Genomic DNA, 54,177 nt, shown 5'->3' with positions numbered 1-54,177 from the left:
TCTCCTTTCTCTCTGAATTTCCCTTCTAGCACTGACACAAAGAGAATGAAAACAAAAACAAAAAACAAAATTGTTGTTAAATACGGTTAAAGCTATATAATGACTTTCCTCTCCATGAATTTCCCCTATTCACAATTTTTTTTTCATGTACATTTTTTTTTTTTTCAATTTTTTTGAATCAAACAAAATAAAAAGAAATTAAAAGACAGAAAGCAAAGGTGCACTGAAAATCATTTCCCCCCAAAAAAAAAGTTGATCGCGATACCTCTTGTGCTTCTTGAGGGATAGTAATGTGATGAAGTATTATTTATAATGTGATATCTTTGGTGACAATTACTTACAACTGAATCAAATTAAATATTTGAGTGTCACATGATTGTCTGTTTAAACATTCCCCCAACATCTGCCTAATTCGTACTAGTAAACATTAAAATTGCATTGTATCATGCAATACCACGTGCCTGGATCTTCCACACATATTTTTTTTTTACTTTAGATGTATAAAAAATTCATACTTTAGAATGTACGTAGAAACACACATAATTCAATATATAATAAAAATTCAATATGTTTTCATATTTTTAACAAGAAATTAAACTAGAGATTCAGATTCTCTTTCCTTCCATTTTTTCTTCTTTCCGGTCTTTTTTTATTTGAACGCTCATAATTAAGCCATATCGATATTTTGTATTACCTCTTTGTAGAGAGAAATACCAAGAGGAGAGAGAGAGAGAGAGAGAAAGGAGGGGACCGGAGGGAAGGCAATGAGGGAGGAAAAAATCCTACTCCGTAAGCTAGGGAATAAGATGGGTTCTGAAACTATATATACAAATTGGAAGTCATGGTTGTTGGGAACAGACATAAGTAGACAAAGAAACATTTGGGATTTGTCACAATGGAAAATGTAACATTTGTTGTTTGGTTTGGTTTCCGTTTACAATTTTGTGAACTGTAAATTTTAACAATTGAACAACTTCACAATATCTGTTCCTGTGAGAAAATCTTGGGAAGGTAGAAAAAGGTGGGAAAATAGGGATTGAGATCAACTCCAGATTATGTGTTTGGAGTCCGCGGATTGATCACTCAATTTCAATCACACGGCCTTCATTAGCTTATCTTACAGGCACACTTCATAAAAACCCAAAAATTTTAACTGTTCAAATATATTTCTCTCTCTGAACGGTCCGAGTCTCTTGGTCAACGAGATCTGGAGTCGATCTCATTCTGTAAAATAGTCATCATGGATGTCAGTGAACAGTAAAACCAGTGGAACTGGATATAGAAATAACAAATTAGGGTTGCTATATACAAAAAAAAAAAAAAAATTAGGGCTTGTAACTATGTAACTGGAAAAGAAAAAGAAAAAAAATCAGGTCCTCGATTCACGAGGGGGATTTGGCTTGTGCTTGTGGCCTGTGGGTGGAGAGAAGTACGGATTTGACATTGCTTCTGCCTGTGATTCTTGTACATTACTGCCGGAGGTTGTTATTTTGCCAGAGGTGGTTATTTTCTCACTCAAAATACGGTGTATTTTGCCAGAGGTGGTTATTTAGTTGCACATGTAACGTTTAAACTATCGTTGCACACCAAACAGAGAGTTCCCATTCTATGTTTTGGTTTTGAAACTGTTCATAATTGGAGACCATGATTTACAATCAATTGAAAGAGAATGCTAGTCTGTTATGAATGGAAACGTTTTTTTTTTTGCTTAATAAGAAATGAGTTTGAAATTTTCAGAGGGTCACCAGTCGACTGTTTTAAGAATATTCACTTGTAATCACGGGTAACACAAATAACTAAATGTTTATTTATAGAATATGGTTAAGTGAAACAAATTATATTACTAAGCTCTTGGGATTAACTTCTGTAGTAAGGGAGTTGAAGTGATGAGTTAAGATTATGATAGATTAAACCTTTGATTATCTCTAATGTAACTAAAATTATAGTGTAGTTGTAAAAGTTTACACATTTATGATAATATAATTTTTTACAGAATTGTGACATAATGACTACATTGATTTTGAGACACGTACTTGCAGGACTACATTGAACAATTTTCAATTTTAGGGACCATTTTAATGTCTCATGTCAATTTCATGGACCATTTTAATATCGCATGTCAATTTCAAGGATCATTTGTGATAAAAATGACCCATATATGTGCCACATTAACTACAGAAGTATAACGGAAGAACCATATTGATTTGCGTCACCTATTTTCAGGAACTTGATCTATTTTCAATTTTCATGACTATCTTGATGGTATATTCAATTTCAAGAACTATTTGTGTTAAAAACCTTTTATATAATTCATGATTTTTAAGCATTTTGGATCGCAATATTATGTAGTTGAGCTGCTTGTGCAATATAACCTAACTGATAAATTAGGTAGGGTCACAAGAAGGGTGATTTGGTAAATTGAGGGAAATCAAAGGAAATGCATTCTCGCCGGATTCTTTTTCTAGGGATCCTAAGGATTTCGTGATGATGACAGTTTATTATACATCGTATATCGTGCAATAAGAAATTATTTCAAAATTTAAAATTTAAAATTAAATATGAATAATATCTACCGAAAACTAATTGCACAATATACGATAAAAGATTACAATCACTATCACGGAATTCCTAGCATCAAAAAAAGGATCCGCCTTTTCCGAAATCAAAGAGAGGAAGACTGAATCTGCCAAAGCTCGAGTTGACATAACGAAAGGCTTTTGCATGCGGACAAATGTAGAGAAAATATCAATGATTGAGTGACACGTGGAAATCATTATTTGACTTGTACAGAGATATAATAAGACAGGGACCAGGATCCTCTCCTGAGCAGATGGAGAGGATCCTCCTGACCAAGCCCATCGGGCCGTTCAATTTTTATCCAACGGTTACAAATAGGAAGTCCCTCTAAATGTTATAATAATTATAATCGTTGGATAAAAAATGAACGGTCCGATGAACCTGATCAGGAGGATCCTCTCCATCTGCTCAGGAGAGGATCCTGATCCATAAGACAGTGCAGCTGGAGCCTGGAAGGCCTGGACCCGTCACACCGTTGATTGAGTGTACGAAAACTCATTTTACAGAAATGTTAAGGTACTCTTTAAAAATGAGATTTTTTAGAAATTTTTTGCTACTTGTTTAATTTTATATTAATATTATAAAATATTATGTTAAAAAATGAAAATTGAAGAATCTCCCTTTTAAAAGAATTTCGTTAGTATTTCTTCTCGTTTTATACCTTTATTTATTCACACATATATATATATATATGATATGAGTATATATGATCTCACAAATCAACCAAATCGAAGTACGTGATATAATTGTGCACACACAACCAGCCTAGTTGATTTAGAGATTCTCAGCTTTTATGTAATTGGAGGAGGTTATAGGTTAGATTCATACAAATTTGGTGATAATGTTTGTTTTTAGCGAGTTTGATGTTTAGTTGTTGTTCATTTTAAGTTGTAGTTAGCAAGTTAATGATAAATTCACTTCAATTTCAAACTAAAGTACCAAAAATACCAACAATTGGAGTTAAGTTTCAAACGTCTTATAATGACAATAAGGATTGATGTAACTATTATAATCCAAGATGTATAGAAATTTATTATATATAGGAAAAATTAGTATCCGGTCCCTAGTTCTTACTGTTCATTGACTAAGACCTTATTAGTTTTCAAATTTTGATTCAAGTTCCTATCATTAATGTGATAATGAATTTACATGTTTATTATATAATTTTTAATATAAAAATTAGTAATTAATTTAGGGTTTAATACTCACACCTCTATTAAACTTCTAATTAATTTTCAATTCAAACATTTCCAAAATAATAAAAAATTAAATTAAGTTTGTACCTATTAGTTTTTTTTTATATATATAAAAAGATTCTCAATTTTTTTTAATCTTAAATGTACCCATTCCTATAATTTTTCAATTTTTTTAATCTTAAATGTACCCATTCTCAAATATATCAATTTGTTATATGTAAAATGTAACCTTTTTTTAATATAAAATCCATTCAAATTTTTTAATCCATGTTTAAACTTATATGGGTACATTCTTTTTCGTTGATTTGAGAATGTATCTATGTTTTGGTACAATAACTTTTTTTGTTAATTTTGGTTAATGTACCCATACATATATGTGTACACACACACAAACACACTATAATAGAGAGTATAATTTATATTTTATTATTTTTAATCAAATAAATTATGGGTTTTATTTAAAATCTTATTAATATAAACAATTACAAATTTCAATTTTTAATTTTTAATTTAAAAATATAGTAACTTACATTATTACATTAATGTTATAGGGACCTCAATCAAAAGCTAAAAACTAACAAGGTTTCAATCAAAGAATATTGATAGCTAGGGACCGCATCCAAAGTGTCCCTTATATATATCACTAAACACATCTTTTACAAAAATAAATTTACATATGACCTATTTTTATAGGTGTGTTTTATTTACAAGTTCCTTGCTAAACAAGTTTATTTTAGAGATGGGATTAGCAGTACGAACAATAATATAGCAAATGGAACATCATCACTCTTTATTCATGGGCGTAACCATGTATAAACTTCAGATTCTCCCTCGCAGACTACTTCCTTGATTTGCACAAGTTGTATATCAATTATAATTTCTTTATATTATCTGGATTACCTATCGGTCTCTCACCACATAATTTTTTTGCTCTGCCACTAACTATACTCAAACTGTAACATCCTATATTGTTCAGGGGAGTGGATCATGTAAGCCTTATATGTATATTCTCATCTATACCTAACACGAGGCCTTTCGGGAGCTCACTGGCTTCGGGTTCCATTGGAATTCCGAAGTTAAGCGAGTTCTTGCGAGAGCAATCCCATGATGGATGACCCACTGTGAAGTTCTCGTGTGAGTTCCCAGAAACAAAACCGTGAGGGCGTGGTCGGGCCCCTAAGGGGGCGGGATGTGACAATTTGGTATCATAGCCAATCATTGGTCGGAAGTGTGCCGACGAGAACATCGGGCCCTTAAGAGGAGTGGATTGTAACATCCCATATCGTCCAGGAGAGTGGATCCTGTAAGCCTTATATGTATATTCTTATCTCTACCTAACACGAGGCCTTTTGGGAGCTCACTGGCTTCGGGTTCCATCGGAACTCCGAAGTTAAGCGAGTTCGCGCTAGAGCAATCCCATGATGGGTGACCTACTAGGAAGTTCTCATGTGACACAAATACTAAAACTATATATTCCAAAATTCAATTGAGGTTAAATGCTGGTGAAGAGTTCTTATGAACGCAGGTTAAAAAAAAAAAAAATGTAAACACATATATCATTTTACAACAATAAATTGTATCATTTCCTAAGATCTTTCACAATAAGCCAAAAAAAAAAATGAATGTGATACCAATATATTAAATTCAGGAGTTCATTGATTAGACTCATAAGTTAAATATATCAAACTCATAAATATTATACTAATATATTAAAATCATACTAGTGTGAAATGCCTAACAAGTAAGCTAGAAAGAGGAAGAAAATCATCTAACATAAATCGTGCTCTTTTTGCTAAACAAGAGCATACGCATGCTCGATCTTTTAAGTTGATGGTGAAATTTGTCTTTCTTTTTCTTAATTGACCATCTAATTAAGTGCGCACTTCTTGACATAAGTCCTATTAAATCAAATCAAATCTAAGTACAATGACCTTATTACTCGGATGAAATTTGATCACTAACTCTCTCGTTTAAATTGGATATGGCATGAGTACCTATGGATACTCCAACTAACTTCTCAGTTCTCAACATAGAAGTTAAATTAATTTTTTATTTGTAAAAATTAGTTTAAGTTGGCCAGATATGCCATATATAGAATGACACGTGGACACAATATGGCGAGAGATTTTTCAATATGTTTGGAAAATAAATTTTCGTTGTACCCGGAACACAGATGGTATATCACGTGTTATTATATAACTAGTGAAATTTTTTTTACACTAGTATCTTACCATTTGTATAGTTACACGGGGTGGTACACACTGAAAAATCTCTCATGCATAGAATACGGACACATACGTCATATATCATTATACAAGTGAATGAACACTTGAAAAAAAATTCATCCACTTATATAATAATATATACGCACTGTCGCATTTTCCAGATACATTTAAAAATCTTTCCAAAATGGTTGGATTAGATTTGGATTTTTATCCTTGCTTATAGGTTGAAGTCATTGTGGGGGTGGGGCGGTGACTTGTGATGATCATCAGAAGAAAAATATGAGGTATGGTGGGGAGAAGGATTTGCTAGCAAAAGCATGTGCGCAAATCCCTTCTTTTGCTCGTACCAATTGTCTTTACCAACTAAATCTTTGATAACTATCACCTTATAAAAGTTCCAATTCTTTTGTAGTCAATTATTTTCATTTCACATTTGGGTCCAATTTGGGTCCAAAGTCTATCAATAAATCTCAATCATTTTGATTCAATTCATTTGCATCCCATAATAATAATAATAATATTATTATTATTATTATTAATCCAATTTTGAATTTTCTTTCTACAACACAATTTATAAAAGTTCAGAAATATGCATATTGATATTTCATGAAGTGACAATACACAAATATACAAACAAAATATTAAATAAATTATATATGAGACTGCAGTTTTTCTGGTTCAATTGGTCCCATTTATTTATATTTGTATTCTTATAAAGGTTGGGAAATGAAAAACAAAATATATATAAGTTTGCAAGTAAAGGTACCTCATCAGGCTGCAGCCTTTTCTTGGTTGGATTATTTTGGTCATTTTCGAAAACTCCATACCTTTGTTAAGTGATTGCATATTCTACTTTGTCCTTTTGGCTTTTTCATTTTTGCGGAGAAAATATTCATGTTTTTATTTTTACCCTTTTTAAAGTTTCGTTCGAATCAAACCACTATCTAACTAAAGTTATATACACTGAGCGCAGCGAACAGACATTTCAAGAATGAACTCTGATCTCTTTGAAATCTCTCTCACACACACTCACACATACTCAAATGCGTACACAGATTACCATCACACCTAACTAAAGCTTTTCAAACCCTAATACATGCTTAGCTGCCTTACTTAAGTTTGATCACAACTCTTGTTTAGCTTGCTCTACATAGTCTAGACCGTTATTGTTTGCATGGTTCTATATGTAGGCAAAAGCATTTGCATGCATGCATGCAACATGTTTTATTCTTTTTCTTTATGTATTTCTCATCACGTAACATGATGGGAGATGTAGACGTATATAGCGAGTATGAACACCGATTACTAGCAAGTGTAGCCATCTAAAAGAAGCCTAGTGACCACCTCATCACCCCTTGTGGTCTTATACAGTCTAACATACAGATCAAGCCACATGAATCTCGCGTGCCTTTGTCCCCACTACATACATTGTTTCTATGTACTTGAACATGTTCCCTTTGGTTAAACACAAACACACACACAGAGATATATATAAAATACATAGACAAAGCAACCGTTCAAAATAGAGGGGGTCAATGTGAATGGTTGCTTTGTCTATGTATTTTATATATATATATATATATATATATATTTGTTTGTGTATAATTGATGATCATCAAAATAGAGGAGGTCAATGTGAACGGTTACTTTGTCTATGTATTATATATTTGTATGTGTGTAATTGATGATCATCAAAGTAGAGGTTAGTGTGAACGGTTACTCTATGTGTTTTGGCCACGAATTGGTAACGATAATTGTAGGTTTTGGTTTGAAGTCTGCAGCTGCATGCAATTGTTGCCACCCACCCTTTGCCGCAAAACTTCAAAGTGTAACCGTTGAGTTTGTTTTAAATTTGTAGGACGTATGGGAAGGGCACATGGCCCAACATGTCTTGGGGCTATTAAGACAAGAGGGGAGGGTGCCTTTGCGTGGGTACCCCACTGTTGGGTCAACCAGAGCATATTTCCCCACCTAGAGCACAGATAGAAACCCTAAAATAGACAGCCTTGTTTCCATGTGCACAAATTAAAGAGCAACATTCCAAAACTACAAACCTCCTTTGTGCCCTGGCCCTCCACTGTTTCTCCTTCGTCCCCCCTCCCAAATCATATTTTTGGGACAATAGGAAGAAGATAGGAACCATATGTAACAATTGCTTCGACATTCTATCCTCAATTTTCTTTTCATCAATTAACCTAAGATTAAGTAATTAGTAGGACATAATGTATAGTTTTAATTTCAAGAAACCTTATTAGATGTTCATTATGTATGCGATAATTTTCATATTTTAGGTAGATAGATTGGAAAAATAGTGTGCAAAAAGTCTTGATTTGGTTCATTATTTTCAACGTCAATAGATGAACTATTTAGGAACATGGATTATAATTATTGAAAAAAGATCATAGAGTTGACTGATCAATAATTCTTAACAAATCTGTTTCTTCATTGTTTTTAAGAGAATATGTACATGTTGTGGGGCTCATAATTTTAGTTTAATCAAGAAACCATACAATAAATGTTGTGAAAGTCACATATTAACTGTGACGTCAATATTTCGTTCTTTCTGTCAAATTTGTCATCTAAAGTTTTGAAATCAAAGACTTAATCCAACAGTAAAAATTAAGTGTTACAAAATCAAATGATCATAAACATGCGTCATTATATAATTCTACATAAGACAGGGTGTGGAAAATTTTCTACTTAAATCCTTAAATTTGGAACATATAACGAAAGAGCAATAAATAATATAGTCAAAGATTAAATTAAAACGAAACAAGATATTTTTTCACTTAGCAAAGCAAGTGTATCCCTATAAGCTTGGAACATTCTCACATTAGAATGTTCATCCTTTGCTATATGTGTCATTATCTAACAAAGAAAAAAAAGATTTTTCAAAGAAAAGTATAAGAATGGAAATATTTTTGCTTACTATCCTCAAGTGATGATGATGTTCATTACGTTATTTATTATCATTTTATGAGTTTAAATTTTAAGATATTTTTAGTGGATAGACACAAATTTCAAAATTGAAACTCATATATTAGTGATAAAGTGGTATACATGACCACCACTTAATGATGGTGAGCAAAAATACACCCTATGTAAAAGTTGGAAAGAAGGTTGATATTGGAAAACAAGGGGTGGGGATACAATAATACTAATAGAAAAAGACAAGGGTAACATTGTGAAATTGAAACTAACAAAAAAGCTCGTTGACCCCTCTCCAATTCCAATGGCGGCCCCTACGCCGTTGGCCTTGCACTTGCTTATATCCTCTCTCCCTCCTAAATTAACACCATCTCTCTCTCTCTCTCTCACTCTCTCTGCTTTCTGTAAACCACCCAAGAAAGACTATAACAAGTAAACAGCACCACAAGCAAATCAGATAAAAGAAGCAAAGAAAGGCTACTTCACTCTCCACATTGAGGAGGAAGTTAAACGATAGCGGTTTTATTAGAACGTTAAGATGGAGCACGAGCTCATCTTTTCGTGGCTCAAATTTGTTTGCATATCTTTAATGGTGTTGGTTTTTTCTCTGAAGATGGCGGTGGTTCTCTGGTGGAGGCCCAGGAAAATTGAAGAACATTTTGGGAAGCAAGGGATCAGAGGACCTCCTTACCGTTTCTTCATTGGAAATTACAAAGAACTTGCTGGGATGATGATCAAGGCCTCCTCTCAAACCCTTCCTTCCTCCTCTCACCATATTCTCCCTAGAGTTCTTCCTTTTTACCATCATTGGAGGAAAACCTACGGTATTTCCCTCTCTCTCTCTCTCTCTCTCTCTCATCATTTTCGGTTCCTTGTTTTGAAGTCTTTTCAAGTTTCAATACCTGGTTTTTCAATTGTTTGGCTTGTCATCCTTTCCCTTGGTCCTTTCCCTTGGTTTTTTTACACAAGCAATACTGGAGTAGAGGGATTCAAACTCGGACCTCAGGTGTAACGAAAAGTGTTCCTGTCTCTTTTTTCAAAACCTTTACATTAATATCTGGATATTACATTGACATATTTGTTAATTTTTGCTTGAATGCTCTAAACAAGTTGATGAAAGGGTGTTAATAATAATTTAACTTGTTTTTTTTTATTTCCCTTGAAAACCATTAAAGTAGCTATTGGTGTGTGCTCTCTTCTACTATGCATGATTGTTGCTTTACCTTGGTTTTGTGATGCTCAGAGTCTGTGGCTTTTTTGAAAGGCTTTTTTTTTTTTCAGTTTTGGGTACTTCTTCTTACGCATTTTTCAGGCTTTTTTTTTGTTCTTCAGAGCTTAGATGCTTGATGTTGAAGTTGAGATTTTGTTCTTTCCGCAGCTTTTCCCCCCTTCATTTCTTTTAAAACCTCCATGGTAACAATGTCCTGTTAATGTCCTTTTTTTAGCAGGATTATCTCCCTTTCAAATTCTCTTATATCCAGTCTCTTCCTCTTTCGATTTCTCTTTTTTTTCTCTCTTTATAAAAAAGTTAACACTAGATATTGACATGACTTATCGTAACCGTTTAAATCTGAAAATATTGGAGAAAAATGAAATTAGAAGAGGAAAAAATCCTACTCCTTTTTTCCCCTTTCCCAATCGAATAATTTTTCATTCTTCAAAGTGAAAGATGATGAAAATGTTCAACTTTTCAGCGGGAGTAAAGCTTTCACCACTTTTTCAGTTTTTATGTCATGTTTTCTTTTGTTTTTTTGGAAGGCTTGAGTTTCCCAAATGAACTTGTATTTTTCCTGCTTTGTATTGTTAATAGCTTCGTTCTGAGTTGTCTTCTTCCTTATTTTCTTTGTTTTTGCTCTCTTGGTAGGGTCTACACTATCCATCCTTATAAGTTTATAACTACTCCTCCATTATTAATTTTATATATTTATTTTATTTTAGTTTAATGTACATTTTTTTTCGGTTACGTTAAAGATTTCGAATCCTAAACCTAGCCTACTACTACACTCATTATCCTACTTATTGTCACTATTGAGCTAACTCCTATGGCTTAAATTTTAACCTACCTAATTAATTTACTTTTTTTTTTTAATTTTCTCCAATATTTTTACTGCAGGTGCAACATTTCTTGTATGGTTTGGAATTACAGTTCGACTCACAGTTGCTGATCCTGATCTAATTAGGGAAATATTTACCTCAAAATCAGAATTTTATGAAAAAAATGAGGCTCACCCACTTGTTAAACAGCTGGAAGGTAATGGCCTCCTAAGCCTCAAAGGTGAAAAATGGGCTCGCCATAGAAAAATAATTACCCCTACCTTCCATATGGAGAATCTCAAGGTAAACAGTTAGTTAACTCTCTAATTATTGTTTATATTCCCTTAATCCTAATAAAAATATTGATGGAAATGATTACTGGTTTCAGTTGTTGATACCGGTGATGGCAACGAGTATAGTAGACATGATGGACAAATGGTCAGCAATGTCCAGCTCCGGTGAGGTCGAGATTGAAGTTTCCGAGTGGTTCCAAAACCTAACCGAAGATATAATTACCCGCACGGCGTTCGGAAGCAGCTACGAAGATGGCAAAGCCGTTTTCCGGCTACAAGCTCAGCAAATGGCGTTTGTTACCGAGGCTTTTCAAAAAGTTTCCATCCCTGGTTACAGGTAACGTTTTGTTTATATACAAATATAGTATGAAAAATATAGTAAAAGTAGCGTTTTATTTGTTTAAAAGCTCAACTTCGCCTTAATACTTTATAACCCGCGATACTTAAGGTTAAATTTCATTTGATTTTTCAGATTCTTGCCCACAAAACGAAACATAAATTCATGGAAATTGGACAAGCAAATCAGGAAGTCACTGATGAAGCTGATCGATCGACGGGTAGAGAATTCGAACTCGGGCGAAAACGTGCATGAAAAATGCCCGAAAGATTTACTAGGTCTTATGATTCAGGCCTCAAATTCTTCTCCTTCTTCCAATATCACTGTCAACGACATTGTTGAAGAATGCAAGAGCTTCTTCTTTGCGGGAAAAGATACCACATCCAATTTGCTGACGTGGACAACGGTTCTCCTAGCAATGCACCCACAGTGGCAGATACAGGCACGTGACGAGGTGCTGATGGTGTGTGGATCACGTGACATACCCTCTAAAGACGACGTAGTAAAGCTTAAGACGGTAAGCCAAACAGAAGCTTTAGATAATATATTGGGACGGAAACAAGGTTCTAAAAGACACCGGGTGCCAATCGAGCGGTGGGCTGAAGCCTAGACGGATTAAGTGAATTTAAGTAAATCTGTTATATTTTATGTAAATAAATGTCTGTTTATATTAAAAATATATATAATTACATCATAAATTATATTCAAAATAAAATTACATATATATTATAAAATACGAGGAACAAGCATATAATTTTCAAATGAAAGTTATCTATTTTCTATCTAGGTAAGTCGTAACCTAAGCGGGTGTCTAGGCGGTCTAAGTGGGTGCCTCAGCAGGTCTAGAAGCTATTTCTAAATTTTCAAACGTCTAGACATTAATCAAAATGGTATCCAACCGCTTAGCGTTTAGGCGGGACCTAGACAAGGATTTTTAGACCAGTGGACGGAAATCGTGTTTTGTCTCTGTCCAATGTTTGTTTCCTGATAAAAAACAAACGGACACCTTTTGCTTTTCTGTTACATGTTTTTTTGTAAAACATTCACTGGCAGTATAGTCATTTTCACATGCAAAAGTTAGGCACAAGGATATTTTAGTTATTTCATTCTTTATTTTCGAACTTTTATTTACGGGCATATGATATGATATGATGTGCAGTTGAATATGGTCCTCAATGAATCACTACGTTTGTACCCGCCTGCGATCGCAACGATCCGACGGTCGAGAACGGATGTGGAGCTCGGGGGATACAATGTCCCACGTGGGACCGAGCTTTTGATTCCAATCATAGCCGTTCATCACGATCAGAGCATATGGGGGAATGATGCGAAGGAGTTCAACCCGAGCCGGTTCGCGGAGGGCGTGGCGCGGGCCGCCAAGCATCCGGTGGCGTTCATTCCGTTCGGGCTTGGTGTCCGCACATGCATCGGGCAGAATCTAGCGTTGTTGCAGGCTAAACTAGCCCTTGCCATCATGCTTCAACGCTTCTCTTTCAGGCTGGCCCCTACCTATCAACATGCACCTACCGTCCTGATGCTACTTCACCCACAATACGGTGCACCCATCATTTTCCAACGCCTACCACAGCATAATCAGGGTCAAGATCAAGATCAAGATCGAAATCAAGGACCTTGATCTCTTACTGTCACTATGCAATACCAGTCGTTTGCGTGTGAGTGTGCCGTATGATTCGGATGAATTGACCGAAGTACCCATTTGGCCGATTTTCCTTATTTTGTTTTCTTTTTCTTTCTTTTTTTTGCTGGGTTTCCTTAAAACCATAGGAGCCAAGTTAATTAAGGTAAAAGATAATATCTTAATAGAAAGATGTTGCACTCCTAGATCCTCTCCGCATCTAAAGATTCTGAGCCTAAGGATCAAATGATTCACACCGTTGAAATTTGATCTAATGATTACAATTATTATAACTTTTAGAGCTACAAACAAGAGTTCCTTTAAAAGTTATAATAATTGTAGTCATTTGATCAAAATTCAACTGCTCGTATCATTTGATCCTTAGACTCAGGATCTTTAGATCTGGAGAGCATCTGTTTTCCTTCCTTTCACCTAGCTTTTTACTAACCCTCATGACCATGGTTTTTTACCAAAGGGAAAAAGGAAAAAAAAAAAAATTAACCCTCTTGTCGTGTGTAAGTCTTTCTTTATTTTTATTTTTATTTGTCTGGATTTAATTAGGAATTAGTGAATCGCTAACAAGTAGGTTAGCTTCCTCTCTCTCTCTTGTTGGTATGTAATGTATATTCTGCTCTCGTTTTTTTTTCTACAAAGTTTGTGGTATCATTTTGCATCAATGGACATTAATTGGTTGCCTAGCTACTTGTTCAAGAATTTCACTTTTTCCACATTGAATTATTCGGCGATTTTTGAACGTGAGCGTAGTTATATTACTCAAAGCAAATTTGTTTTGTTCTTTACATTCTGAGTTCGACTCCATCACTTACAGCTCATATTAATTTAAAGTAAAATATCGCTTATAGAAAATGTATATGGCAATTAATTGTAGGGGTTTTAGGAGTTGTATATTTTAAACTCAATTCGATTTTTGGGAGAAGAGAGCTCGGTTGATTAGAAAACAAGCTGTTGGAACCCAAACAAATGTACTGATATATGTTACCAATGCACTAAGATTTGCATATTTCATGGTTATACTCTAGAGCAGGCTGTGTAATATATGCTATTATGAATGGCTACCAGTTAAGTTGAGCAACCCAATGTAAATATGTCTAGTAAAGAGAAATGCTAAAGGGATTTTTTTTAAAGCGGGACTCTTCATGGATTCTATATATGTCACCTTACAGTTTAATGTTAATTCTCATATTAACATTATAAAATATCGTGACAGATAATCCATGAAAAGTCTCACTTTTGATGAGTTTCTCATAATAAAATATACGTGAATCATGCATGAAGTTTTTATAGTACCATTTTGGGGTACCACGAATTTTATTCACAACGTTGAATCTATGAACTAGTAGTAGAAAGCATTAGGAAAAAAAATCAAAGTTTATTCACAAACAAAGAAGTTTGCCATAAGAAATCAACCATTCCTTTTTACAGACGAATCAAAGTTTAATAGATTTGTATAAACATTTTTGGTTGGTGATGAACGATTCTTCTTATATAAGCAATATATGTCAAAAGTGACTTGTAAGTAAGAATTGATGATACTTTACATGTAAAGAAGCAAGCAGTGTCCTATTACATACACATAAAAAAAAAACATATATTTTGTGATGAACATTAGCGGCTCAAATACTTGATCCTTGTTTTTTCTTTTTAAGATTTTCAAAATAAATGTAATGTTAATTTTTGGTGTGTTACTAACAAAAGAAGAATTGGCACTCAAGGCATGAAATATTGTTTTAAAGCAAATATACTGCAATCCAGCATGCAAATGCACTTTTTTGAAACATTCTCCTTTATGGGGTTTGGGGCTTTTGAGTTGTAGTTTAGTGAGGAGTAAGATCGAAAATCTTTAGTGATACGGATCAATGCATGCTACTACAATTCAACGGTTTGGATTGATTCTTGTCCAATCGAACGGGTGGCAAAAATTATGGATATGGAAGAAAGAGAAACCGGCTAACTCCAATTGCAAGTAAAATTGGGACCTGAAGTGGAGTGATGGAGACCCATTCAACTGTTTAGCTCCAAGAATATCTCTTACACATGCTAATTTAATTAAAAAGTAACACCGAAGGATCAAATACTACGTATTGCTAAAGAAAAACCCGAGTAAGATTTGAGAGAAACCAAACCTTTATTGTTGTATTACTTTTTGGGATCTTCTCATGCTCTTGGAAGGTAGCCTCTCTCTAATTTTGGGGGTTTGATGGTCCCCATGGAAGCATGTGGGTTTGAGCTACAAGTAACAAATCTCTCCTCCTGTTTTGGTGTATAATTTTTAGCTTTTTTGTTGAAGGAATCAACAAGAAGCATGCCAAGATGCATGTGATCTCATTACTCATCCCTAATTGCCTTAATATATGGCTCATAATATTAAACTTCACACATTAAAGGAATGTTAGCAACTTTTTTAATTGAGTAATCTCATCCTAGAATGTTACATGATAATTCAAATTGTTTATTTTTTATGATCACTCTTTGAAGATCAACTCTACCAAAATCATTTGAACTTAAAATTGTTTAGCATCTAGCATTTATATAATAAATAGACGAATCACGTTATTCAGTTAAACACTGAAAGTTTGACAACTTTAATCAAACATTTAAACAATTTATGATTGAATTTTTTCAGAGATAGAACTAGAGCTAAACATTGCAATAACTGTTCAACATTGTAAAATCAGAAAAAAACTGAAAAAGTCGGTAGCATACTAACATCCCCCACAAATTAATCATCTCTCTCTCTGGCTGCACACAGAACTGACAACTTTCTATTCAGGTACAATTTTACTACATTATTATGTAGATTACAATCTGATTATTCTTCCTTATCGATTATCTTAAAATTCGTGCTGCATGAAGAACCATTATTATGTTAAGTGAATACCTTATTAATCTTGGTGAAGTGTGCTTCCTTTGCTTTCTTTCTATGTGAGTAGAAGGCATGAGAATTACCTTTACGATGCTCCAATCACATAAAACAAGAATATAATGTTTCACGACGCACCTATGATTCTTCATTAGCTTTTTTTCCCAGTTGTTTAATCTGTAACACGATTCCCCTGATTAACTGTAATCCATGTCCTAATCTTGAATGTTTAACTTTAACTTTTCTTTTATCTCTTGGAGACTTCTTTGTTCACTTGTGCTTCGTCTTGAGCATGCTTCCCACATTAACATCTAGGGCAATGTCTCGCCAGCTTTGCTAGGCGACAATATCAACACTCCTCCAATGGCTGATGGCTCCATCTTAAAAGGTCAAACTGCATTTGTAAACAATATTTGATAATATTTCCCTCTCCATCTTTATAATTTAATATAACAGACAATATTCCAGAAAAACTTGAGGTAAAGTTATAGTTATTTGGACAAACCATTTTCTTTTTGTGCAAGTAGCCGTTTGATTTGAACCCTGAGAACAGGAAGGTCAAGCTACGAGCCTACAGGTCATGAACGAGGTAACTTTTAGTGAGATCGGCACATTGTTACGTAGTGTTAATAATCTACTTATTCTATGCATGCATGGATATTTATTTAATCTCTAGTATATCAATTTTGTCAACCACTCTTCTTCTAACATGTAAATTAGTCACAATACGTTTCAATATATATTGATTATCTCCATGGAAGATGTCCCAATTCCTAACTTGTATACTGTCCAAGGAATTAAAATGGGTTTTTGTCCCCTCCACCAAATTAAAAAACTAGTGTTTTATAGATCCCTAGGAAATACTCAAGATATATGGTTGTGACAGGAACATCTCCCAATTCCCTTAATCACATTATATAGTATATTACATCAATATTTAAAAGAATTATTAATATAAATTCCCTTACTATGGTCTCCCAAATTTGCAGCCCTGCCAAAGGAATTGAGCTGGCTAATGTCTGCCCTTGATTAATGCGACCTTGTCGGCATAGACCAAAGGCCTAGCTATTTCTGTTTTGTATGATGGCCTTTTCCTCTAGCCTCCACTGCCAATTTCGTATGAACGTCTTACTCCTTCAATATACTATATCATACATAATTCCATATCTCAGTGTTTCACATAGCCCATGATCTTTTTCTCCACCTACCATATATATATATATATATATATATGATCACTGGGATGTATCACAAGGCTTAACTAGTTAATTGTATAGGAAATAATATATACAGATACACACACACACAAACATACATATCTGCATGTCTATATGCCGCAAACAACAACAAAGTTTTATCTTATTAAGTGTGGTCAGTTGTATGAATCTTAAAACTTCAATGCACTCGATTTTGCATCATGTCTTTCGTTAGTTCTAAATACTCCGTATCTTTTCTTAAATTGTTTTTTCATGTTTTCCTAATTACTCTACCCCTTTTGCTGTGAGGCTTCGTCTTATAGTCTCATCTTCTAACCGGAGCTTTTGTACGTGTTTGGTTCATGTGTCCAAATCAACTCACCCTATTTTCTCTCATCTTATCTTCAATTGCAGCCATTCATACTCATGTGTATATGACGAGATAATTATTTTAAATGGATGTGTGTGATGAACAAATGGCATCTGATATATATTAAGCGGATCCCAACAATTGCTGACAGCCCAAATACATTAATACTTGTTTGATTGAATTTCTATCCGAGTTTACAGTAGCACACACATGCATGTTCACTGTTCCAAAAGGAAGTGGCATGGAAAACTCGATGGAGAGACACAAGGAAAAAGTTGGCCAGACATTTAATAAGTGTTGCATATGTTAGGTGAAAGTAACTAAAGTTTGTGTTGGACATTCAAAAGACAACGTGTAACATTCTTGTCCAAATTGAAGGTGATAACTGATAAGATGGTGCAACCACATAGCACCCCCAACCAGGCCATTTGTTGATAAGTTAAGTTCATGAGTCGGGATAAATTGCAGTAACTCAAAAATGAATTTGTTTGTGCAACTTCATAGTTTTAGTTTTGTTTTTTTGTTCTTGGTGTTCGGTTTAACTAAGTCTTCTTATTTACCTAACGACGACGTTCATAAGTTGATCGTAATAAGTTGCAGTAACTCTTATCAAAGTTTGGTTGCGCGCTAGTCTTTATCAATGAGACATACATCTCCTCTATGTCTCCATTTGTGGGAGAGGCAAAATCACATGGGATTGACAATCATGAAGAGATAGATAGTGAGACAATTGGAGAGGATTTGGTGGAGCCACGTAAATGCAACACTCATTTGTTAATCCAAAAACGCCTTTGCAAAGAATGACCCCTTCGAATTTTGTTGGTCATTTTTGTGACAAACCCACCTGTTTGGTTGCCCTTTTGCTCCTAAGATTCTATCTAATTACTGCCTCTCAAGGAAGGAGACGAGAAATTAAGAAACATAGCAAATTTTCATCAACATATGAACTATATGAAGGATGCGAATATAAAGTTAGAGATGGCCATGTGGTTAGCTTAGTGCAGCTTTCTGTAATCACTGTAGTCGAACACGTTGTGTGAATAAGATCGTAGAAGTACCAACCACTCAAAGTCATCGAATCGTTCTGGGTAATATATTTTTGCTTTTTGTGCTTTATTCGAGGCTGCGTTTGTTAGAGAAGATAAATTTAGATAGATTATATTGACTCGATAGATTCAAAGTATATCGAAATTAGAGAAAGAATGAATGATAATTTTTAAATATAAGTTGAAGGTACAAAATGCAGTAGATATAAAGGAAAATTATCCCGACTAATTCTATCATCTTTCTGAAAGGGGTAGCTTTCACTTCTTCATGCGACTATGTTGAATTTAGTGAGTTACACTATCTAAGCCAATCAACCCAATCCTTACTAAGAAAAGTAGACGCCTAAACGCATTTTGGGATGAACTAGCTAGGTTTGTGTTCGAGTGCCAACCACAACTCATCCGCAAATTTTCAACATGAGTTAGTTCAGATATCCACGTAACTATTATGGATGCAAATTTCCGCCGTCTCTTTCTTTGACAAAAATACACCTACAAAGAAATAACACATTTTATTAAGACCAAAAACCTCACGCTCCCATAATGAATTGAGGGATTTTGGCCGAAGAATCACCGATACAAAAGTTAGAATTACGAAAAGAATGTATTTAAGAGTTTGTAGGTAGCAAATGACTTAGCATTTTAGTGAAATAAGTGTGATATTTATAGGAGGGTGGCTGACCCTTTGGGTGAAGAATGGCCAGTCATATATGGTGGAATTGGATGAATTATTGCAAGATATTATGTGAAATAATATTTTTATCATGGTAATTATCCCAAATTAAATAGGAAGTTTTGGAAGTTACCTTATTGAATAAAATCAATGAGGGAGTGATGAGGGGAATTTGAATAAATTCCATAAAGATCACCTTTGACTTTTCCTTAATTGAACCGTCATTGTTTGTTGCATGCGTGTAAAAATTCCGGTGTGCCTAGAGAGTAATCTCGCCTTACTTGTCCAAAAATTCACGTGTCACCTCTATAATTTTTGCGATTATTTTTTGCTCCACAGTCATGAATAATAGGAGTTGTAAAGATGTGCAAAATTGCCCTTTGTCCAAATGTTGCCTACCCAATTGATATCATTTCAAAACATTTTTATGAGCTTTTCTTTTTCATATTTGAAATTAATTTTATCCAAAAACTTTTGCTACCGTGTGCATATTAGATTTTCAGGTAAAGTACAAAAAACTACCTCAACTATTGGTGTCACGACACTTTCATACCTCATCTTTTAAAATTGACAATGTCATACCTTATCTTTAGAATTTGGTCCAATGTTATACCTTCCGTTACTTGGCCGTTTACTTTTCAGTTAAATGCTAACGTTGATTGATTCAGAACCCACTTTTTATTAAAAAATTATTAAAAACTAAAAAAAATATTTAATATTTATTAAATATTAAAATAATAAAGAAAAGTTAAAAAAAAAAAAAAAAACAGCCCTCAGTTCGTCCCTCCCTTTCCCCCCTCCTCCTCTCTTTTCTCCCCATCTTCATCGTTCCCCCCCCCCCCACCTGTAACCCCCAACAAAAAACAAAAAAAAACAAATTCCAATTTGTCTTCCCCCGCACCCACCCTTAGTTTGTCTTCCCCAAGGAACAAAATATCGATAATATCGGCGAAATATCGCCGATATTATCGTTTTTTTAAGCCAACGATACTTTCACACTTATCCCTTAATTATCGATCATATATCGCGATAATATCGATAATATCGCAATATTATCGATAATATCGCGATATAAGCAATAATATCGCGATATGGGGTTATGCTTTATCGTGTGGCCTTCTGGTCCTTTTTATAAGCCCTCCACCAGCTTCTTCTTTGTCACTTGGGCGATGTGGGACATCATGCTAACGCAAGGACTTTTGGAACATCATCTTCTTATGCTGAACCTGAGAGTCCCTCGTCAACTCGCTTGAGGTATTATTCCATATCCTCTTTTCCCTCTCTACCAAGTACTTTGACTGAGCTACGTGCTCATAATTTGTGCCAAACATCATTATTTTTGGCAGCATGGACAAAAATTCAATGGAGAAACTCCGGGAGGCTTCTGCTGCCGAAGTTGAGGCAGCTCTTCACTTTCCCATTCAACAACCACCGGCTTTATCCAACAAAATTGCGTTTTTATTATGGGTAATGATCTTTTGGACTTATACGAGTTGCAATTTAGTTTTTCAATTACCCACCAAAGAATTTAAGGCTATTTTGATTTATACATTTTAGGTTGGGGAATGAGTTTAACGATGAGTACTAATTTTCTCACATTGCACCATTAGAAAAATATCATATTGATATACGTCTTTTGGTTATTTGCTAATTTGACTGTTCGCCAAAATAATGATATGATAGGTATTCGATTTATTTGTGGGCTAATGAGGGAAACCAAACTAGCACATATGAACAAAAACTCGTCATCGTAGAGCTTCGGCTTCTATTCAAATTAATAACATGAAAGGAAAACCAATCATACAATTTAGTCTAAATGGTGGAAGTGACGTTTCTACGTTAGTCTTATATTTACTACATCATCAATTTAATTAAAAACCTATAATTACCTAATCATGTACTATGTCTATATGATTTTGTATTAACACGTTGGATAAAAATATCACTCAAAATTTTGATATGGCTTTCAAAATTGACCAAACAATTTTCTTTTTTCTCGAAACTAGATGATGTAAAATGTGATTAACCAAATTATTGTTATTTTTAAAAAATAAAGAAAAATTAGTATCTGATCCCTAGTTTCTAATGTTTATTGACTAAGATCTTATCAGTTTTTATATTTTGATCAAAGTCCCTAGCATTAATGAATTACATGTAAGTTACATTACTTTCATAACAAAAATTAGTAATTGATTTAGAGTTTTAATACTCACATCCTTATTAAACTCCTAATTAATTTTCAATTCAAACATTTCAAATATATAAAAAAATAAAATAAGAATAAGTTTGTACCCATTAATTTTTATAAAAAAATTGATATGTACCCGTTATAAGAATAAGTCACTAATGTATCTTACCATGCAATGTATAAAAGTGTAAAATATTGTACTAATTCATTATATATAAATGATTATGGTGTGTTTAAACTTCTTTCATTAATTACTACATATTTTCTACACTCACAATGTTTGCCAGCTCGCTATATAATCAACTTAAATTAGTTAAATCCACCATGCAATGCATTTCCTTCTAATTTTTTGTGATAAACTAATAGATAATTGACTAAATAAACATCCTGCAAAGTTTCAATAAAAATTTCCAAGTTTTTCTTACAATTTCCGTGGTTTCCATGTAATTTTTATCGATATCGATATTATCCCGATATTTCCATCGATATTTCCGTGTTTTCGGACTACCGATATTTCCGATATTACCGATATTTTCTTCCTTGGTCTTCCCCCACCCCCTATTCTCCCTCCTGCAACCCAAAAAAAAAAAAAACCCAGATCATGTCGGTAAGAAGATGGGTGCGCGGAGAAGGTGGAGGATGGGTGTGGAAGAGGATGTGGAGAATGGATGAGAGTGGTGGATTTGGGGTTGGCAAGAGGTTAGGTTGGGGGGGGGGGGGAGGGGGGACGAACTGGGTTCGCTTTGGATTTTTTTTTCTTTCCTTTTTCTTCTCCTTCTTCTTCTTTATGGGTTGCGGCGGCCCGGGGGGGGGGGGGTGGGGACGAACTGGGTTGGGTTGGGGTTTTTTTTTTTTTTTCTTGTTCTTCCTCCTCCTTCTTTCTGGGTTATCGGGGGTTGGGGGGCGAACTAGGTTGGGTTGCTTTTTTTTTTTTCCTCTTCTTCTTCTTCTTTGGGCGGGGGGTGTTGATGGGTTTTCAATTTTTTTTTTTTTTTGGTTGAAGATTAATCTGGGAAGAAGATGAAGATGGGGAGAGGGAGAGAGAGAGAGAAGAGGAAGGGACGAAGAGGGATTTTTTATTTTTAAATTTTTTTTTTTACTTTTCTTTATTGTTTTAAAAAATTATTAAATGAATTTTTTTTTAGTTTTTAATAATATTTTAATAAATTTTTAATAGAAAATGGGCCTCGAATCAAGCCACGTCAGCATTTAACTGAAAAGTAAACTGTCAAGTAATGACAGGTATAACATTGGACCAAATTCTAAAGATGGGGTATGACATTGTCAATTTTAAAAGATGAAGTATGAAAGTGTCGTGACATCAATAGTTGAGGTAGTTTTTTGTACTTTACCCTAAATTTTCTTACATGCCAATGCCATCAAATCATCACTTTATCAAAATTTAATATGACTTCTGATGGTGGGTTGCAACTTGCAACCAAATATTGAATACATGAAACCCAAAAGTCCGAACCTACTTTAGCAAGAAAACAAAAACTTGGGCCCATTAAACTGTTTTTTCTTTTGTCTTAAGGGCCATAAAAACAGTCCCGTTTTGCATGTACGAATAATTCGGAACTTCGGACCCCTAAAGTTGGAACCTATAAATCGGATGGAGAGCCTCTTCGGATTTTTGTGTCCGGAGTCCGCAGATTAAAAAATCTGAACTACTCATTTAAAATCCTATGGCCCTTATTTTTGTATCTCACTGGCCACTCCACACAAATCAAACGTCTGGATCTCTCTCCCCCCTTTGAACGACCCAAATCCTTGGATCCGCGGGCTCCAGACTTGGAGATCCGGAAAGGATCTCGATTCCCATAAATCTTCACAAGATATGAAAACCAGAAAAAATTGTCGCATTCTCTGAAAATTTTCACGAGATACAAACGAAGTAGGGTCTCATGGTATGGCATGCAGCAACAGTGAATGCTCTGCTGATATAGAAACAAATGAACTTTCACACAATGCCAGACTTGCCAGAGGGGGTGACAATACTTAGCTGAATCATTTGGAATTGCCGAGACAATCAAATTTTGCGTTCCATGCTCGAGATTCTAGTATGTTTTGCATCTCGCATTCATGAGCATGTATACTATTGAGCAATCCTCAAATCTTTACCAAAAGCGAATGCTTCTCATTGTTGGCTACTTGGTTTCCACACCGGATTTGTTCCGAGCTGATATATAGTTTGCGTCGAAAGCATCTGCAGCAGGAACCATAGAAAACTGTAAAAACGAATTTTACTTTCAAACCACGAAGGACATCGAAAACAAGTAATGTTTTTTTCTACAGAAACTTGACAAGGACAAAGCTAATGATTAAGGTCAATGACAATCCAAATACCATTAACAGAAAAAGATAACTTTGTTTCCTTCGGTATCAAGTTTAACCCTTTCAAGCATACCTCAGTTCAAATCTTGCAGTACAAGGACATGGCTGACAATTTTTGTCAATCAGGGGCAAGCAAAAGCGTGAATGGATGCTTTATTAGAAGTTATCCATTCGCTTTTTCTTGGAACATAGTGTCCATCGCTCTGCACTCTGGTCGAAATGGATGATTGATCCAGTCACTAAAGCTTATGCAGTGCAATGCAATGCAACAGAACCTGTCTGATAACTTCCAAAGATACAAACAAATACAACAATAATCACAAAGAATTGAAGAGCTGTAGGGCAGTCAGATGGCCTATATATCAGGACATGGATATCTTCTTACTGTTTACACTTGGAAAGTTGGTTATTAGGGATTAAAACACTCCCAATCAGAAGCTGAGGAAGAATATCGAGAAATAAATCACACATTTCCTGCTGATCAGCATAAGATACCATTAGGTCTACTACCCTATGCTAATTCAGTGAATGGCGTACTCAGGCACTTACTTGAATAAAGAAAAACATGCAGCTACGGTACACAAGAAAGAAAACATGTTAAGCAATTTTCCAATTGCCCCAAAGATGTAGCACACGTTATTTGCATATTTTTAAGAGGTTACAATATAAAACTCGACAAGCTACAACTTCCAGAGACACGGGAAACAGAAAGAACAGAAGACAATAAAAGCTGTAAACCGTAGAAACGAAGAAGATTATGAAATGTATGTATGCTGACATGATAAATCTATAGCAGATGGAGAATAAAATTGATATCAGTAAGTCAAATAAGCTGTAAGTGGAAGTGCTGAGGCAGCGGTTTGAAACAAAACCTTTCAAGCATCTACATCTCAGGTCATCCTGTGTCAGCCACTAGATTGTCTTACTTCCTCCAGTAAAACAAGTATCTAAGGCTCACAGGTGGCCTGATATGGAAGAAAGCAGAAACCAGATATATTAATGTGAACAGCAGCATCAGAAGCTGTCTTACTATTGCCCTCGAGTCTAGGCTGATAGAAAGCTGGCAAGCCCCAAGATCATCTTTGGAGACTTGAAAGCAAGGCGACAAGCCTCCTACTTTGTCCCTGGAAAACGCAGTGGATGCATTAATACTGTCCACAAATGAAATCATGGGACATATTATTCACACTAGAGAATCGAAGAGAAAGCAATTAGCCTCACAAATCAACAAATAAAGAAAGGATACAGCACTCTATATGTGCAGATGTGTCATACGAGAACATGCAGAGTCGTTACTTGCAGTTTGCAATGTACATTGATAATACCCAAATGCTTATGCGAATAGTACAGAAACTTCATATGGTAAGGTTTATGTTGAACCTCTAAATCTTGATATGCATTCCGTACAACCCCAGAAAAAAGCAAAAAGAGAATAATTGATCCACAACGAAGAGTATGATAATAATAGCCATACTTGGAAAAGTTTGTACTACATTGAAACTGGACTATGTGTTGTAACTAAACATAAAAGGACATCAAAACATCTCATCTTGTTTCTTACAGTGGAGCGAGGTCATTAATGAAAATGCTCATCGAGATTCTACAGCTACAAGAAAAATATGAATCAAAACACGCAGTTCCAGTTTTCCTGTCATCTAATATGAATGCTGGTATCTCCAGAAATTAAGTTTCTAAGCTCCATTAAATGTTCATCATTTGATATATGGAGTGAAAGGCGAAGATTCGTCACCAATTCTTCTTGTTCCCAACTTAAAGGTCCTGACGCATGTAATGCCCCTATCGTGCAACGGTAAGCATGCAACTCTAACCTATGGATCTCATCTGCCAATTCTTCTTTAGCAGGAAGGAGAGAGTTTCCTTCCTCGTATCTCAATTGAAAAGAAGATTCGGCATCGGAAAACTGATCATCAAAATCTTCAGTAGAACTAGCAGAAACAGGAGGAGGCAACTTAATGAAATCTTTGCTATCGATACTACAACTACCAACAGAGCATGTGACACCATCAGCATCATTCAAATTTAGGTTCACAGCAAACAAACGCCCAACATCACCACTTGGTTTCCTCCTTTCCACATCCACATCAGACAATACACTTTTTCTGTTGTTAAGAGAAGCACGTATATCTTTTCCACCCTGCATACGTCCTGGTAAAGCAACATCTACCTGTTCAGAAAATGTAGAGAAATTCGCAGCAATTACTCGGAGACACCTTCCCTCTTTTTCAACAGCTCTAAACTTCTCAGCAGGTCCACCATATGCTTCATCTTGAGAACACAGGTAGGGTGATCTTCTCTTCAGATGAGAGGACTCAGTCAGCGTTTCATTCTTCTGAGCTTTACGATATGAATGTTGATTGAACTTTGGAGTTAAAAATTCACCATGTTTTTTATTCTCATAATTGTTCAAACCCTACAAGCAAGTAAACAAAAAGTTAGCACATGAAAACAACATAGAAGAAATCTGTCAGTATTATCCTAACAACCAAAGCAATTTCCAACTTTAAACATTCAAAACTTGATCACTCTTCGTGATGCTTAAATTTTGTACCACTACTGATTAACCTTAATAAATACTACATTTTGAGGTCCTCATTACTATTAACACTTGAAAACTCTTGGACACATAAAACTGATAAATGCAAATAAATAAATTGCGTCAGCAAATATATTAGGATGATATTACCTTTCCAATCACAACCCATTTGTCATCTTGCCAAAACTGTCTGACTCGGATTTCAAATTTTCCGACCTTGTATTGCCGGGAGGATCCGACTGGCCTGATTAAAAAGCACTCCTTTCCCAAAACCTTTGTAATTGCTGCCATTTTCCAAGAAAAATTGTCTAAAAACTCAATGACATCACCAGGAACCAAATTCTCTGAAACTTCCAGTGAAGGTGGGCAAGGCCTGATGGCATCTCTGGATACCCTCTCCACAACGGCGTTATCAGCGTTACCCTCATATCCATCATATCTGACAGTGTAGTTGTGGCCGTTACCACAGATTATCTTAGCAGAGCACCAGCAGCCTGAAGGCATCTCCCTTTTGCTCAATACTTCAACGATGCTCCCTCGTTTGAATCTCATGATGCTATATGCAAATTCCCAATTAAAAAACCTGCTTTATGCAATAGAACTAACGTAAGACACAAGACAGAATATGAATTACAGAATAAGATTATATTAATCTCAGCATCTCATAAGGAAGAGTGAGGATCAAGGGCAATCAAACGATTCCAAACAACGTAATACAATTGAAGGAACATCCATATTCAGAGAATCTCAAACAAATAAGAACAAAAATAAAACAGATTTAAAAATTCAATTTTTATCTGATCTGCATCTTCTAAACAGCCCAACAGTCAAAAAATTGAAAAACTTGCAGAAACCCTTTGGTTTAAGATTAAAGGACAAAAATTTAACAAGATCATAAATTCAAATCGGACTGCCGAAACTTATGCTCTGTTTGGCTGCTGAGAAAATGCAAGAAAATTAAAAAAGCACCAAACTTTAGATTCCCAACTTTTTCATTCATTAAGACATGAGAAAACTCAAACCAGCACTCAACTGAGCTAAATTCAACTGCATGGCTTAGTTTCATCAACCCAATTTCACAAAACCATCTACCAAACCAGCAAAATTACAGACCAACCCAATGTTTATTTTCTTCCTGTTTCCACCGTTTTCTCGGCAACCAAACAGCTTGGGGAAGGTAAACGATCGAACCCAATAAGCAAAATCAAAACTTTTTGTCAATTCATTCTCTTCACCCAGAAGAAGAACATTAAACTGACAAGAGATAAACAGATTGCACAACAAACAAATTTAATCAAAATTATAAATGCAGAGAGAGATTAAAGAATTGAGAAACGTAAACAGAGAGAGGTTTCTGTCTGACCTTTTCTCCAATTCAGAGAGAAAAATTTGGTTATCAGAAAAAGTTTGAACTCTGTGATTATTCCTCTTCTTCTTGTTGTTGTGGTGGTTTTGTGTTAGTTTTAATTTTTATTGTTTTTTATGTAATTAATTTTTTTTTATATTTTTGTGGGAATTTAAAAGGTCCAAATATTTTAGCTTAATAAGCAACGAATATGGCATGGTTTCTATGCCAAGTTGCCATCTTCCCAAGAATAGCTTGCTGAGGTGGGAATTCATTGTTAAAATTTTACTCGGGTTAAACTTCGACTACAAATACCAGGTGTAAATTCTAAATATGTACAATTTGAGTTTATAACTTGTTCACATTTACGTTTTTTGTATCAAATTATTTGTGTAATTTAACGTGAGAATGTAAATTATATTGTAATGAAATGAGTCACGAATGCAAGTTTAACGAGTAATTTCAAGTCAAACTTTCAGGCGATGCAAAACAAGGAACAACATTAGTTACAAGTTTGACTATGTTATTTACTTTCATTGTTACTAAACCAACATTACATCTTTTTCGAACATGATATTTTAATTACTCTAATATGAAGGAGGGAAAATTAAACTCAGGAACAAAAGGACAGATACTGTCTTAATTAACTAATATAACGTACTTATTTCTCTAAATAAATATTATTTAATTGCATTTTCACGAGCTAATTATTATTGGATTGTCACGTTGGCTTCTATTGTAGAATGTCTGCCAAATTGAGATATGCAGATATTCTGTTGGATATCGAATATATGGTTGCATAATTTTTTTTAAATGAAAATATTTTCCATAAATTGAGAATAGTTGGTGCATAAATTGAGAATAGTTGGTGTTTGGTTTTGCAACAGGTTGAGAAAGACTTCACTAATTTTTTTTTTCTTCCTTTACACTATGTTTGGATCAATAAATTTAAGATTAGCAAGAAATTTTAAAATAATGGAAATTGAATTGATGAGATTTTATTTTCTATAATATGTTAATTTTCTTGTTTGGTTAGCCTAAAAGAACAATGAAATTGAATACGGAATTTGTTAATTTTAAACTCTCAATCATAGAAATTGAGAAATAACACATATGTATATGGAATTTAAACTTGGGAATTGGAGGTTCCAAATTCCAAGTTTTTTTTCAAGCGGAAATTCTAAATTTCTATGTTTATGAATCAAAACAAGAGAATTTGTGCATGTTAATTTACAAATTTTGACTTTATCCAAATTCCAAATTCATTTCCTTCATCCAAACATAATGTTACTTTTATACAATATCAAAAAGAAGAGAAATTTGCTTGTACTTAAAAAAATCAAACATAAGACTCCGAGGAATCGAAATTCGAAAATAAAACTATAATTAGGACAAATAAATATAAATATTCCTAACTTAGTCAATATTAACAAAAAAACTAAGACTTGATGCGAAAATAGAAGCAAACATGATTTGATAATTTTTTTTTTCCCTTTGTAAACAGAGGATTAGCTGATAGCTTTGTCACAGTAGTTCATATTTTCAGAAAACGAGAAGGCTCATAGAAGTATTTTAGATTTTTTTTTTATCACCATTGTATGATATACCAACGACAGTAATCAAACCTAAAACATACTACGTGAAATATAGATAGAAAATTTATCCCAACTACTGTACCGTCTTAGTAATGTTCATGATGTGATCACCTATTGAAAAATTAAAATTGTTGAGAGAAAAAGTCGAAAAGCATCTTTGGGCACGTGAGGTTTTTCTTTTCATGGGGACCACTCATTAGTTGAGGAAGACCAAATATATAGTTAGAGAGCAGAGAGTTGCCTTACTTTGAGTTTGAATTGCAAAGTGCAAACGGTGGCTAACAAAATGAGGGTTTTGTCTAGAACCAGTGAAGAACATTACAGCACACACATTGTCTTATAACCTTCATGCATAAAATGTACATCGATTCAATTGTATCGTATAGCATATATTCATAGCAAGTTAGCAACATGGCGAAACAAAGTATTCCAAGTATGTAGGGTTTAGGTCAAATGACGTGATTCGGGAATATAAAAGAATTTTTTGATGTACTTAAAACACTATCACATAATGATATTATTTTACATATTTTGAACAACATAATCATGAATTACGACTAAATTAGGTCAAAAAGTCCGCATGCATGGGGTTCAATACTTTTTTCTTCAAAGCATGGCGATCATACTTGCATGTAGCATTTCTCTCCATGCATTGCATGGTGATCGTTCAAGGGTCAAGTTTTCATAAACTAATCGATACGGCACTATTTTTTTAGTTTGGTTTTTTCACTTTTAGAATAGAAAATGGGAGGTATAATCTAAATATAATATGAGTAGCTCAATTTACTTATAAGTACAAATAATATTTCTCTTCTTATCAATATATAATTCAGTCTTAACAACTCTTAGATCCCAAAATCCAAAAATTTACATCTAATAATATAAAAATATTTTTTGACAAACGACAGCGTTAATGAATTAAATTGTTAAGTGGAAGAAAGATCGGTAAATATTTAATCCGCATCAGAATGTATAGACATAATTATTTTACACTACTGCAGTAAAACGCATTTGAGATATTAAGTGGAGAGCTAAGGTGCCTAATTTCTGGTAAAAGTATTTAATTTGCTTATGAAGTGACATTTGCCTGCCTAATTGTCTTTAACAACCGATCGTTGTTTATTTATAATTAGGATAAGGGAATTTTAACGAAAAGCACCCGGTACTGTTCACTTTAACGAAAAACCACATTTTTACACTAAAAAGTCAATCCTTTTATGAGAATGCTTGTGTCCTTCATGGGAACTTACTTATCCTTTTATAAGTGATTAACGAACTTTTACTGTCCGAACATCATAATCAGAACTGTTCATTTTGTTTGTTATCATCTAAAAATTATATATGTAAAAATTATTCAACTTAGAGATCGTTTAATCATTTATATGTGTAACCTAATAAATGGTTTTATTAACAATAAGTAGCATTCTCATAATAAACTGTCCGTTTGTTTTATGCATATGAATGACTAAACAATCTTCAAATTGAAAGATCTTTTGCAGATATGATCTTTAGATAATGATAAAGAGGATAAACGATTTCGATTATGATATTTTTATAGTTAAAAATTGTTAATCATAAATGAGAGAATAAGTAATTCCTTTGACAGAGGGACACAGCCATTATACATCCTTATAAATAAGGAAAAACTAACGAAAAGTAAAAAAAACTTTAGTTTTAATGAAAAATGACAAATAAAGGTTTAGTGAATAGTATCAGAAAATGGTAAAAATATGATTTTTTATTATAAATAAATAGTATCATGAGTGTTTCGTTAAAACTCCCTATAAATCATTGTGATAGCTAGCAAATAGCATAACATTCTAAATTTAAAAAGAGGAAGTCGCTTTTCATGCCAGACCACATATTCGGCAGTTTGGATATGCCAAAGCCACTGTGAAACAGTAGCCCTCTCAGCCTCAGCCCTCAGCCCTCAGGCCCCCCTAGTTTTAGGTGAGCATATATACAACAAAGATTAGTTGCACTTACCCCTTGTTTGTCCCTTTTGAATAAATAAAATCCCAACGTTAATCCCTAATATGTAATCATATTTCAATCAAAATTGAACTATTCACAAGTTTTAATTGGTTTTTTTATACCAAAATTGTTATATAAACTATTTTTGTGGCGTTTAAACCAAACTATAAATTTGTATGCATTAGTAGTTCATTCAATCAATGACGAGCATTATATCTTCCATACCTTTTTGATCCTGGATCACTGTGATGAACACATGAAATGTTAAGGGCTTATAGGCGAGAAAATGACGGTATTACATTTTAAAGTGTGTTTAATGACTTAAGTTGATAAAAATTGGATAAAATAGCTTTGAATATAATAGTAGAGATGAAATTAGCAAATTTTAATGAATTTAGGGACTTATTATACCAAAAAAAATAATTCATGGACCTAATTTTCACTTAGGTAATAGTTCAGGGACTAAATCGACACTTGACCCTGTGAATATTTTTGCTCACCACCTCATTTATCACCGTTGAACGAGGTTAAATTTCGAGATCTGTGTGTATTAAAAAACTCAACAACCACATTTTTCAAAATTTTCTTAATTGTTTTCGCGAAGTTTTACCATAAAGAAATTTTAAAACGAATTTTTCATGTGATTCAATAAAAGTTACTTATGGGACTCAATAAACAATTTGAATACTTAACCACTAAAGGTAGTCTTGTGGTTGGAGATGATTCCAGACCCATATTTCATACGACACGTCTTAAGTTCGATTTCTGATACTGGTAAATCACATAATGGCGCTCAGGAGAGGCTAAAATTCATTTGTGATGCTCCCCAACTATCACAAAAATAAATTGTTATAGCGAAATCACCATCTAGTTCTTTACAAAAAAAAAAAAAAAAAACAACAACAAAGCTTATTCCTGTGTTATCTGTTTGCTATTTATGTAAAGCTACTTTAAGCAATGTAGAAAACGTGCATTGTTTCTTGGCTAATACGTTTCTTCATAAACATTTTATATTGAATACGTTTTTGGTTTGTTATTAAACCTCTTGCTTTTTAAGTTTTAATAAAAGTTGGAACGTCGCTTTTGGCCATCCTCCATAATCCTCTCTGATATTCATGTGTTTGCTTGCAAGCAAAAGACTCTCTGTAGCACACAAAAATGAGGCATCAACATCATTAATTTCTGTCACTTTTCTATTTCTTATTCTCTATATATAGAGAAAATTTTCAATGTGTCGAAAATACGGTTTGGTATATTAAGTGTTATAATATAAGTGGTTAGAATATTTTTTTTTTTCTTCAAGTTTCTAATTACTTATATTATGACATTTGATGTACTGGACCATATTCTTGTCACACGGAAAAATCTCTCATGTTATAGACAACAGATATGACCTCCTACGACACATTAATGTATTGTTGCATGGATGATGGATCCACGTCATTCTTTGATATCATCTCAGGTGAGAAAATGGCTAAAAAGAGACTCCGAGCATGAAAATAACTTCCATGCATCTAGAATTCTATAATAAGATATTTCATAATGCAATATAACATGAGAAATATAAAAACATGATAATATTTGATTGACTTGTAATACCACATCCTTGCCCATTCAAAGGGACAAGGATTGTCTGCCTTCCTTGTTCTCGTGTACTCCTGTTTTGTGTGGTCACGGTTAAACCACGTCAACATTTTATATTGTTTTTTTTTATAGAGATAATAAGACAAAAATAAATAGTAATATAAAATATTGACGTGGTTTAACCGTAATCACACAAACAGAAGGGCATGAGAGGGTACGGAAACAAGGAGGGCAGACAATCCTTGTCCTATTAATGGATGCTCGGGCAATGCGGTAGGTTCGAGTAGGGTGGAGATCGAAGCCTTGTGGACCTGTGGTTGGGTTGGGAAGAGGTTGGTCCTTGACCAAGCCCATCCAATTCCCAATGCCTCCCAACATTCAACCTTGCAGACTTGCAGTTGTAGGAGCAACCAAAAATTTGATTGACTTGTAAATATCTGAGCAGGAGCAACCAAAAATTGGTTAATTAAGTATAAATTTACGGCAAAACCAAAGACAAGAAATCAAACCACTACGAGGTGACTCAGTGATTGAGAATAAATTTCAGGTTGGTATTCTACATGATATGTCTAGGTTCGATTCTTGGAGGTCGTGAATCAGACAATGGTGGTTAGAGGAGGACAGAATGCTTCTATGAGTAATTTTGACCCCTGAAAGAATAGGCTGCCGTGGCAAAGACACTAGCTGATCTCTTAATAAAAATAAATAAAAATAAAATAAAAAGACAAGAAATCAAAGCTAGCAAATATCATTGTCTCAATGTCATGACTCATGATCATATGATGTGAAAGTACTAATAGTGATTACATTATTTCCGTATTATCAACCTCTTTTTCAGTAGAGAGCAAACGAAACGAGTGGTGCATACGTGCGTTGGGAGAGCACATACGCTCGCTCTAATTAATGTGACTACGACCATGTCTGCTAAAGAGACGACATATTTAAGTTGCATATAACGACATGATAATTAAGTTTACATTTTAGGCGGATGAGAGGAAATCCAAAGTATAAAACCGCAGAGAAACAAAACGACGGGAATTAGATGAATGACATTCTCTCCTCCTGGAGGGTTATGAAGCAGACCAATTTCCTTTTTGGTAGCATGGTCTGAGTTTCCATTGGAATACACCGGCAAGTCTTCGGAAGCTGCTGCAGTTTTTAGAAGCGGAGTTGAGGCCAGGGACAGAGACGCCGGCGAGAAGTTCACCAAGAACTCTTCCGAGGCTCGGGCAGTGCTCGACGATCTATGCATTTTCGGAACAAGAAGGCGAAGGGGTAATCGGGTGATCGAAAACGATGGAGAACAAGAAGAACGAAGTGCTACCAGACCTTATAGCAGAGAAGGAGAGGAAAATAATTAGTATATATAATGGAGCTTGCTAGGATCGGCAGGAAAGGCTGGAAGATCAAAGGATAACAGCTTTGCTTGCAGAGCCAAAAATGCAGGGAAGTAGCATGAGATAATGCCACCTTAGCTTAAAATCAGCTTCTTCCAGGACAATTAAAGGCATGCATGCATGTGATGAACCAAAAAGTCAAATTATGCTGGCTGTCATGTGTAACATAAACATACTTGTTTATTTTAAGACATTATCAACTAATAGATAAGAAGACTAGGACTTTTGAGTCAAAATCATGTGACTCAACGGAGATAACAAACTAAAACGATCAAAGAACCACTATGATATCATGAAATTAACGCTTCTCCAAACTTAGTTGACGAAGTATTAAGTAAAGTGGAACACAAAAGATAAGTCGAGAGAGTATAGCATGACAAAATTGAGTACAAAGAGTAAAATGAGATTTTAAGCCATTATCAACTAATGGATAAGAAGAATCGAACATTTGAGTCGAAAGTCATGAATAACCAAATATGGACGTTGAAAAAAGAAAAAAAAAACAAATGTGGCTTACACCAGTTCGTTTGCACCTAAGTTCAAATTCCCTTCCTCGTCCATTTTCGAAAGGTGTATGATACATTTTGCGCTGTATCGGCGTTTGAACGGAACCCGGAAAAGGGGTTCAAACGTTCTCCGGTATGACACTGCAAAATTTAATGTGACCATAAGGACCCAATTCTGATGAAATTACCATAACTTGGCTTCAAAATATCACAAGATTAGGACATAACAAATATTCGAGTATAGCGAAACTGCTGCAAAACTCCACAAAACTTGCAAATATAATTTGTAGGACTGATCACATCTTACAATCCAGTCTTACAGGATCCGTGTCTCCGGTCACTCTATGAAATATCTATTTGTGAAACGCGGAACTAACTCGCCAGACTGCTGTCGAATCTCACAGCTGAACTCAACCTCCATTAATCTATGATTCTCCTTTGACCGTTTCATTGAGAAAGAACCATTTAGTTTATCCCCTTCAGTGATGCGAGCCGGAGGGTTCAACAGGAAAACCTGTTCAATAAACAAGGGGGACAAGCATGGAAGAAATTAGATGCTGTAATCAAAGATGCGAGCAAGAAATCAATTTCTTATTGGATTGCCTAGAACATGGTAACGGAAACTTTACGTCAAAGAATATTCCATAGAAGCTAAATGTTGGTAAAATCTATCTACATGCTCCACATAAGTTTTTCATGCCTTTGCTCATTATTTGGTTCCGGTAAGTGTGCCTATGTATAAGTGAAGAGAACAGTTGAAAAGACATCATGAATAGTAGTGCACCGGCAACACGAAGTTAGGTGCGATGTTCTACTTATTCAGTGGCATGTCAATACACGAATTCTCTGGGCCCTAATTACACAAAACTACACTAACGGTGATACAGATAGATGAAGTAAAGCTTTGCAAAGTTGATATGTTATCTTATAGAAATACATACATCTTCCTACGATATCGCACAACGGCATATTGATTTAGACAATTACAAAAATATGAGGAAAAGATTTTTGGCAGAATAACCTGTTGGCCCCAGTGAGTGCTATCGTCCACACTAGGAGCAGTAGTCAACTCGACCTCTTCCTGAGCTGGATCCTCCTTTCTTCCCTGGTATGCCAGATGAGGATAAGTTTCATGTTACATTGAGCATGAAAATATTGAATAGTGTTTTCAATCTACAAGATAAAGGGATGCAAAGATCAACTTACTCGAAATTGAACATCAAACCATCCCCCGTACCCGCAGAGCCTTGTGTTCTGAAGAGTTACTGTTGACGAAAAGTTCGAATTGACTTCGAGGATGTCACTGACTGAGGCAGTTAAACAATCAATCTCCTTTATTGAAGCAGCTGTCCCTATAACTTGATGTGGATGAAGGTTGTTCCACAATGATGTCTGCAGAAATTTCATAGCATGCAGTTCAAGATGTTGGACACCGGAAGGAGCATGCATTAATTGACAAGCCCGACTATAACTATATATACAGTATACAGAGACTCTGCCTGGATGAACATCGCACAACAATGTACAACATAAAATACAAGTCTATCAAACAGACTAAGATGATTTAAACACATTATAATTATAGAAATTACCTGAAGATAGTATTTCTTCTGCTCTTGCGAGAAAGGCTTTGTTAGAACACTCATATCAACACCATAATAATTTTTTGTCTCATCTGTGAAACGTTCCCAATCGTCCATAGATGAATCATAATCATTATTTTTTTGATCTCCCAATCCAGTCCTAATAGGTGCCACCCACATAGTAGCATGGCTAGGATACCTGTGAAACCAAAAATTCATCCTGAGTTATAATCTAAAATATTCTGTAAACAATTTGAGGATTGCCTAATTAACATAATAAAACTAGAACGGGTCAAGATAAATTTCCCTGTCTCCAACAGACAATACTGATTACAAGCAAACTCCACGACTCAAATCTAAGGACCAATAACAAGGAGATAAAGAATTGGCGAAAGCATAGTTCGAAAAGACAAATTACCACATTTTGAAAAGACATGAAAGCTTTCCGACAAGTACTCATATAATCTTGTCATATGGGGATGCATTCTGATGACTTATTAACAGATGCAAGTGTTGAGTTTCAGAAAAATACAGATCTTTATCAGTACTCAGTAGAACAAAATTCACCAAACTTTAGACTACAGACACAAAGTACCAATTATGGAAGTGTGTGCTTGCAACATCTGATGTAAATGCTAGGAATACTTACATGACTCCAGTTGGCTTTAACCACCGGTCACGTGCACATATCACTGAATCAAACATCGATTCACGCAGCAGGAAATACCCCATCCACTCAGAAATGATCACGTCCACTGTGCACCAGTACAGAATCACATAAGCATGACAGTAATCAAAACAACATTACTAAACTAAAATTGTCAAATTTTTCAACAATGCCAAACCTTTCTCTGGCAGGACAACATCCTCCATGGAGCCCTCAATCACCTCAACCACGTCCTGAAGGTTATTCGCTTTTACAACTGCACGTGCATGTTCGGCCATGGAAGTTGCTTCAACGGCATAAACCTTCCTCGCCCCAGCTTGCGCTGACCAAATTGCGAGAATGCCACTCCCTGCTCCCACATCCAACACAGCCTGCTCCACAATTAAACCAAATTAATCCCAATTAATCCCAAATTATCGATAGCACAACAAATTCTCACATTCCTAAGAAACAAATGCCTACTACATAGCAAAGGTGAGTAACAGATACACCATTTTCAGCAAAGCTTCGTTCTTTTCGGTTCAAAAAACCAAATTAATCCCAATTCTTCAACAGTTTGACAAAATTCTCACATTCCAAAGAAACAAATATCTACTTCAAAGCAAAGCCGAGTTTAAAATACAGCTTTTTTCAGTAAATTTTCGTTCTTTCCGGCCTTAAAACCAAATTAATCCCAAATATTTTACAGCATAACAACAAATGGTAAAATTTATAGCTTTTTCAAGTAAAGTTTCGTTCTTTTCGGTTCTTAGAGCAATGAAACAGGGGGCAAAAGAGTAATTAAGTAGTGAGCTCATGAGATGTTGTACCTTGCCATGGAAGTGGTGCTTGTTCTTGAAAACGGCGTTGTAGTAAGCGTCCATGCGGACTCGATCAGAGAGCATCTCCTTCTGGTGGTAGAGGAAGGCGTAGGTGCAGAAGTAGTTGGCGAAGTCGACGCCTTTGTCCACGGGGGCGCCGCCAGCGTCGCCATTGCTGGTGCCGCTCTGGTCCCCGCCACGGCCGCCGTTTCTGTGGCTCCCCATGTAGCTAGTGTAGGAAATGGTGGTGGCGGACTGGTAGTGATCAATGAAATCCTCTCTCACTCGGGGAAGAGACACAGAGAGAGGAGGGGGGGGGGGGGGGGGGCAGGGCTTTTGGTATTAGGGTTTTAGGGCAACATCGATGTAGCAATGGGGTCCTTTTGCCTCCAGCTGCTCTCTATTCACCATTCAGCTTGCCACTTGCATTTTCTTATTAATAAACTACTATAGTGGAAAGCTTTTCTTTTTATTCGTCTATTTTATTATTCGACCATGTTAGGGCCATCACATTTTTAGGAATGAGATTTGCTCTAGATCTCTGTATTTGAAGTCCGAAGTTAAGAAATTCGGATCTTTGAGGAAAGAGAAAAAGATTAAGGTTGTTCAATTCTTTGTATTTTTTTAAGTAGGGCCAATAGGATGAGCTAATGGGGTCATAGAGAGACCATATTTATGTGTCTTATATCTATCATTTTGTTAAAAGATGTGCGACCTACTTGTATTAATAGACTTATGCATCTATCAGAAAATGGTATGATAGGTATTATATATAAGTATGGTCTCCCTAACACTATTCAATCAATCATAATAATTATTATAGCATAGAAGCGTAAGTCGTGAGAGAGTGGAGAATAATGAATTTGAAATTTTGAATTATGATAAGTCGAGTTCAAACCTCTCCAATGTAACGAAGGGAAAAACAACATGCATTGTGTTTTATCCACCTCACTCAAGCTCTCTGCTTTTTCCTTCTCTAAGAAAATTTTCAATCGGCTAGAACTACGGCCCAGTACACTAAGTGTCATGATATATTTGGTTTAAAATTTTAAGTTTCCAACCAATTGTATTATTATACATAGTGTATCAGGTCGTATTTATACACAAATCTCTCCCCCACACTCCCTTTCTTCCCATCATTTCAACAAGTAGAATTGAGCCGTTGGTTTCTATGGTTTTGTTTGCAACAACAAAACAGGGGGCCTACAAAAGAATCTATGCAACGTCACATGAATCCAAATAGTTGGAAGTTCTTGTCACATTGCACATTGTTGTTTAGTGTCTAAACCTCCCGTTAATCCCGATTAATTAGCTGCAACAACAAAACAAGAACTGTTTAGGTTTCTTCATTATCTGTAATGTTTTGCTGATTCCCTGAATCTAAAATTAATCATACCCCGGACTCGGTCTTGCAATCTCCGATTTTGTCAAGAACTCGAATATAATACGAATTCTGTCAGTGTTAATCAAGGAAAAACTTTGTTTAAAGTGCAATCAAGGGGTTAAACCACTTGTCTTTAGCTTAAGGGATTGAATCAGTCAATATATATATTTAAACTAATTAACATTTGTTTATGGTCGATGACTAGGTCAGATTATGATTAGGTCAGATTATTGTTCGGTTCATCGTCTTTCATATGGTAATTAACACTTATCTTTAGCTTAAGGGATTGAATCAGTCAATATATATATTTAAACTAATTAACATTTGTTTATGGTCGATGACTAGGTCAGATTATTGTTCGGTTCATCGTCTTTCATATGGTAATTGGCTTTTTCCAAATCCCACAAATCAATTAGGACTTGGATTGTCTGCCCTCCTAGTTGTGGTGCCCTTCCATACCATCCTATTTTGTGCGGTCACGGTTAAGCCACCTAAATATTTTATATTTTTATTATTTTTTGTCTTATTATCTCATTAAAAAATTAATATAAAATATTGATGTGGCTTAACCGTGACCGCACAAAATAGGAGGGCATGGAAGGGCACCACAACTAGGCGGGCAGACAATCCTTGTCCAATGAATTATAATGCAGCAGAAAAGAACTAGCTAAACATGTTTAACGAAGGGCGGTGTTTCATCAAGTCGTGTAAGCAATGCGGATTCATGAATGTTTGCCCAAAAGGTTGACGAGTAAAAGTTAAGGTCATTCTTAGCATTATAATGGGATATTATAGGTGTGAATGGCCATTTGATTTCAGAAAGAGATTTAATTTTCTGCAGAAAATATATATTTCTAAATAATTGACCAGATAAAGGGCGCCCCAAACTTGCGAGGGTCAGGACAATATTTATCGTACGCAGTCTTACCCTTACTTTGCAAAGAGACTGTTTCCATGACTCGAACATGTGACATTTCAGGTACAAAAGAGCAACATTTCTGTTGCGCCAAGACTCGCTCAAAATCGAACAGATAAAACCCTTATAATATTAGATTTACGATTAATATCAATTATTAAACAAAATATTAGGTGACTTCTTATTAAATAATGAATTGTTCAAAAGTATAAAACTATGGTGGTTGTTCACAAAAAGATTATGAATCATGTCAAAAGCTCAGAAGCTCCTTCTCTCTCTCTTTATCCGAAAACAAGGATGAAGCTTTTGCAATGAAGGACAGAAAAGCTAACATAGTAGCTTCATCGTCGATCATCGCGCTCGTTGTTTTTATACTCGTTGCGCGAATCACTCTCAAACTTTCGCCAACTTTCTTCCTCATTTGCGGGGCAGGTGTTGCTGTGATCCTTGCTGTGTTTGTATGGCTAGCGATCAGACACCATTACAATTGCCGGAGAAAGCTCTTGGAATCAAAATACGCGTCAGAAGGAAAGGAACTTCGCATGGAGTATAGTTTTCTTCGAAAAGTTGCGGGGGTTCCCACGAAGTTTAGGTACAAGGAGATAGAGGATGCAACAGATCATTTCAAGGCATTGCTTGGGAAAGGGGCTTCAGCTTCTGTTTACAAAGGGATCCTAAGTGATGGGACTCAAGTGGCAGTGAAAAAGCTCGATGTAGAGGAGCGCGGCGAGAGGGAGTTCAGGTCAGAAGTTGCGGCGATTACAAGCCTGCAACATATCAATCTTGTGCGCCTTCTCGGGTATTGTTGTGTTCCTGCAGGACCACGATTCTTGGTTTATGATTTCATCCCAAATGGATCGTTGGATTCTTGGATTTTCTCTCAGAAGGGAAGGCCTAATCGACGTGGGGGGTGCTTGCCTTGGGACACAAGGTACAGGGTTGCAGTTGACGTTGCTAGAGCGCTTTCTTACCTGCATCGTGATTGCAGGTCAAGGATTTTGCACCTTGATGTGAAGCCAGAGAACATCCTTTTGGACGAGAATTACAGAGCAATTGTCGCGGATTTTGGCCTTTCGAAGTTAATGGGAAAAGACGAGAGTAGAATCATGATCACGATTCGGGGGACCAGGGGCTACTTGGCTCCTGAGTGGCTCTTGGAGCATGGAATTTCCGAAAAAACAGATGTGTACAGTTACGGAATGGTGCTTCTTGAGATGATCGGAGGGCGGAGAAACATTAGCTTCGTCGAAAAGGGCAATGCCACCAACAAGTCCCAGAGGAAAGGGGAGTATTTTCCCAAAATTGTGATCGAGAAAATGGGAGAAGGTAAGCTTATGGAAGTTGTTGATCAAAGGCTGATCGAAAGTGGACGCGTTGACGAAAGGGAGGTAAAAAAACTTGTTCATATAGCTCTATGGTGCGTACAAGAGAGGGCTAGGCTTAGGCCTACCATGTCACATGTGGTGGAGATGCTTGAGGGCCGGACGCCCGTGGAGGAGCCTCCCGACACCCAAATGGTGGTTGTTGATTTTTTGGCGATGGACGACGAGACGAATGACGGCAACAAGAGGGCAAAGATTGGTAGTGCAGCCTTGGCAACACAAGAAGTAGAGAGCAATGATGCATCCACATCAACATGTTCATATGGAAATGCAATGTCCATGATAGCCCCAAGATAGACCCATGAACATGATTGATTGGTTGCTTCTTAATTTGTGGATATTCAAATTCATATCTCATCCCTTCATGAATAATATTTATTGTATTGTCCTTTGAAATCCTTTGAAAATTATTGTGACATGTAACTTACCTTTGAAATCAAGTTTCGTGTTTAACTTATTTTATACCGTCAAGCGGGCTAAACTCTCTAATTACGATAACAAATAATATTATTTACGCTAAAGAAAGGGAGTGGGGCTTAGCCTCACAATAGACTAGCAATAATGTGGTTCAAATTCGTCTTTGACGATAACCAAATCTAAAACATCTTACTTAGAAGTAAAGAGAAAACTACTAGATCGTAGTACTAAGTGACAATAATGAGAAAGATTATTAGACAACAATATTAAGCAACATGGGGACCCATGATTTTGAAATATGAGTAAATTATAAGGGTATTTGGTCAAACGGCAAGATGAGATGAAGAAAGTGGGACCAGCATAGCAAATAATCGCACTGAGATATAGGACCAATGTCCAGCAATTTCTAGTCTCAAAAGTATGTTGTGTACTCGTTCGAAATTGTTTTTAAAATTATTAAAAGATTTCGATCAATAATGTGTTTTTTTAGAAAGTATTTTTAGTGTTTTTTCTAAAGATTGAATTTAAAAAATATTTTTTAGTACTTTAAAGCAATGAAATTTAACGAAAAGTTCTCGGTACGATTTATTTTAAAGAAAAATTTATGGTACTGTTCAGGTTAACGAAAAACCATATTTTTACATTAAAAGATCAATCATGGTACTATTTATTTTACCATTTATTTTGTCATTTTCGTTAAAAATTTAAAATTTTTAAATCATTTTCATTGGTTTTCTTTTAAAAATATGATTCTGGAATTTTCTTTTCAACTCTTATTATTTCAGAGACACGTGGCACGCATCGATGGTGTTACCTAGATCGACGGATGAGATTTTTTTCATCATTTTATTCTTCGACGCAAAACGACAGTACATCAAACGACAGGAAACATGAGGTGAACATATATGGGGGAAGCAAGAGGAAGGAGACAGCGTCTAAGGCTTGTTTGAGGTATGAACTGACTCTGCATCAATGGCGTAAAACCCTAAAGCCCAATTTTATTTTCTGCTCAATTTTATCTAATTTTATTTAATTTGCTTAACTTAATTTTAAAAATTCAGTATTTATGCTTCTACATCATTTCTGGTTTCTGTTTTGCTGTTTTGTAGTAGCCAAGCTTTAATTTTTGAGTTCTGGGATTTTTGTTTTGTACTTTTAATTGTATTTTTTGGATTGTTTCTGCTGGATTTATGGTAAATATTACAAATTTTTGTAACGATTCTAGTTTTTCTGTTTTGGGAATTTTTTATTTTTGGTTTCTGGATTAAGGGGTGTTCGGAACAGTGTTAAAGATGCAATTTTTCTTGTTATTTTAGGATTTTTTAGCCCGAATGGTTGAAAAGATTGATTGAAGCAGCCTATGGCTCATGTGTATCTGTTTGGCATTTGGGAAGACCAAAACTCCTAAATGCAGAACCCCTGAGTTGTTATTGTTCGAATGGGGTTGTGTTAGTGTTGTTCGGATCAGATTAGGGTTATTCGCGTACTTGATAGGGTGAGGAAGATGCCGTATGATTGGTCGGGGGAGGGAAGTTAGCCTTAGCCTCGTCCGGCCTGCTTCTACTTACGATAAAAAACCTTGCCACGAGAGAGAAGCCAGTGGCAAATCTAGGTACAGATGGAAATCTATAATGAATGTCTGCTAGCATTGTCAAAGTAATTTTATGCAACTGCTTGTTTGAGCTATCGGAGTTGCTCCAACATGTTAACTATGTGTACTTTATATGTTTTTAACATTAGGGTTTCGTTGTAAAGCTTATCAATAAGCAATTTTAGGAGCCCTCCACAAAGAAGCCGGCTAATATGAATTTTTTGGTGTTTCTTCATTGCAGGATCTGTGCTCTGTACACTTGCTGCATAGGAGTTTGGTCAGTGGTATTTACTTGAGGGACCAAATATGAGCTCTACTGGTCCCTCTGTTGGCTCTGGTTAGTTTGTTTGCCTTTCTTTGCGTAGCTATTATTTAGTGAAGAAGTTTTGATACTGATTGCCATATCCATGAGTGGTCACTGAGTCGTGTAATTTTCTGCTTGTGTCAAAGGATTGTTGACCTTAACCCTACCAATTTAATTGATCGTGTCAAACGACTTGACACCAACTGGACCTGTCTACTAATGATGCCGTGTTCGAGTCAACTCGTATATCCTATGAGCTAGAAGCATGTGACTAGGATCCCATTTATTCTTAAACCAAACTATTACTCAATCCACCATCTAAGAGCTAGCAAAAATAAGAAAACTTATCCTATGCTTTTATAAAAATTTGTAAAATATTCTAGCAAAGGAACGAAGAGATCACTCATGCTTTTATGGTTCTTCAATTTTCCTTGTTGACAATTTTGGGCTATCTTTCATACTTATCAATTTGCCTCAGGTTTCATTGGTTCTGTTATTTGCACCTTTCTCATTATATTGATTGTATCATGATTTTAGGTGGTAGGACTGCTAGAAGGGCGGTTGAGTTTGGAAGAACCTATGTAGTCAGACCTAAAGGCAAACACCAGGCCACCGTAGTTTGGCTACATGGCCTTGGCGATAATGGTTCCAGGTGATACTTTGGCCTCATTGCTTATGTTACCAATTTTTTGAAGGTTGCATAGTAACCGAGGAAGTTTTTCATTTAAATGACTTTTTATTAATTTCAAAGTTCCTTCATAAAAGAGAATAGTATTTTTTTTTAAATTTTTTTTTGCGAATTAAAACTAGAGAATCATGTGGTCTTTAGAAATTATAATTATCCTTTTTTCTTTATACGTATGCACAATGCACTTGAAGTCTTAAATTTTTGTTTAAGATTTATATTTTTCTGTCTGACAGCTGGTCCCAGCTCTTGGAATCCCTCCCTCTTCCAAATGTAAGAATAAATACGTCCAAACTTTTGGAAATTGAATTTTCATAGTTTACTATCATAACTTATGGTGATAATTATGCGATGCAGATTAAGTGGATTTGTCCAACTGCTCCTACTCAACCAATTTCGATTTTTGGTGGCTTTCCTTCGACTGCTTGTAAGTATTTTTTTCATTAATAATACATTAATGTATCTTCAGCAGTTGGTCTGATTATAGTCACAGAAAAAGAAAATGTCATTCGGTTTTTGGTGAATCGAAGGTCATAAACTCCGCTAAAGTGATTATGTGATATAAACAGGGTTTGATGTTGGAGAACTTTCAGAAGATGCTCCGGATGATGTAGAGGGTTTGGATGCTTCTGCAGCACATGTTGCAAATTTGTTATCAACAGAGCCTGATGACAGTAGGTTTCTTCTTGTTCGATTTTAGCATTTGATGAACTCCAATTGCTGCTATCATTTTTTTTATTTTTTCTGCACGGATGCTCAGAATTTCATTGCCCCTCTTGATTGATGAGATGTTTTGAAAAGACGAGCTTGTAAACTATGAGTAGCGTTTTTTCAAAGTAAACTCTATGCAGGATGTCTCGTCTACAAAACTCTGTTAATGCCATGATTCTAATACCATAGACGCTTTCAAACTTTCTCTGTTACAGTTAAACTTGGAGTTGGAGGGTTTAGTATGGGTGCAGCTACTGCCCTATACTCTGCGACCTGCTTTTCTACAAGAAAATATGGGAATGGTAATCAATACCCATGCAATCTGAGTGCGGTTGTTGGACTAAGCGGATGGCTTCCATGTTCCAAGTTTGTCCTCTCACACTCCTTATCTCGGCTGGATTGTTTTTGCAGTGTATTTAAGTGCCTATAGTTACAAACCCTATTCTCTTTCAGGACCTTGAGTAAGAAGTTAGAAGAAGTAGATGACGCTGCAAGGCGTGCTGCCTCCATTCCGCTTTTGTTATGTCATGGGAAACGTATGCATATGATTATCTCTACTATAAAGATGTTGCTCATTTTATTTGTCTTTTAAATTTATCTTCACCGAAGAAAAGGTTTTGTTGCATCCTTGTCTCTAGCATCTTCTTGCGTAGGTGCTCTGTGGTTTAAATCCTAAGCCGGGCCTAGTTCATAATGCTGTGGATATGATTTATTGCAGGTGATGATGTGGTTTCTTACAAGTTTGGTGAGAAATCGTCGCAGTCCTTAAGGTCCAATGGCTTTCAGGACGTGACATTCAAATCCTATAACGCGTATGTAGTTCTTAGATTATGTCGAAAAGTTGTTGCATATAAATTTATCGAGACAACGAAATACAAGAATGATTTGTTTGAGTACATGCAGGCTTGGTCATTATACAATTCCGGAAGAGATGGACGAGGTTTGTGCTTGGCTAAGATCAAAGTTGGGGCTTGACGGGACTTCTTCGTAGTACGCCCGTGAAAAACTCGAGTGACGGCAAAGGAAGAGGAAGCAGAAGGGAAATATGTAGCAAACAATAATTTCAAGTGTTTAGCACAACCCATATGTCCTGGTTATTATTTGGCTGGTGACGCTGGTTAATTCGATATTCGTGTGTAACTGACATTCATTATTCGAATTATGAACATGTCGTATGTGTCGATATTCCTCTTAAGTGCCTGAGATTGCAATTTCGTGTCGAGTTATTTCTGCGTATGTGTCAAACTACAGAAGAAATTAAATCTGAACTCGGCGGATGAGTACTCTTGCGAGACAAAATGAAACAATTTGTAGCATCATTCCAACATTTGAAAAATTACAGAAGAAATCAAAGACCAAAACACTCAGATTCGTTTCCACTTGCAAAAACAGTTCCCTTCCCTCATGCACAAATCACAAATCATACCAAACTATGACCTAATTTCGGATTCCTCCGTTGAAAAAATTAAATAAAAAATAGCCAAAATAGTAGAAAAACATGCGTCTAGTTGAACGCTTGTGCGCACAGATAATGAATACAATTGAGGCTTTCTTTCGGAAAAGAGGTGCACGTACTTTCCATCCAAGTAAGCCATCCATAACAATGACAGGCACACCAATAACTGGCCAAACCGCTCTTTTTCCGAAGGGCGACTACTTCCTCTATTTGCAAAAGTCGAGGGTTTGTTTCACTTTTGAGCCTCTTTAACAAAAGTTACATCTCCACTTCCCGCCACCGGTGAAAGTGAAGCCAGTGGGGACAGCAGGCGTTTTTCTTGATCGTCATCAACTTCCCCTGACTCACGAGGCATTGTGATTGATAGAGTTTCAGTACCATCTTCTGGACCCAGAAAGAACGTTAGTGGTGTAACAACTATAATCAGCACACTGAATACAGACACTATAATACTGAGTTGAAAATAGTCGAGGGAACTCACCTGACTCGTGATGGTACTCAGGTATTTGTTTAACAGTGGTCACTTGAAGGCTTTCGGGGAGAAGACAACTGCATAAGGCACCTGAAATTACAATGAAAACATGGACTTAAAAACACTTCGAGAAATAAATCAACTCATTTGTGATTGCACGTCTCCGAGAATTACCAATCACCTTGAGAAGTAAAGGGCAGCACATAAATAATACGCAGAATATTACATAAGAAGATGAAGACACAAATCAAAGCATCTAAATCCAACCCTCACAAATGATATGATTTTGATTTTGAGGTTTTAAAGGACATTCATACAGTCCTACCTGAGCAAGAAAAGAAACTATTTCATGCGGTAATTACATTCATCTCAAAGATTTATATCACAGACTAAATCAATTAAAAATGATTGCAAACATAAATGAGTTCCAGCTAACACATACCAATGAAATATAGAACTACTAGAATAGTCAGTAGAAAGTTCTCTTTACCTAGACGAGCAAGCCGATTCACCCATCCAGGAATCCGTTTTTCTGTCAACCTATATGCTATCTCATCTGTGAAATGGTTGCAATTCTTGGTGATGAGATGATAGGTATCCCCATGATACTCTGCCGCAACATTCTCAATAAATGTCCGAAATTCAGAGGGAGGCATATTTATGCGACCAAGTTGAATGGAACATCGATAAATAAAACCTGGGCAGCTCCTTGGTTCCACTTCAAAAACTCCGCTAACTGGGAAGTCATGGGCTCCAAAACCGTACTCTTTGCCATGGACTGTTCATCCAACAGACAGATGATATCGTTAAACATAATTGCTCCTTATTTGCATCTCAAGGAAATGAACGACAACTAAACGAAGTCACTCATTGGTCAGTGCAATTTCCAGAAAGGTTGATTCAAGATTCGGTTCAATTTGTAAAACAACTCTCATAGAAGCTTATAATAACACAATATCCAAACTCAATCAACCAGAAAAATATCTCCAAACACATCGAGAAATCTATCTCTAATACCTCCCCTAATCCTGAGATACGCCCAGGATCGTCACGTGGCAGAAGAAGGTAGCGGTACAATAATACATAGAGTCAACTGGGACTCATACATAATACCTACACACCACGATATGCATCACATTCCGATTAGCAGTTCTTCATAACCAAGCATAAAGGAACAAAAAAGCTGACCAATTCATTTCACATTGTAAAACTTGATCACCATTGCACCATACGAAATGGTATACAACAGCATCGCTCTAGATCCCGGTGCAAACCTTTCAATTCATGTTGCTACACATCTAACTACTATTGGATGCAAAAGAAGCCAAAGTACTCAATAACATAACACAATACAACTACACTTCAAATATGTAAGCACATTCATACTTCAAAACTGCAAATAAGAATCAAACAAATCCGAAAACCCGGCATCCTTCCTTCTCCATGTAAGTATTGAAAGTGCCAAACTTTTTTTTTTTTACTTCAAAAACCAATCTTTAAACACATAAACAATGAGCATAAATGCATATCCATCGTAATTAAGCATGGCCAGAAAAGGAAACAAACGAATCCAAAAATTAACTAAAGAAATCCAATAGAGAAAACCAAAATTGAAAGATACCCAGATCACCAAAACACATAAAAAACGAAAAATCAAACAAAAAGGAAACAATTTTCAGAATTTTCAAAAAAAAAAAAAAGAAAAAAAAGGGAAAGGATTCGAAAGGGTCCTAAAAATTTTACCTTCAATACCGGAGTGAAAGATTCCGAGACCGAACCAGACGGTGTAATTATTGAGGGGGGTGAGGTCGTAGACATTCAACACCACCTGAGTCTCGTAGCCCTTGCGGTTGTTTTCAACCCCGCCGCCGCGTTGAGAGGTGCTCTCCGACCCCATTTTTACCCCCAATTCTTTTCGAATTTCTGAAAAAGCTCCCACAAAGATTTCCAATTTTGCTTCTTTGTTCTTCTCCTCCCCTTCTCAGTCCGTCGGAGAGACAGAGAGAATGTTAAATGCGACACCTTCAGTTCAGAGATCCGTCTTCCGGCGAGATGAGGAAAAATATAGAAAGCTTTGGGACTTTGGATGAATAAATTAAAACGAAAAATAAATATAAACAAAAAAAGTTTAATTTCAAAAATGGAAAGACATCGTGGGCGATGACAAGGTGGAGAAATCTGTATGACTGGCGTTTATACTATTTCACACGTTCACAACACTAAATTTCCACGGTGTTCGGAATACTTTATACTCCAGACATTTTGTCCTGTCACATTTTAATTTTCATAGTTTTTTTTAAAGATTTAATGGTTAAAGATTTCGTAATACCTGATACGCGAAAGTATCATTAAAAATCATGTTATAATAGTAATAGATGACATTTACTTCGAGAAGATAGATCTAAAAGATAGAATTGGTTCAATGTTATTATGACGTATTGATTGAAGTTAGATGACGATAAACTACTGAAATCATTTTATATGATTCATGTATTTTTTCTTCTAGACAATGGAGGATCCAAAAAACATATTGGGATGTTAGTAAGAATAGGGCGCAAAATATTTTAGACAAAGTAGCATGCAAATTGACATTTCATCAAGCCTTTAGTAAGCATGAGGTTGTTTGTCAAGTCGTACTGCACACTTGTCAACATATGCAAACAACTTCCAAATAAGTATGTTTATTGATGTCAATAGCTTTTGAGCAATGATACTGCAAATGCAGATATGCCGATTGTACCTATCAATATATACCTATAGAAACACATACAAAGGTATGAAATTAACGACTAACTTGTCCAATACCATATAAAAGTTATTCGTCGGGCAATTAGAGGGTGGCTCAAAAAAGCCAACAACGGCCTAACTTTTTATTAAGTAAATACACTTTATTTTAAGGGTAAATTACATAGTAGTCCCTCAGGTTTGAGATCTATTATAACCTCATACAACATCTTTAAAACATTTCAATTGCATACCTCACGTACTATTTTATTTCAAAATAATACATCTGTTACATTTTCCATCGATTAATCTGTTAAGTGATGAAGTGGTTGCCAAATGTGTGACACATGGCAAAAAAAATAATTTTTTTTTTTAAAAACCTGAATCTTCTAAATTTAAAAAACAAAAAAACCCATCTTCATCTTCCCCAACCCCCTTCCTTGCAACCCATCCCTTTCTTCCCCCTCCCGTCTTCCCCAAACCCATCGTGCACCCCATCCTCCACTTCCTCCTCCGCACCCATTACCTCCAACCCAAAAAAGAAAAAGAAAAAACAAAAAAAAAACCCATCTCCTTTTCCTTGAAACCCAGAATTCGTCTTCCCCAATGAGTGGGGATTTAATGAGTAGGGTGGGTAGAGGAGGGAAGAGGATGCGTGCAAGGGTGAGTGCGCTGGGGTTTTTTTTTTCTCTTCTTTATGGGTTGCAGGTTGGGCTTAGGTTGGGGGGCCCGGGGGGGGAGAAGATGGGAAGATGGGTGCGCGGATGAGGTGGAGATGGGCGCAGGGGAGGAGGATAGGTGCAGAAGACGGATGGAAGATTATTTTGTTTTTTTTTTAGCGGGGGGGGGGGGGTGGTGAGATATGGACTTTGGCTAGGGGGGTTGATGGGATATGGGGGGAGGGTGTGTCGGTGGGAACTGAGTTTTCTGGTTTTTTTTTGTTTTTTTTGTTTTTTTGTTCAAGGTTCATGGAGGTGGGGTGATGGGATCTGGATTTTCTCTTTTTTTTTAGAAGATTAAGGTTTTTTTTTTAAATTAAAAAAATTTTATTTTTTACCATGTGGCACACATTTGGCGGTCACGTGGCATAAATGTGGCAGTCACGTCAGCACTTAACAAATCAATGAATAGAAAATGTAACGGATGTATTTTGAAATAAAATAATACGTGAGGTATGAAAGTGAAATGTTTTAAAGATGTTGTATAAGATTGTAATAGACTTCAAACTTAAATGGCTACTATATAATTTACTCTTATTTTAATTTTTTCGAAATAGCAACAGCATGAAGCTGTAATTTTTTGAACTTTTAAAAATTTGGACATATGGCTTTTTTGTGAACCACTTTGGTTGTCGTTGTTGTTTTTTTTTTTTTTTTTTTTTTTATGGGAAACTCTTTGGTTGTTGTTGTTTGACGGACTGAATTTCGCGGACAGCGTTTGAGGAATAGCGCGAAATTTTGGAGCGCTTTCTCGCGAGATGTTTTATTTGCTCAAGGGTGGTCACGTGGGGTAATTGAGTAAAGGAAGTGGCACCTTCGTCCTTTGACTGCAACAAGACAATTAAATTAAAATAATGATTGGAAAACAGAAAACGGGACCCGGTTCACGTAATGGTACAGCACGAGTATAGGACCGGGAGACCACTCTGCATTTTTTTCTAATTTTTGAATTGCTTCTGTAAAAGCACTTCTACTATTCAGCATAAAACTTGCAAGAAAAAACCTTAGACTGAATCGAAAACGTTACGTAATAAATTCCTCTCCTATGAAACAGCTAAAAGACGTAGCAGACACATGATTAGTTAGAAATATCATCCCGTTTCATGTAAATCTCTCGCGGTACGAAGAGGTACTCTCATTAATTGCCGGAGAAAAATTACAAATACGCAATGTCCTGCGAAATAAACACATAAATACATTTCTTCAATATATCTCTCAGCATCATATTTATAATCTTTGGTTCGTTTACAGAATGTGAAGGAAGAACAATCAGTAAGCTACTGAAAGCTGCTGAACACAGAATTGGACCAAACTTACTTTCAAACCTTTCGGGAAAACAAGGACGATGGAAAAGAAACAGATTCACTGATCTCGCAAACGTATGCAATCATGGCTGGTTGTTGTCTGGTGTTGTCCGTCGCCTGAGGCGCGCACTGCGCCTCCTAACACCTGAGTCACCGTCTGAAGACTCGTTATCCTCTTCTACGGTTGAAGATGCAGCTTCGCCCTCGTAGCTCTCCCCCCATAGTCTGTTTGCTCTCCTTCTCATACTAACTTGTGCTCTGGTTCTTGTGGTTCCATACCAGCTGCTGCTCCTCGAACTGGACCCAGGTCGAACTACTCTAACTAGAAAGAATATGGTTAGCCAGCCCGCACCGTCATCAGCCGGCAAACTACTGCTATCATCACCCCTATCCTCTCCAACTGAAGATTGGATTGAGCTGAACAGGTCAGCAATATCCCTCTGCCGCTCCAAACTCCTCCAGCTACGCTGTCGCTCTGGGTCTGCCTCTGATGGGCGCACTAATGGATGCTCCAGCCTCGCATGCTTCCTGAGATCTGCATAGGTTCCGTTATAATTACATGTCTCACAAGAACAATTTCTTGATTTTGCATTCATGAAACAACGAGCAGGCTCCACAATAATCCAATCTGTTATCTCCCCACGGCAGAGGGGGCACACAAGCTTCGGCTCTGCCTGATGCTCACAAGATACGGAATTCATGGAGGAGAGCTCATCCTCAATTGTACTCTCATTTTGCACTTGAGTAATTGTTGATTCAAGAGTTTCAGATGGAGACAACTGAGTATCTGAAATCTGAGTTGCTCCTTCTGGTGGGATAGTTGGTGAGGTTTCTGCCGAAAATGACTTGCAGTACTGGTCTAGACAGTTTGAATGGCGGTAGCTTGTGTCACACATGTAAGGGCGGCACCCTTTCCCATAGGATGAACATATTAGGAGAACAGCATTGTGTGGATGCTCCAAGCAAACGGGGCATCTGGCTTCTTCCCATTCTTTCAAATTGTCCTCAGTTTCTGAAGGAATTTTGGGCAACAACCGCCTTGTAGGACTGGAGCTGCATGGATAAGGAGATGCTCTATACCGATCACGAGAAACAGAACGTCCCCTCCTATCCTTAGGCATTTTGAGCTCTCAAAGATGCTTCACGCTGTCCCGACTCCTACACTCTCCCAATATGATAGTAGCAGATCTATTGAAACAGAAAAAAGGCCACATTAACATGAGTAAGAGAACAACCACCTACTTTACAGACTACAGATGGTGTTGAACTTAAGTCCATACCAAGATCGGGCAGCAACGACAACATTACAAAAAAAAAAATGTCATATATTCAACAAACAAAAAGAAAAGTTTCAAGTACATTCAAGAATTTAAGCCAACACCACATGTGATTAAATGCATATGAGCACACAATTCCGAGATCTCAGAGGCCGTTAAAAGATAATACACTGAAAGTAACTTGTTACATAGTTTGAAAGTATTACTTTTGAGTACTGAAACGACAATTACAAACAAAGGATAATGTCGATGCAAACGAAGCCTCAACGCATGTCATTGAAGAGAAAGAATACTCACAACACAAAGATGACCGTTAAATCAGCATAAATCTATTTCCACAACCAGAAATCAAAACTAACATAGGGATGCACCTCATACAATCGCATAACTAAGACAATGGCCATTTTTGTCAATTATCATACGGCATCAACCTGGTACTTCTCCTTTAATTACAAAGTAATAACCTGCTTCTCTTTCTTTCCAAAACATAAGGTACAGTGTAATAACAAGGACTGAAACTCTGTAAGTTGATTACAGGCTTGAAAGTTCAGCTATGATATCGAACAAATTCATAGGGCTGGTTTGGGACTGCTCTTATAGGATGCAGTTGTGCTCATAAGTGCTTTTGTTAGAAGTGCTTTTATTAGAAACACTATGATTTTGTTAGAAAAAATCCAAGTGCTTTACGAAGAAGAACTTAACAAGTGCTTCTCCAGAAAGCGCTTCTATGATCCTGTAGACATCGAAATAAGCACTTTTAGTGCTTTTCCCAATTCCAAAACATGCTCATAGTTACAATCCAATCAAAACTACCCACCAATCGTAAACTACCAGCTCAAACATGAATAATGAAGCAACAAAAACAAAAATCCTTAATTTCCTCATCCAAATACATCAAAAAAGTAAAACCAACATC

The 54,177-nt window shown here is 35.9% G+C and overlaps 7 protein-coding genes across 14 annotated transcripts in view; 3 read left to right on the top strand and 4 right to left on the bottom strand.

Moving 5' to 3' along the window:
* Positions 1 to 9,319: 9,319 nt before the first annotated feature.
* On the top strand, positions 9,320 to 13,924 carry LOC103448399 (cytochrome P450 734A1). The gene is made up of 5 exons (XM_008387661.4): positions 9,320 to 9,750; positions 11,040 to 11,263; positions 11,349 to 11,590; positions 11,726 to 12,107; positions 12,750 to 13,924. Exons 1-5 carry the CDS (start codon positions 9,465 to 9,467, stop codon positions 13,224 to 13,226), a joined length of 1,611 nt encoding a protein of 536 aa, XP_008385883.1. The 5' UTR covers positions 9,320 to 9,464; the 3' UTR covers positions 13,227 to 13,924.
* Positions 13,925 to 22,971: 9,047 nt separating this feature from the next.
* LOC103448379 (uncharacterized) lies at positions 22,972 to 27,961 on the bottom strand. Of its 4 annotated transcripts, none has more exons than XR_011576253.1 (5): positions 27,832 to 27,961; positions 26,619 to 27,051; positions 25,665 to 26,345; positions 23,927 to 25,038; positions 22,972 to 23,786 (listed from the first exon to the last, which is right to left on the bottom strand). XR_011576253.1 is itself a non-coding variant. In XM_017322834.3 (5 exons), exons 2-4 carry the CDS (start codon positions 27,018 to 27,020, stop codon positions 24,991 to 24,993), a joined length of 1,131 nt encoding a protein of 376 aa, XP_017178323.2. In that variant the 5' UTR covers positions 27,021 to 27,051; positions 27,832 to 27,961; the 3' UTR covers positions 23,496 to 23,786; positions 24,945 to 24,990. The 4 variants fall into 4 exon arrangements, 2 of the variants coding, with proteins under 2 accessions (XP_017178323.2, XP_070670048.1); XR_011576255.1 differs by having other exon boundaries at positions 23,988 to 25,038; XM_017322834.3 differs by having other exon boundaries at positions 23,496 to 23,786; positions 24,945 to 25,038.
* Positions 27,962 to 35,042: 7,081 nt separating this feature from the next.
* Positions 35,043 to 38,498, bottom strand: LOC103448368 (protein arginine N-methyltransferase PRMT10-like). Its single transcript, XM_008387625.4, has 7 exons — positions 37,929 to 38,498; positions 37,298 to 37,490; positions 37,102 to 37,207; positions 36,462 to 36,651; positions 36,076 to 36,261; positions 35,891 to 35,974; positions 35,043 to 35,383 (listed from the first exon to the last, which is right to left on the bottom strand). The coding sequence occupies exons 1-7, from the start codon at positions 38,142 to 38,144 to the stop codon at positions 35,207 to 35,209; spliced, it is 1,152 nt and encodes a 383-aa protein (XP_008385847.2). The 5' UTR covers positions 38,145 to 38,498; the 3' UTR covers positions 35,043 to 35,206.
* Positions 38,499 to 39,992: 1,494 nt separating this feature from the next.
* Positions 39,993 to 42,058, top strand: LOC103418001 (probable receptor-like protein kinase At5g20050). Its single transcript, XM_008356161.4, has one exon. The coding sequence runs from the start codon at positions 40,531 to 40,533 to the stop codon at positions 41,896 to 41,898; it is 1,368 nt and encodes a 455-aa protein (XP_008354383.2). The 5' UTR covers positions 39,993 to 40,530; the 3' UTR covers positions 41,899 to 42,058.
* Positions 42,059 to 42,866: 808 nt separating this feature from the next.
* LOC103418000 (acyl-protein thioesterase 1-like) lies at positions 42,867 to 46,504 on the top strand. Of its 3 annotated transcripts, none has more exons than XM_029109402.2 (10): positions 42,867 to 42,969; positions 43,851 to 43,946; positions 44,451 to 44,565; positions 44,835 to 44,871; positions 44,956 to 45,025; positions 45,168 to 45,272; positions 45,525 to 45,675; positions 45,763 to 45,845; positions 46,028 to 46,121; positions 46,213 to 46,504. In XM_029109402.2, the coding sequence occupies exons 2-10, from the start codon at positions 43,916 to 43,918 to the stop codon at positions 46,298 to 46,300; spliced, it is 774 nt and encodes a 257-aa protein (XP_028965235.1). In that variant the 5' UTR covers positions 42,867 to 42,969; positions 43,851 to 43,915; the 3' UTR covers positions 46,301 to 46,504. The 3 variants fall into 3 exon arrangements, with proteins under 3 accessions (XP_028965235.1, XP_028965244.1, XP_008354382.2); XM_029109411.2 differs by having other exon boundaries at positions 42,949 to 42,995; XM_008356160.4 differs by having other exon boundaries at positions 42,949 to 43,630.
* A 104-nt stretch (positions 46,505 to 46,608) lies between these two features.
* LOC103417999 (deSI-like protein At4g17486) lies at positions 46,609 to 49,475 on the bottom strand. Of its 2 annotated transcripts, none has more exons than XM_008356157.4 (4): positions 48,981 to 49,475; positions 47,728 to 48,015; positions 47,247 to 47,327; positions 46,609 to 47,149 (listed from the first exon to the last, which is right to left on the bottom strand). In XM_008356157.4, the coding sequence occupies exons 1-4, from the start codon at positions 49,132 to 49,134 to the stop codon at positions 46,998 to 47,000; spliced, it is 675 nt and encodes a 224-aa protein (XP_008354379.2). In that variant the 5' UTR covers positions 49,135 to 49,475; the 3' UTR covers positions 46,609 to 46,997. The 2 variants fall into 2 exon arrangements, with proteins under 2 accessions (XP_008354379.2, XP_008354380.2); XM_008356158.4 differs by having other exon boundaries at positions 46,609 to 47,146; positions 48,981 to 49,460.
* A 2,304-nt stretch (positions 49,476 to 51,779) lies between these two features.
* LOC103406732 (uncharacterized) overlaps positions 51,780 to 54,177 on the bottom strand; it is a 2,861-nt gene continuing 463 nt past the window's right edge. For both annotated transcript variants that reach the window (XM_008345721.4, XM_029109393.2), the window contains exon 2: positions 51,780 to 53,172. In XM_008345721.4, coding sequence (XP_008343943.2) covers positions 52,068 to 53,105 — 1,038 coding nt within the window. In that variant the 5' untranslated portion in view covers positions 53,106 to 53,172 and the 3' untranslated portion in view covers positions 51,780 to 52,067. The remainder of the gene's footprint in view (positions 53,173 to 54,177) is intronic.

Source organism: Malus domestica, chromosome 02 (assembly GCF_042453785.1).
Source record: "Malus domestica chromosome 02, GDT2T_hap1".
Lineage (NCBI taxonomy): Eukaryota > Viridiplantae > Streptophyta > Magnoliopsida > Rosales > Rosaceae > Malus > Malus domestica.
This window is presented reverse-complemented; position numbering and strand designations above follow the sequence as displayed.

What these genes read in the sequence shown, in the direction of transcription:
- LOC103448399 (XM_008387661.4), top strand. Translation starts at nt 9,465, where the DNA reads ATGGAGCACGAGCTCATCTTTTCGTGGCTCAAATTTGTTTGCATATCT. An exon ending in TCCATATGGAGAATCTCAAG is followed by an intron (nt 11,264 to 11,348) that starts GTAAACAGTTAG and finishes TACTGGTTTCAG; the next exon opens with TTGTTGATACCGGTGATGGC. An exon ending in ACGTAGTAAAGCTTAAGACG is followed by an intron (nt 12,108 to 12,749) that starts GTAAGCCAAACA and finishes TATGATGTGCAG; the next exon opens with TTGAATATGGTCCTCAATGA.
- LOC103448379 (XM_070813947.1), bottom strand. Translation starts at nt 27,020, where the DNA reads ATGAGATTCAAACGAGGGAGCATCGTTGAAGTATTGAGCAAAAGGGAG. An exon ending in AATGGGTTGTGATTGGAAAG is followed by an intron (nt 26,346 to 26,618) that starts GTAATATCATCC and finishes ACTTGCTTGTAG; the next exon opens with GGTTTGAACAATTATGAGAA.
- LOC103448368 (XM_008387625.4), bottom strand. Translation starts at nt 38,144, where the DNA reads ATGGGGAGCCACAGAAACGGCGGCCGTGGCGGGGACCAGAGCGGCACC. An exon ending in AGCACCACTTCCATGGCAAG is followed by an intron (nt 37,491 to 37,928) that starts GTACAACATCTC and finishes ATTGTGGAGCAG; the next exon opens with GCTGTGTTGGATGTGGGAGC. An exon ending in GCACTCACTGGGGCCAACAG is followed by an intron (nt 35,384 to 35,890) that starts GTTATTCTGCCA and finishes TTTATTGAACAG; the next exon opens with GTTTTCCTGTTGAACCCTCC.
- LOC103418001 (XM_008356161.4), top strand. Translation starts at nt 40,531, where the DNA reads ATGAAGGACAGAAAAGCTAACATAGTAGCTTCATCGTCGATCATCGCG.
- LOC103418000 (XM_029109402.2), top strand. Translation starts at nt 43,916, where the DNA reads ATGAGCTCTACTGGTCCCTCTGTTGGCTCTG. An exon ending in TGGTCCCTCTGTTGGCTCTG is followed by an intron (nt 43,947 to 44,450) that starts GTTAGTTTGTTT and finishes TCATGATTTTAG; the next exon opens with GTGGTAGGACTGCTAGAAGG. An exon ending in AATCCCTCCCTCTTCCAAAT is followed by an intron (nt 44,872 to 44,955) that starts GTAAGAATAAAT and finishes TATGCGATGCAG; the next exon opens with ATTAAGTGGATTTGTCCAAC.
- LOC103417999 (XM_008356157.4), bottom strand. Translation starts at nt 49,134, where the DNA reads ATGGGGTCGGAGAGCACCTCTCAACGCGGCGGCGGGGTTGAAAACAAC. An exon ending in CTTTCACTCCGGTATTGAAG is followed by an intron (nt 48,016 to 48,980) that starts GTAAAATTTTTA and finishes TTGGATGAACAG; the next exon opens with TCCATGGCAAAGAGTACGGT. An exon ending in TGAGTACCATCACGAGTCAG is followed by an intron (nt 47,150 to 47,246) that starts GTGAGTTCCCTC and finishes TTCTGGGTCCAG; the next exon opens with AAGATGGTACTGAAACTCTA.